Raw genomic sequence first — 67,166 nt, 5'->3', positions numbered from 1 at the left:
CAGGCCAGTTAGCAAAAAATCAGCTAGTTGAATGTCAATTTGTCAATTAATTATTTGAAAATTTACTAAATTTAGAGATTGTAATGTTGTCTAACAATACTTAGCAGCCTTACCAAGAATAATTGAGCAGTATTGACAAAAATAGCTAAGAAATGTGTAAAGTGTATATTTTGACATCAATAACCAATATAAAATTCCATGTGGAAATTTTTATATGTAATTGTTTGGCTAATTTTAATTCCTTTCTGATGCTTTCAAATTAAAGTTAGATTAACTCAATCTAAATTAAATTTTGGATTTCACTAAAAAGTAATTTAAATGCAATACAATTCAAAATTCTGATTTTCTCAGATTCTTTTGAATTTATAAACTAAAATGGAATATAATAGGCTACATGATACTAAAAAGAACATTTAAAATACTTTAGTATAAAAAAGTAGAAAATGTCATTCAAAAGTATTATGAAAGAAATCAGAAGTAGATGAAAAATCCAATCCTGTCAAAGCTTCCAAATATTTGTTACACTACAGTCATTTAATTTGGCAAATTGCTCATTTATCAAATTGATCATTTGGTTAATTATCTTCAGGAAAGTTGGTATTTCAGCAAAGTAGCCTAAATTTCATATAAAGCCAAGAACTATAATTTGCATATATAGATTTTCACTCAACTCTTGAGGAATGAATGAGCATCTCTCTCTAAATAGTGCTTATTTATACAATATATCAATCTCCTGGAAGAGATCACACCAGTGAGATTTTTAATCTTGAGTTATTAACAGAAGTGTATGGGACACTATGCAAATTAACAATTATAACTCAATGGAAATTTACATAACCAAAAGGTCAGCTTGGAACCAGAAAAAGTGGCTATGTAGTTTACGTAACTAATGATTTAAATTGTACTGACCCTTAGAATCGTGAAGCCTTTAAAATTCAGACTCATCATGGAACATGGACATGGGGAAACGTGAAGGGAGAATCACTAAACCCCGTGTTTCTTTTGTAAGTTTTTTAAAAAACCTAGCTCTCACAAAAACTTAGCTGTAGGGCCAATAGCTTCTGGGGCATGTGACCCAGGCAGTCCCCCAGGACCCTGTGCTTGTTTTACTGGGCTGCTGTCACCGTCTTGAAATTCTTAATGCTTTTTGAATGAGGGAATCCCCAATTTCATCTTGCTTGGGATCTCACAATCCAGTAGCTGGTCCTACCTGCTTTTATGGTGAAAAAAGAGACAGATTTTGAACTCATCAACCCCTCAATTTAACAGCAGGAAGAAAGCGATAAGGAATCAGGAACGCCTGCAGAACTAGAAGGAATAAGGAATTCGCTTAACTTAGAAAATGAGCTGTGTGCTGGAGCCTGGTTTTGAATCTAGGCCTACTTGCAAGAGAGATGGTAAACAAATGAAGTGTCCACAAGACAATAGTTTGCCTTCTACAAATATTCGGTACCCTAGGCATTAAGAATATGACAGCGATTTAAAAAAAAAACGAATCCCTGTTCTCATGGAACTTATATTCTTAGTGGAGACAGACAATAAACAAGACAAAGAATAAAATATATAGTATGTCAGAAAGTAAAAAGAAATAATAATAAACATAAGGCCTTATCAGCTGAAGAGGGTGGCTGCCCCAAGATAAAAACAGGACAATGAAATCAGACCTTGGATTGGAACCCTGGTCCCCAGTCACACAATCCTTTCCCATGTTACTGCTGAAGTAAGAAAAGAATGGCCATATATAGATAATCACAGATATAGACTGACCTGATAAGAATATGCCAGAAAAAGAAAGCCATACGTGTTAGAAAGAAAAATAATAATAAAGCAGAGAAGACTATAACGCACGCGTGTGTGTGTGTGTGTGGAGTGTGATGAAGTTTTAGATAGGATGACCAGGAAGTTGTCGTGGAGATGAATTATGAGTAAAGATCTGAAGGTCTAAAATGAGTTTTTAGCCATGCATACATCTGGGAGAAGTGCATTCTCGCATCTGGAAAAACAAATGCCAATGCCGGGAGGAGGAAGTGTGCCTGGTGGGTAAGGAGCAGGGGAGCCAGAGTGGCCACAGTGACGACAACAAGCAGGGTGATGGAAGATATGAGGACAGAGAGGTAATGGGAGACGGGGCAGAGGGAGATGAGAATCTACTGCACACACAATACTGAGCTGAAATGTGCTGGTCCAACTTAATGTTTTCAGAGAGACCCCCAGCTGCTGTTTTGTTGCACTGAATATGTGACTGAACCCAGTGAAGGACTCTCTAGAAATTTTTAAGATTCTGGCAGGTAGGTATGGAAATCTGCTCGCCTTGCAGTCACCCAAGACAGGCCTCCTCTGGTAAATTTCCTTGCTCATTAAACCTGCCACCTACCCATCAATCTGGAGTGTATGGGGGGCCAGTTTCAGATTTCACCGGGGAAACTCCCAAGGTTGTGACCCAACAGAAATTTGTGGAGGTTTTCATGTCACATGTTCTGATATATCATGGAAGTATCAAAATATCTTAACATTTTGAAACAAGCAATGGAGAAATTGACAGCCTCACCATTCCCCTTGAGTATGTGCCTGGAAGAATTCCTAGTATGTGAGCCTCTTTTGGAAACTACCAAGGTTGTTGACATATTGGATATGGTAAAAAGTTGTTCTTTGGCTCTGTTTTTTTAAAAAAAATTATTTTCCCAAAAGCATTGTACTCCTTACAAAACCAGTCCCAGCAGTACTTGGTAACAGATCCAGTATTACTACCTTAACGGAAAAGGAAGCACCTCATGATGTCGCTTTTTGTTGTTTTGCTTTTTACACAGACATGCACTGGGAATTACGACTGTTTTTACAATCCCGGGAGAAAGCTTTGCCAACAGCCATAAAGGTCATTGCCGTTATCCTCTGATAAATCCTCTGGATCACTGCATTTAAACAGTTGTCCAGAAAGAGGGCACAAATATGAAGTACATCTGTAGCAAATGGTTTCCTGGCTTTTCCAGAGAACAAGACTTAAGTGCTTGTTGAATTAAAGCAGTTGCTTTAATTTTTCCAAAAGAAAAGAAATTCCAAGTTTGAGACACCTTGAATAAAAATGATTTATCCATTTTTATATATCATAACTAATCAAGATTTCAGTACTTATAACCATCAAAATAAAAATCTGAAATTCATGGAATTTCCAACATATCGTGTATATGACATATGTTGTCCTGTTGAACAAACACCACTCTACAATTTAATGTTCTTATGCAAGTTTAGAAATAACTTGAATAAGCCTTTACACTGATATTTTAAAATAAGATATGATTTGAAGCTTACCTATATTTGAGATGCACTGCTTTATTTTTGTGTTAATAAAGATATTATGCACTTATTTTGAAATATTTTTATAATTATATTTTAATATAGTTTCCTGTGTAATTCTAAGAACTTCATTCTGTGCATTTAAATATGTCATTCTGAGAAGGAATTCATAGGCTTCTCTTGATTGCCAGAGTAACACAAAAACTTGAGAGCCTCTGGATTAGATAGAGAAGAAACTAGGTCCTGTGATTAGGATTTGAGGAACCCAGCAGGTAGAGGTACAGCAGAAGAGAAGCCAGCCAAGAGGCCTGAGAGACAGCACCCATGAGTTAGGGGGCTGTAGGGCAGCTTCGTAGCATGCAAATCCAGAGAAGACCATGTCTGAGGAAGGAAGGTGGCCAGTTGTCACCAACGCTGCCATTAAGTTAAGGTGGTAACTCCTCTTGACCTTGATGTGAATAGCTTCAGTGGAGTGTAATTTCCATAAGCGCAACAAGAGTGAGTGAGCGGGAGGTGGAGAAGTGGAGACAGTGCCTACGGACAGCTCGACTAAGCAGCCTTCCAGGCTCTGACTGGGACAGAGAAATGGGGCTGTTCCTCAAGGGAGATCTGCAATCAAGGCATGGTTTTTACAACCAGGAAAAGGCACTGTGTTGCTAGGGCTGAGGCACCAGAGGGGGAACCTTCTGATGGAAGAGTAAGAGGCACAACCGCAGGAGGGGAATCACTGAGGAAGAGAGAGGCACTGGGATCCAGAGCACAAGTGGAGGAAGGACTTGAAGTCTGGATCCAGGTTCAGGAAGGCTCTCGGGCTTGGTGATGGGTCGATGCTGGGATCCTGTCTGATCCTGCTGCTCCTTGATAAAGCATGAAGAGGGGTTAGTGTGGGAAGGGAGGGTGAAGCAGGCATTTGGGGAGGGAGAAAGTGTGTACACTCGGAAAGTGTAGGAGAGTTCCTAGACCATGAAAAGTGTTCACTTGAGACCTGCGACCATTACTTTTTTTTAAAAAAAAAAATTTTTTTAATCCTCACCTGTGGATATGTTTTTATTGATTTTAGAGAGAGAGGAAGGGAGAGAGAAACATCAATGTGAGAGAGAACTTACATGCACATATGCATGACCCATGGACACAGACAATAGTGAAGGCCTGGGGAGGGGGCTGGAGCAGGCTGGAGGGGCCCAGTGGGGGGAAAAAAAGGGGACATCTGTAATACTTTCAACAATAAGGATAAATAAATAAATAAACCATAAAAAATAATGTTCTTAATAGTTGTTTTATTTATTAAGAATGGCACATCGTTTTAAAACTAATGTCTCTTTATTCTTTTTTAATCCAGACAGTTCTCAGCCAAACCCTTTTTTCTTTTCTTTTTGTTTTTAGTCTTTCATGACTTAAACATTTTTGGTAAATTTATGCCAATTGTTTTTCAGAATGTCGTAGTTGTTATTTTATTTTGTTTTATTTAAAAAAAATTTTTTTTTTTACTTTAGCCAGATTGAAGTCTCCTCAAATAACACAATATACAGTTCTGCCTAAACACCTGCATATCAGATGGGCTGGGGGTGGTTTCAGGGACACCTCTATTTCAATTACTCTTCTTCGTGCCTATTACCCTGTCGAACCTGATGTAAGTAGCTGTCTAGGAAGGATACATTCTCAAAGGTGTGCCCTCAACAAATAATGTAGGAATGAGCACGTATACAGTAACTGAAAGCCACTTATCTTTCCTTCATTCTGGTGATCCCAGGCACAAAGCCAAAGCAGTTATGGGTGTGGTAGGTACTGGCACCAGCCTTAGTACTCAAGACTATTTCATGAGCAACATTAGACCATGAGTAGAGATTCTGTCTACTTTCATTTATTGCTTGTCTTCACCATTGTCATCATAAGCCAACATTCACTGAATGTCCACACGGTTTGAGCACTGTGTAATTCTGTATACTTTTTAAAAAAACTAAGTGACATAGTATGTATGAAAAAGGAAAAATATGAGTATTATTCCTTTAAGAGTGCCTTCTATGAAAGAGGAGCATAATTACAGGGAAATGGGCACTAGAAATTATTTTCTTTCACTTTTCATTAAGAATTTACTCTGCTTAGAAAGACAAACATCACATGATCTCACATATAAAGAACTTAATAAACTGATCGACAGGAATGATTTGATGACCTGGAAGCATGCATCATACTGACGAATCTCAGAGGGATGGAGGGGGCAGATGGGTGGAGGGGGAGAGATTAACCAAAGAATTTATATGCATACATGCATAACCCAAGGACACAGACAATGGTGTGGTGAGGGACTGGGGAGGGGGGTGGGGTGGGGTGGGGTGGAAGGGGTCAATGGGGAGAAAAAGGGACATCTGTAATATTTTGAAAAAAAATTAAAAAGAATTTACTCTGTTTCTCTTTTCGATAAAGTAACCGAAACAGAAATATTTCAGTCATGGTGTTCGCTATTTAAATCAACGTACTTCCTGCATTAGTGAGTTGGCTTCGGAAAATGATCCCAATAAAACATCATCTGCATCTCACTGTAACTTCATCTTAATTTATAAGAGCAGCACGTTCTGAGGTCCTCACAATTAAGTTTTAATTCAATAACACTTTCATCTTGAATATGCTGCCTGGCCTGAGCAGGAACTGGTCCTGAGATGACACATTTCATTAACTGAGAGCCCAGGGAGGATCGGAAATATAGGCTTCAAGTGCCCCCTGGCGGCTGACAAGCAGGATAACCAAGCATGTATAATTTGAAGTCTGGAATAGACAGACACAGGCTAAATTTCTTGCCCTGGTTTCATTCATTCATTCATTCATTCATTCATTCATTCATTCATTCATTCATTTAAAAGAATTAATCAAGAATGAACTGTTATGCACTTAGGATCAAAGACAAATGTATCACAAAGATAAATAGGATCGAAAGATAAACTCCTCTGACATGGACTGTTTATAGCAGAATGTGAGTGAAAATGACTAATTTCAATTCTCCCTGCTAAGTGCTATTCTAGCGGTATTTATTCTGTTCCAATCAAGTAATGTTGGTCATCTTTATTTTTTGTAGTAATTCTCATGGTAACTAATATTATCTACAAATTCCTGAAAAATAAAAGTATTTTCCACATATATGTAATTTATACATCTACATAAATCTAGAAAACACATAGTAAATATGTATTTTTAGAGTTCTTCCTAGGAGTAAAATGAATCTATATTGCTTTTTATGAATATCAGTATTACATTTATGATTATCCTATAAATAGCGTTTATAGTTTTTATTTTAATTCTTACCAGGTCAGCATTAGCAGATCTATAATGTAGATGTGGAAAGTGAAGCAGAAGCAGCAGTCTTACCTGGTAATTCAATGTCATAGGTGAGACTAGAACTCAAATTGTTTGATTGCGCCTGTTAGTCTTCTTGGTGGAATCATCCAATGACTTTGTGTGGTTTCCAATGGTAAATATGTGGGGTTTTATGAAGTCACTGAGTAACATGAGATAGCAATTTACAAGAAGGGTTAAAACACAAACACACACATTGGATCACTTCCAACATCAGCTACTGAACAGCTGTCACAATTCTCTTGAGTTGGATGGAGACTTTTATCAAGTTATGAAAAGTCCCATATCCAATTACCAGTCCCCAGCATCGCCCAGGCCCTAGCTTGGCACTGCTCAACCAAATGATACACATGTAATGCCAAAGCAAAGTGATTACCTAAATAATTTAGTTGGGTCTTCTTTAATCCTATATAAAAGCAGCTTATAGTAACCCGTTAGTATTTTACTCACCCAACATTACTGTTACTGTCATGTAACAGTAATCTCCTACTGAATTTCCAACACTGAGAATGAAAGCGCAAGTTTTAAAGAATATATTCCTGGTTAACATGAATCAATGATGTGAGTCAAGATGTTCACAAAGTTGGTTTATTTGAAAGTTACCAATGGTTCTAGATGCAAACTACAAGGCATTTCGAAGATGTTAAGAAAATCTAGAGATGGTGGGGGAGTTCTCTGCACTATCATTTTAAAGCTATGTGCTTTAGTGTTTTCAATGGCTATATTTTAAATTCAATTATTTTTTGTTCCATCTCAAAATACTTTCATTTCCTTTTCTGTTTTGTTTCAAACTATTAAAATAGTATCTCTATGAGCAATTTTTGGTTTGCTTTTATATACAATACTATGAAATAAGTACCCATTGTTTTTAACATTTCCTCTGTACCATTTCCTTTTTTATAATGGGTAGCAGAATGATGAATATAACTATCATTTAACTTTAGATCATTGTTTTGTAAGAGATGAAATGAAACAAAAAAACTCTGGGGTAGGTTTTGTGATTGTGCATGCACGTGTCCTAGGTTCAACATTTTACATAATTAAGCCCAGTAGGTTCCAAGACTACACTTAAAATATAAATTCATCAGAAAGTAAAATTGAATCTCTGGAATGTGAACCAAAAATTACTGTAAAGCCTTTCCTCAAACACATCCAACTGTATTTTCATATTTTCACCTCGTTTTGTGCTTCTATGATCATTCACTGGTTCATTCATTTATTCTGTCCACTCATTCACAAATAAGTATCATACAGAGGGGAAAAAAAAAGTTCCCTCCCCTACGGGGGATGCATGCAAAAGTTCTAGAATTATTGTGTTGAGAAATTATGCACAGGTACTTCTGATACAAAAATAGTAGGGGAAAATCTAAATCAAACAGAAATGCCGGAATGCTTTAACAGCTCAGGCAGAATTTTGAAGGCCAAGACATAAGTAAAAGTATCTAGCATGATGACTTTCAGATATTCAGGGATAAACAATTAGATACTTTTGGGAACTCTAACTAGAGAAATATCAGATCAAGGCGTAGGTGCTATGGCTGAGTGTGAATTTTACCCTGCAAACCAGGAAGAGCCACTGAGAAGTTTCAAAAAGGGAAATATCTGACCAAGCTTGAATCTTAGTAAGGTCACTTAGGCAAGTGTATGGAAGAGATACTGGAGGATGCATGAAGCAATGAGAACGTAGGGGCCTACTGCACTAATCTGGGCCTGAACTAAGGCAGTTAAAGGGCAAGGAGTAGACAACTGAGAACCTTGCCAGACTCAGTGGTCCTCGATCAGCAGCATAAGCATTGACTGGGTTTGTCAGCAGCCGTAAGCATGGACTTGTGCAACAACTCTTACCTTCTGAATCAGTATTTCAACAGGTTCCTCAGGTAATATGTATGTCTGGGAGGTACTACTCACGTTGATAAGGAATACAGTAGGGGTAGTTACTAGAGGGGGAAAAAGTCACTATCTTAGGTGTGGTCAGTTTGAGGTGTTCATGGAACATCCAAGGAAGCTGATCCATAGCAGATGGATATACGGGTATGGAGGCTGGGTTGAAGTCTGGTTTGGTGATGCAATTTACCATTTATTAACCTGTTAGTATTTGAAGTCATGGTCCAACACGTTTCCTGGGCTTTTCCCAGGAAAAGCATATCATTCGTCAGGCAGAGGGCCCAGGAGCAAGCCCTAAGAAACACCATTGTTTCAAGTCCCATACAGCAAAAGGTACTCCACGAGAAACAGAAGGAACTTCCAGTGGTAGGAATAAACAGTGTGAGGAGTGGGAGGAGAGTTCCAGTGGCAGGACGCTCAACATTCTCAGTTTCCAGCAGAGGTCATGTAAGGACAGACAACAGTCCATTGGATTTGGCAATCTTGATGTCAGAGTAAAGCTATGGGTGGATTATTTCCCATTAAGTTCTTTCTTGACCTTACATGAGGGGATGTAATCTAGTGTTTCTGCTTTCAGAGTTCAGATGAGCAGATATGTGAGAGGAGCTTGGTATGGAGCCAGCTTGCAAACGTTCTCTCTTCCAAAAGGATGGTAAATTCTTTGAGGAATGAGGCAGGCACATCAAGATGCGTAGGACCCAGTCCTAACTCTGAGTTTGTGACAAATAAGACAACTGTAGTACAAGATGGGCCATGTATTACAAAATACTATAGGGATTCAAAAGAGAAATACACCAAATTGAGACAATCAGAAGAGGCTGCTTACTTCTCCTCAGCTGTTAGCATAGAAATATGCACATACTTTATATTACTTGCTGACTTTTTCTCTCAACAATCTGTTGGATTGTTGAAAAGTCCCATTTACTCCAAGATCCAAGGAAACTTCAAACTCATTCATGAGATATTTATTAAAATAACACATTTAGGGAAAAAAATCAATACAATGTATACATCATTACCGAAAACTGTATACCATCATACAAAAAAGGATTTTATTTTGGGAAAGCGATTCCTAATTTATGGCAAGTTTTACTTTCAGAAATAAGACCACAAAACAACACAATCTAATTCAATCTTAAAGGCTGGCATGCTGAGCAAGGAATGTTCTTATTCTTTGTAGAAGCTCCTTCTTTACACTGTCAGGTACCAGGGCTGAAATGTAAAAATAAAAACGTAAGAGTAAGAAGATTCCAATTAATATGTCAACTTGATATCTGATGTTTTATTCAGGATGACCGACCCATACATTTATTTATAATTTATTTATAAATAACCCTCATGAGCTTTAATTAAAAAAAGGTAAACATCTGAAAAATCACTGTAAACAAAGGCAAAAGACAAAAACTGGGAAAGCGCTTTGGCAGAAATGGGCTGATCTCTACAATTTCTTCCGTTTGATAGGAAAAGATGAGCAAGCGAACAGGAAATGCGCACAGGAGATGGAGAACAGGACACACGCAGCTCTTGAACACAAGAGGGGATAAGCCTTACAAGAGGAATGAAAATTAAACCACATTCAGATAACATGTTTTACCAATCAGATTGGCTAAAACCAAAGGTCAGTAATATACTGTGTTGGCAAGACTGAGGGAAAAACTAGCACTCTCCTATTAGCTGGTGGGAGTATAAATCGGCACAACATTTTTGGGAAGGTAATTTGGCAATACTTTATAGAAATAAATGCACATACTCTGACTCAGCAAAGATGCAAAAATCACAACAGTGGTTATATTTCCTGCATTTTCAACTTTTTGAATTTGAACCATGTGACTGTATTATCTGTTTGGAGTATTAAACTGAAAATGAAAAAAAACAAAACCCTGCTCTTTGAAATTTTAATATTAAATGTCAATAAACAAACCTACATTATTGTTGTTCCTTTTCTGGCTACTAGTAAATAAGGGCAATAGAGAATTAACTAATACTTCTAATGTTACTTGCTTGTATCCAGAGAAAATGGAAGGCTTCAGACATAGTTCAATAATTCCATAAAGAATTCTAGAAATAAGTACACAAATCAAATAAGACAGATACTCCTCTCTATAAATTGTCTTGTCTTATCCTGCCTAGAAATAAAGACTACATAATTAATTCAAGTCCACTGGAAATGTGATCAATATGTATATTAAACATACTTTTAGTCAAAATTATGGTGATGGAGAATAGATCAGTTGCCTTGGGGTCAGGGACAGGGTGTGAATGTGAATACAGAGGGATAGCTTGAAGGAGTTTTATGGGAGCGGGGGTTATATGAAATCACACGTGTATAAAATTCACAGAACTGCACAGTAAAAAATGTCAATTTTACTGTATATTTTTAAAAATAAAATGCTTCTACTCCTAACAATAAAGAAGACGAAGAGCATGAAAGAACAGATTTATTTTCACTTCCCTTTTCTTTGTTTACTGCTTCTCTGGCAGGGGAGTTACAAGGAACTGATATGTCCAAGATAACCAGTGTTGAAGGAGGAGCAAAGGATAATTTCTACCCTGTATAACCAGTTCCTAAACAATGTTAATAGATTAAGCATAAATTACTGAAGGAAAATCTAAAACAAAATTAGGGAAAATTACTTTAAAATATAAATTCATGGGGGGAACAATAAATACTATTGGTTTTATTTTTCTTTCCCTGAGATATGTGTAAAGAAAAGGTCAGGTTTTTGTAGCTGTAAATAGGTCAAAAGATATAGTGGAAAGGATCATGGGATTCCCTAGCTCCTTCCCAGCAGGTAGGCAGTTCAGGGAACTAATAGTCTCCAATAATAATTTTCAATCCTATTTTACTTTTTACACTTAAGTTGTTTTTACTATTTTTGTGTGAGAAAACAATAGGTCATCTAATTTACCTAGATCCACTTAAACAAACTTTCTCAAAATAAATGAAAAAAAAAAAAGATAGTTCCACCTAAGATAAAATACAGTGTAGTTTCTGACAATATTACATAGCATTGATGTTAATATATTTTCTTTCTTTGCCGTCTTAAAACAAGAATTAAAGGGAGAAATGAAGGTAGCTGTAGTGTCAATCTTAAATATGAATTACCCTGAACCTGAAGTAGTGGCGCTACCAAATTCTTAATTAGACATTCAAGAAGACAGAGCTTTGTTTATTTTTAATAAGCAAAGAGAGAGCAGAGGAATGACTCAGGGACAGGAGTAAAACTGAATTATTAAAATATTTAAGTCAAGTCAGACCATATCTAATAAAGTTTATAAATCTTAGCTTCACGTAACATTTGCCTCTACAAGATCCCATATTTAAAAAGTATCTCTCTTAACGATCCCATGAACCTATCTGCACCCTGTTTCAGGGCGCAGAAGCACTTTACATCCCTCGTCTCGTCTGTTACTCAAAGCCCAGCTCAGGAGGCAGGTCGGGAACTGTAACTGTTCCCAATAGAAGCACCAAATACCCAAATAATTCTGGAGGGCTGCTTCTCCTTGTAGAAAGAAGAGCTCCGCCAGCATGAGACGCGCCTCCCCTTACCTCTGCCTTTGGGTGTGATTTCAGCCACCAAGTCATCAACGGTGACGTGCTCTAGTCCTTTTTCTTTAATTACCTCTTATGCAAAAGCAAAAAACAAATCATATCATTTAAAATCATTATCTGTAAGAAAGATTTTCATAGAGGAAGGGTTAAGATCATGTTTTTAGAGTGCAGATTGGTCTTTAATAAAAAAAAAGAGGACACTTCTTTAATGAATATCTAATTAACTTTCAAACACATTAAGTATTCACCAGGTAAAATCGTAAAAGCCTGTTCATCGCTCAGCTAAAGAACCTGTAACTTAACAATTATAACACAGAATGAATCTGAACTGTAGGTCAAAGTGAACATTTGTAAAAAGCTAGGAACTTATAAATGCACAGATCTTATTTCAGTGTAATCATACTAGCTCTTAAATGTGTAGAGGGGAAAAGGCTATTAATTACGCCCAACTTAAAATTTCAAAGCCCAAAATGAAAATATCGAACTCCTTTGCTCCTTTCTCTTCTCTAGATTGGGCCAAAAAAAAAAACCAAGGGGGAAAGTAGTTAATGTTTACTGAACTCCTATTATGTGCTGGATGCTTTACATCATTTAATACTGACAATAATGTAACAGGCTGGGCATTCTTCCCACTTCACAGGTGAGGCAACTGAGGCGTAAAGATTAAATAACTCGTCCAAACATGAGTTGAAATACAGCTCCAGTCTTTTGCCAGTGAAGATCTATATGATCTCCAAGTCTATGCTTTTACTAATTTTCTACACTGCCTTCTCAGGGTTAATGTTATACACAGTAGCCATTATCATTACTACTGGTAGAAACCACTATAATAGAATGGAAAATCATTAAAAATAACCAAAATGCTATTATACTAAAAGCTGAGCCAGAAAGGAGTCTCGTCTTAGTGACATGTGTAATCTTATGGTATCATCATCAATATTAAGCAATTTAACAAGCTCCTATTTTACATTTAAAAAAATAAGTATAATTCTCTAAGAGCTTTTAAAATGAATTTTTCAAAATAACATTATTAAAGACAAGAGATACATTTCCTATATGTCCAACAACCATAAAGTGCTCAATTTGTTAAATTAAAACCTATTAGGAATAAGTAATGCTTCACTTTGAAAAGGCACACTGAAAAAGGTGAGATTCCACATTTTGAAGCCAGAGAAAATCTTGCCTCACTTGTTTTAAGAGAAATACAAAAAAATTTCTAAAAATTTAGGAATTAGGCCTAAATAGTATCACAGAGAGGAGGAAATCATTACTATAAGAGTCAATTTTCCATTTGTTTAAAAGTATGTCTGAGCACTTAATATACCTTTAAAATACTAATTTTTCTAGCGAACCCCAAACCAACACAGTTGAGAGCAACAGAAGATAAGCACAGTTTAGCTATCTTCTAAATGAAGCTGATTACCTTTACAGTGTGCCTTCAATTGATCCTTCCAGCCACATTCAATTAATTTAGCTCTCAGCAATTCTTTGAGGCTGTAAAAAAAAAAGTGTTTTCAAATTAAACTACAACAGTTTACAGTGTCTTAGATAGGAATGTTTGAACCAAAGGTTCAATTCTTCAATTAAAAATTCCCTGCCTTCCAGTCACAAAGCTTTAACCATGCCCTAATCCTGGTTCTACCAAGAAATAGTTTAGTTCTTTGATCTTATGCAAGTCATGGCCTCGTTTTCATTATCAGTAAAATAAAATGGAGGGGATGGGGCACAATACATCTCAAGAAATTCTACTCCGGCCTTCTTACATCCTGTCTACTTCCCTCCACCAACAGTAATATTGTGGGGCTGTACAACTTCTGGTGGGTATTAGTTGAGCTTGGGGCAGCTGCATCCCTAAAATCTTCAAACTCCAAAATCCCTTTTTTGACTACAAATTCTTACTCTTCAACTCCCTTAGTTTCCCATTATTTCTCTCTCTAACCTCAAAGACTTCTCCCTACCCTTTTCCATTAACCTTCTAAATTATACATCAACTATGTATTTTATGAATCTAACACTTTCCCCCCCAGATTTTGACAATTCAGTAATTGGCATGCCTATCATAATTTTTAACATTTTTTACTCATTGATTTTGAGAGACAGAGAGAACGATTTGTTGTTCCACTGATTCTATGCATTCATTGGTTGACTCTTGTATGTTCTCAGACCTGGGATCAAACCCACAATCTTGGCTTATTGGATGATGCTCCAACCAACAGAGCTACCTGGCGAGGGCCCTATCATAATTTTGTTGGCAGGTTTTCTTGTTTTTTACTGGTTTAAAAAAAGGTGTATATTGTAACTAACTGCACTATGGATGTAATAAAATATTTTATCAGTACTTTCTGACCCTTCTCCATACCCACTGTAAAAAATCCTCAGTCTCCAACCTAAATCATCTACTTTCTCAGCTTAAACACGTGACATCCCAAACCAAACCGCTTCTCTTTCAATATTCCTATACCTCTACCATGTGACATTTCCATCTCAATATTTAATCAGGTCTTTCAATCTTAATAGGGCCCAAAACCAACTCATGCCCCTCTCCACCTCAACCTGTTCTCCTTGTCACAACGGCAGCTCTATTCTTCCAGTTCCTCAGGCTAGAAACCTTGGCAGAGTCCTTCACTGCAAGTTTGTTAACATGACACATCCAGCCCATGAGCAAACCCCACTGGTTTCAGTTTTAAAATATGTACCTGTAACCCAGATGTATTCCATCCTCTCTGCCATTACACCCTTCTGCAAGCTACCACCTTGTCTTGACTGGATTGTTACCAAAGCCTTTAACTTATTCCCCTGCTTTCCCCCCTCGTACACTTCTATTCTCCTCCCACTGCTCAGAACTCTCCAGTGGCTTCCGAATTTACTTAGAATAAACTTCAAGTCTTACTACGGCCTAAATGACCCACCGTGATCTGCCCCCTCCCCAGCTATGCCCTTTCTCTCTTCTTTCCCTCTCCCAATTTATTCAGTCTCATTAGCTTCCATGTGCTCCTCAAAATGCCAAAAAGCTCCTATCTCGGGACCTTGGCTCTCAGAGTCTCATCTCCCTCACATCGCTCTGATCTCATCAGTGAAGCCTTGTTTTTTTTCTATCCAAAATAACATACTCATTATTCTCTGCTCCGTTTTTCCTCTAGAACTCATCATTACCTGACACATTAGACATTTCTTGTCTGTTTTCTCCCATTAGAATGTAAGCTCCATGAAAGGACAGACTTAATTTAACTAAACTGCATGAATTAAAACAAATAAAAAAGAACAACATAATCCGCTATACTCATTACCGCAATACTATCCTCTCAGTTTCCCAAGGCACCTTTCTAGTTTCCACCTGCTTCCTCGTTTCTGATTTTACTTAAAAAAACAAACAAAAAACCCCCCACAAAAACCTACGTTCTCCTTTCCATTTTACTGCTTTTCATTTTTAACCCAATATAACCTTCTAAACACATTCTTCTGCACTCTATTTCTAACACTTCCAGTCTAACCGCCACACTGCCAGAATAACATTCCTAAAGTGCAAATGTGATCTAGTCATCCACTTAAAAAAAATCTTTTAACGACTCCCACCATCCAAGGATAAAATCAAGCCCAACACCCATTTTCTTGCCCTTTTTTTTTTAACAGGAGGAGGAAAAAAAATAAACCTCTACCATTTCAGTGTAGGAAATCTGGGTAGGGTTCTAGTGATGTGACCTAGGTGAAGGTGATCATAACTGGCCTAATTACCTAAGCAAGTTATGAGGCAATCAAGCTAGGAGGAACTACCAGGAGGAAGGTGGTCTGAGTCAGAGGGATACACATTTCGAATGACTAGTCTCTATGGGTAGAGCCTATCTGAGAAAAAGCCAACAAAGAGGAAAGCAGAGCTGAGAGAGGAAAAGAAAGATATACTGTTGACAATAACTTTTGAGTGCCTGGGCCCAGTGGTGCCTGAAGCAATTTCAAGCCCTAGATTTTTTAGTTAGAAGAGCTTATATATTTCCAATGGTTAAGCCAGTTTCTGAGTTGTTTCTATCATTTTCAACTAAAAAAATTCTGACTTATACAAAATCTACTCCTCCTGTCCACTGTTCTAACCACACAGCTTTTACCCTTTACCCCCTCCTAGCTTTAATTCTACACTTCCCCAGAACATCACCATGTTGCGACAAAGCTCTGTGATTTTGCACACTGTTCCATCTGCCTAAATTGTCTTCTCTACTTTATTGGCTTGGAGAACTGCTAACCCTTCTCCCCCAGCTGAAGTACCTCTTTTGCTATTCTATGAGACCTTAACTGATCACCTTAACCCAAGGGTGGAGTTGAAAGATCCCTCCTGTTCCCTATATATGTTTTTCTCACAATTTATCACCCTGCTTCTGGAAGCCTTTCTTGATTCCTCAGCCTCTCCTTTGTACTTTCAAACTCTTTCTGTTCATTTTTCAAATAATTACTTGGCCAATTAAGAGCTAGGCATGATACTGGGTATAAAATGGTATTTCTGCTGTCAAGTAAATTAGATTATATTGAAGGATACAAACTAGCAAAGTAGGTGGCCACAATACAAGGTTAAATGCTCTTACAGACAAGGTATTTGGGGAGTTAACATACTCAGAAGAGATATTTAAATTAAGACTTGAAAGATGAGCTAGAAGTAAAGATTAGGAGAAAAAAGAGGAATGTTTCAAAAAGTAGGAATAGTATATGCTACTCTGAGGTTAAAGAGCTTGACACTGCCCTGGCTATTGGGGCTGTTGGTTTGAGCATTGTCCCACCCACCCAAAGGGCTCCGGTTCAATCCCGTACGGGTGGGCGGGTGTGGGAGGGGACTGATCCACGTTTCTCCCTCTCCCTCCTCTCTCTCAAATCAATAAAAACATATCCTCAGGTGAGGATCGAAAAAAAAGAGAGAGAAAGCGTGGTAACAACAACTGGTTCTATTACGCTATCTCCCTGTTAAAAACTAGGTAACTTTATATCTCCAATTGTAGTTATTTGGGAATTTTTTTCGCTATTATACCACCTCTGAGAGCCATTTCTTCTTCATCTTCCTACTACAGCCATGTCCCTCTAAGTCTTGAAATACTGAACAAACCTATTTTTTATAGATGTTAGGAACTGAAGCTTTTGACAATCTTTACTTTTCTGTAATTCTTTCCACTGACATCAGTTTTGTTCCTTCATATTTAGATTCTTATATATAATGTAACTATAATTTAAAGGTGTTAAATGTAATTTATTAACACAGTCTATTACTTACCGTTCTCTTTCTCCAGTTTCTATCAACTTTTGGTTAATCGCTGCTCTCATCTGCGCATCTTTGTTCATCTTGCTAACCTGAACATCAACACGTATTTTCAGATAGAGACACTTAAAAAAAGCATTTTCTCCTAAATCCTCCAGGCAAGCATCTCAACACCTTTAACACCCTATCAACTGAAGGGGTGATAAATGTCAACAATGTGTTAACAATGTCATTACTCTTAATATTTACTGCATCCCAAGAAGTCATACTGATAAACTCACTTAACAGTCTCCTTCCCCCATATACCCTTTATTAACATGAGACTTTAAATGGTAATTACTGTAACCCTTACTAAACACTTATGTGCCCCGTCCGGGGCTAACACATTGGTTTTCTCAATCTCATTCAACTCCCAGAACTTATTCTTTTATGTAAGTATCATTAATGTCATTTGTATTTTACAGATGAGGAAACTGAGGCACTGAGAAAGTGGCGAAAGCAGGTTTTGAACTCAGGTGCTTTGACCCCAGAACCCTCCTCGCCAAACACTCTGGGCAGCTCATCGTCACTGACTGCTGATCTTTCCTGCGCCTTAACCGCGGTCAAAATTTTGGGGAAGTCATAATGTAGGCTTAAGTGTCAGTAAATGAGTAAGCACTGTGGGTGAAAATGAAATCTCCAAGACAGGGTTTTAAGTGCTTCACTTTTCACTAGGATTCACCCAGAATCACGACTCGGAAGCCAGCTGAAAGCACATCCGTGTCTGCTCTTCAGGGGAGCTTGCTGGTGAGAGGAGGGGAAAAGGAATCCCCAACTAATCCCTAACTTGGGGAGCTCTCAACTTTCAGTAAAGACAGACAACCGCAACCAAAATGGTGCAGAAAGCAGAGGGCGGTGAGGCTGTAAACCTGCGGGCGAGCTACCCTTATTACTGTCCCTAACTTCGGGCTACTTGCGTCGCCTGCCGTCTGGCCTGTGGGAAAACTCAGGCTGGCAGGGAGCCTTCAGAGCTGAAATTTCTTTTTTTTTTTCCCCACCAGTGCAACAGGGAAAAGGAGGGGGTTGAGAAGGGGCTGGGAAATGTTTGCTTTTGCAGTTGGAGGCTAACATTTTCAAACCAATTCGAAGGTCTAGGCAGGACCGTCCCCAGAATATCGAACTTAATCGCGCCCTGGCCCCCAGAAGACGGGGAGTGTGACCTTGGACAAGTCAATTCTTAAAGACCTCAGTTTTCTCACTGGTAAAACAAGGGCGCTAGGGGATCCCTCCCGGTTCAGTCATTCTTGGGGAAAACAGAACAGGGCGGAGACAGCAGGAGAGGCGGGAGGGGAGGAGCCAGAAAACAAAGCGAGGACTGGCTCCAGGCCAACTCCGGTAGCACGCCCTGTCGGAGAGCCCTACAGGCCCGCGAGCGCGGGTCGGGGAAGCGAACGAAAGACAGCACATCGAAAGGAGCCTGGGCTGGGCCCGGGTCCCGGCCCGGAGGACCACGGGCATAGCTCACCACCATCACCGCGGGCGAGGGCCGTCCCTTCCCAGCGACGAAATGACCCTTGCGCTGACGACCGTTACCTACCACACTCTTCGGCTGCCCGGACTTAGACCCTCAGTAGCTCGGGCGCCTAAGCACACAGAAAGCTAGAACACGCATTTCCGGGGCGGGGCCTCGCCAGCCTGCCTATAATGTGAGAATTTAACCAGCGCGGGCCGCCTCCCGGTCGCTCAGCCTTCTGGGTAAGAGAGTCCACTCTCTTACGGCCGTGCCGGAGGTGCGTCCGCTGTAAACTACATAGCCCAGAATGCAACAGTCAACTTTCTCACGGGCACTACGCTTCCCAGAAGGCATGCCGCCCCGCAGTGTTTTCTGGGATGGGACCCACGCAGCTTTCCAGCCTCCGCGCTACGAGTGAAGCGCGGACCTTTCAACAAGAGCTTTATTAATTCTCACGCTAGGATCCCGGGAGGCGATGGAGGTGGCCGCTAATTGCTCCCTGCGGGTGAAGAGACCGCTGTTGGATCCCCGGTTCGAGGGTTACAAACTCTCGCTCGAGCCGCTGCCCTGTTACCAGCTGGAGCTTGACGCAGGTGGGAAGCGGCGGCGGCCCCTCGCATTCTTTGCCTGGTCCCCTTCGGATGCCGAGGGCCAGACCCTTCCCGCATCTTCTTCCTCTCCGCCTCGGGCAGGCGGGGCGATCGGGGCCTGCCTCACGGCCCGTCCGGCTGGGGTGGACGCGGGGTGGCGGATTCTGGAGAAGGACGCCCGCCCCGGAACCCCGCGGAGCCACCTTCCCGCGGCTCTTCCGTAGCGGGACGCCCGGCCCTGCCCCGGGGCCCCGAGGTGCAGCCCGCGGGCGCCGCGTGGGCTCAGGCCGCCCGCGTCCCGGCTCGGTCCCCGCCGCGGAGGGAGCTCAGAACTTGCTTTTCCCCGGAGCATCCTCCGTGAGCGTGTGTGCGGAGAAGCCACACCTCCCCGGAGGACCCCAGCTCCTGTGTCCTCTGGCTGAGGCCCACCCGCTTCTTAAAAAAGAGAAACTCAGTTTGTGGTTCAGAGCGATGATACCACACTAAGGACTGTGTTGTAGAGAACATCTCTAGAGGCTTTTGAGGAAAAGTTGATTTTCGTACCTATACTTCTCACTACTTGTTTTGTTTATCTGTAGCTGGCCAGATATTCATCCTTTTTAAAACAAACAAAAACAACAAAAAACAAGGTCACGAATGGCATTTTAAGTAATAAGTGTTTAACTTGTAAAAATCAGAAACATCTTTTGGGACCCTGTTTTATGGTACATGCTAATATCAAGATGAGTATGACTTCTGTAACGTAAAGGTGCAATTATCTAGTGAAGAAAAGTAAGCGGACAGTCCTAAAGCAGCGTGGTGAGGCGGTGATTGGGATTTGCACAAAACATAATGGTAGTACTTCAGTATCTTTCCAAACCAGCCTGGGGGACCTGGGAAAGCTTCCTGGAGGAATCAATATCTAAGTTGAGCTTTGGAGGGTAGTTAAGAGTTGACCAGGGTACAATAAAGTGAGCTTGGTTTTTTTCTTTCCCATTCCTTTCCATCCCCTGTCCCACTACATATCAGTAATGGTACCACCATGTTTAGTTAGTTCAGGCATTAAAAAAAACAACCCAATCTCTTTCAACAATAAAGGTAAATACAAAATAAAATTTAAAAATCACCCCAAAACTTAGCTCAAATCAGTAATCTGATATTGTTGCTCACAAGTCTATGGTTCAGGTAGGTGGTTCTAGGCTGGCTTGGGCTCATTTGTGCATTTTTGTTTAGTTATGGATCTGCTAGGTGTCTGCTCATCTTGGCTGGACTTCCTCATATGTTTAGGGGTCCTCTGGCTATATACTGGCTATAAGATTATTTCAGATGGTCCCCACTAGCTCTACACGTGGTCTCTCATTCTTTAGCTGGGTTGTCCAGGCTTATTCCAAGACACAAGTAGCAGTACACAAACACTTTTTCAAGCTACTGCTTGGAATAAGTTTGCTGTTATCCCATTGGCCTAAGCAAATCATATAATCACACCTAGAGTAATTATAGCAACCTCATACCAAATGGCATAGGTCCAGGGAGGCATAAAAAATTGGGACTGCCCGGCTGGGTGTGGCTCAGTGGTTGAGCATTGACCTAAGATCCAGGAGACCGTAGTTCCATTCCTGGTCAGGGCACATGCCCGGGGTTGCGGGCTCGATCCCCAGTCAGGGGTGTGCTGGAGGCAGCCGATCAATGACTCTCATCATTGATGTTTCAACTCTCTCCCTCTCCCTTCCTCTCTCTGAAATCAATAAAGATATATTTTTAAAAAATGAAATAAAAATAAAAAATGTGGTTATCTCAGGTCAATTAAAAAAAAATTGGGACTAATAGTCTTAGTGCAGGTCTATATAGCTGCTTATGCTGAAGTCCTGGAGTTATTTCTTCTTTAAACCCCTCTATTCAGTCTGTCAACAAATCCAGTCGACTCAAGATTTTGGCTTCTTCATGCCTCTACCCTTGTCCAAATCACAGTTATCTCTTACCTGAACGATAGTAGTGTCCTGATTACCCTTCCTGTCTTCACTTTGGGGCTGCTTCATTCCATTCTCTGTAAAGCAGTACAATTATAGTTTTTAATTCTGTATTTATTTGATATATTTCTGCAACTAGACTGTGAGCTCTGTGAAGACACTGATGTGTTTCTCCTTTACTCACTACTCTGTCGTTGCTCTGAGCATAGTAGGTGCTCCATAAATTGACTGAATGAAGGAGAGGAGGAAAAACTCTCCTGGGAAAGTGAGACCAGGACTTAGAAAGATAGCTGAGGGCATTGTTTGTCTTTTGGACTTCATCTGGTCTAGTTTCATGCCTTTAATTTCACTAATTTTTTTTTTTTTAGTGTCTAATCTGTCATTAATGCCACCCAGTGTATTTTCATCTTAGGCATTGTAGTTTTCATCTCTAGAAGTTTGATTTAAATAACTTATGTATCTTTCATGTAAAAATGTCTGTGTCATTTTGATCATATGGAACTGGCTTTAATAATTTTTAATGTTCTCTTCTAATTATAACTTCTGTGTCAGTTATGTCATGAACTTCTGTCGATTGTTTATTCTTTTTATTATGAGTTGTTTCCTTTCCTCTTTGCATGCCTGGTAATACTTGACCGGGTGCCAGAAATTGTGAATTTTAACTTGTTGGCTGCAGAATATATTTATATTTGTGTAAAGCTACTTGAACTTTGTTCTGGGATACAGTTGAGTTACTTGGAAACAGATTAATTGGGTGTTGCTTTTATGATTCATTAGACTGGTTTGGAGCAGTGCTCAGTCTTGGGCTAATTATGTGAGAGAAGACTTTTCTGTGTACTCCATCCATTGTGCCATGAATTCTGAGTTTTCTCCATTCCACCTGGTGGGAACAGTCACAGCTCACAGCCTTGTGTTGAGTGCCGAAAATCAGTCTCTAATCCTTTCAGATGGTTCTTCCCTGGCCTGGGGTAGTTTCCTCAGACATGTGCCATTATTTGAGAGAGACTCTCTGGATATTTCTCTCTCTGTTTGGCTCTTTTCTCTGGTACTTTGTCCAATGAATTATATAGCTACCTTGGTCATCTCCCCAGACTTTCACTCAGTTTCCACAACAAGAGGGGGTCTCTCAGGTGCTACCTTACTTTTCCCTCTTCGTGCCATGGTCTGGAAACTGATTCAAGGCAGTAGTAAGCTGGGACAGTTGGTAGGGCGCACCTCCTTTGTTTTTGATTTCTTAGGGATAACTATCCTTTGTTGCCTGATGTCTAGTGTCTTGAAAACTATTTCATGTAATTTTGTCTGGTTGATTTAATTTTATCTTATTGGCTCTTTCTGATGGAAAGATAGATTTGGTCACTTATTACTTCATCTTGGCTACAAGAAAAAATTGTTCGATATTTACCTTTAAGTGAAAAAATGGTTTCTGTAGAATAGAGTACAAACAAAATTGAAATGGATTAATAAGGATAATGAAAAATGGGAGTGCAGGCTCTTTTTAGAGAAGTTTGAGTACAGATCGGAAAGAGCTCTCCTTTGAGTGCAGGACAGAGAGGAGGAAAACTTTTTCATTTGTTTGAGGGAAGTTTTCAACATATTTAAGTGGAGGAGAAGGGACTGAGAGAGGAGATAACTGCCAGCTGAAGGGCCTAAAACAGGGAGGAGAGAATGAAACTGCAAGCCACTTTGTGAGAATTTATCTTGGAAGGGAGAAGAGAAACAGGGAAATCATCACTTCTTATGTGCCAGGTAGCAAACACTTTGTATGTGTTTTAAGGTTAAGTTTGTCAAGAATATTATAGGACAAATACTACTAACCTTTATTACAGGTGAGACAGGGTAGAAAGGTTAGATAACTTCACCGGGTTGCTTGTCAGTGGGAAAGCTATACCCAGAGCTCACGCTGTTTTGATTGATTGATTGATTCCCGTATGTGCCCTGACCGGGGATCCAACCCGAAACCCTGGCTCATTGGGATGCTGCTCCAGCCAGCTGAGTTCCCCTGCCAGGGCTGTGTCTAATGTTTTTTGTGGTCTCTCTTGGCTGTATCTTTGGGCAGGGACAATAAATGGTGGCGAAGATTATGTCTGTAGTTGGAGTAAAGGAAGAGAAGAGCCATGTGCCCATTGTATTTATGTTCTCTTTACTGTAAAGTTCGTATCTGCTTTCCTGGAGGGACATATGAGGAAGGCAGGCAGGCGAACATGTTAATGTGCAGAAGCGCTGTATAACATAGTTCAGCGAGAGCAACGCTCCTATTGCTAGCCCCACCTTATTCCATAAATCTTGCCTCAGAACTTGTAATACAGACGCGCTCTACTTTTTCCATCTTTATATACAAATAAATTCAGTAACTAGGCAAAAAGAAGACTCATTGGGTACGATTAGAAGATAAATGGTCTAAGAAGTGACCTTTGTTAGTGTTTTAATATTCTTTGCCTCTGCCCTCCATTAAAAAAAAAAATACTGTGCTTATATAAGTATCAGATGGAATCATATTTAGCTGGTGTCAGAGTTGAATATTGGCAGTTTCATGTGGCTTAACATAATGGTATATTACAGACAAGAAGCAGTAATTGGACCCATTGTTAGCACCATTAACAGGGCTCATGTCTGTTTTATTACCAGTGTCTGCCCAATGCACAGTATCTGGCACATAGTAGTCATTCAATAAATGATTTGTGAGTGAAAAACTAGGTTTTTGAGGTTACATGTATGTTTTGTAAGGAACTTCGGTAAAGATTAGGGAAGATTACCTTTGTGTTAGGCCCAAAGTTCTTTTTAAAAGACTGGGAGGATTTTCCCCCAAAGCTCTTTTATTCCCTATGCAAGATAACGTTAAATAATAAGATATTCACTCTGCTGGCCTCTGAGCCCCCTGTCAAACAAAGATCTTCCTCTTCCTCAACCATTTCAGAGATCCCAACAGCCACCTGAGACTCCCTCCCTCTGCTCCTTCTCTTAGGAGGCTCTAAAATTGCTCTGCCGGCCTCATGTTCTCATGCTTTTCTCCTTTCAGCTGCTCTGCCTCCCCTGTATGCTCAGCATGATTAACATGGTATTTTTCTTTCCCATGTGGGGCCAGAGGCAGCCTTTTTCTCTGCATTAACAGGATAGTTCTGAAGAAAATGTTTTTGTCATCACATTGTCTAATATTACTGTTTGGGCCATTGTGGTACCATGCACATTTCCTGCAGTATCGAGTTTCATCCACACAGTGGTGCTGGAAAACCAAGAATTGATATTTGTTCCCCTCCTAATCAGTGGAATATTTATTTCTAACTGTTCCTTATAAAGGAAACACTTCCTTGAGTAACAGTTTTCTCAGCCTCTGTCAAATCTATCATAAAGTTACAGTGATGTAATGAGGTAATAAAAACACTCTATTTCTTAATGTGTGGTAAAAATCATTGAGATATAATAGAGGTAAAAGCATTTTAAAAAGTATAAAAACACTTTATGAACTGGATTTAATATTTGCCCAGGAGATAGGAAATCCTTCAGTTTTAGAATTTCTCTGTTCTTATTCATAATTACCAGGAAGAGGTGCATAAAAGAAAGGGATATGGCATGAGAAACCCTATCTCCTGCCTTTGGCCACCATATTCTAAGTTCTGTAAGGGCAGGACCATTTCAGTTCTACTCACGGTTGGTCCTCTGCACACAGTTTCTAGTAGGTGCCCAGAAATTGTTTTTGAGTGAATAGCACCAAGAGTTGCCCTGACAGCCTCTGTGATTAGCCTTCAGTGATTTCTTTGCCACGTAGGCATTGTGGAGAAAGGAACAATCTGAGGCAAAACTTTTGATGTCTATGTTTATTTTTTTTTATATTTCAGCTGTGGCAGAAGTAAAACTTCGAGATGATCAATACACACTGGAACACATGCATGCTTTTGGAATGTATAATTACCTACACTGTGACTCATGGTATCAAGATAGTGTCTACTACATTGATAACCTTGGAAGAATTATGAATTTAACAGTGGTGTTGGTAAGGAAAAAATACATAATTAGGATTTTCTAATAAACGTGATCCTTAATTTTCACTTTGAATCCTATATCCAGGGAATTGATGTACAATATCTTTAATATAAGGAATCTTGTCATCTATAAGGCTCCATTTCTGTTTAATTCAATTTTAATTTTTCCTTTGTTCTATTCCTCCTACACATGTTCATTCCCCTCCACTCCTACCAATGGCAGCTACTCTAATGAGTTTATCAATGTTGATGTAACTGTTCATTTCTCCTTTTATGTGAGGTGTGTTATCCCCAACTATGGTAGGGGATCTATTTTTTCTTTTAGCTAATTTTTGCTTTATGTTTTTTAACAATGTTAATTGGCTGCAAACATTTAGGATTGTTTTGCCTGCCTGCTATGGATTGGTCTTTCTAGGATTATGAAATGTCCTTTATTTCTAGGCTCTGGGAATAATTTTGTCTCAAAGTCTTCTTATATTAATATAGTCATGCTGGCTTTTTTAATAAGTATTTATCTTTTTTATCCTTTTAACTTCAGCTTATCATTGTTCTTATTTTTAAAGTGTATCTCTTGTGAAGAACATTTAGTAGGGTCTTGTTTTTTATCCAATATGAGAATCTCTGTCTTTTAATTGGAGGGCTTAGTACTGCATTTATAATTAATGTAATTACTGATACAGTTGGGTTTATATTACCATCTTTTCAGTTTGTTTCATCTGTTCTTTGTTCCTTTGTGTCTCTCTTTCCACCTTTGAGCTATTTTTGTCATGTATTTTGTTTTGTTATAAATTGATAACATGTAGCAGTGGAAGTAGGGATAAGATGCAGAAGTAGTGTGGAGAAGGAAACAGTTTAGTAGTATGCTTGGCTGGAAGAGGGGTGGGAGTAGGGTCATAGTTCAGGGCCAAAAGCTTTGTTTTATCAGTTCACCCATTAATAATCACAATTGGGGATGCTAGTTCCAACTTAAATCACAAGATTTAAGACTAGAAATCTGGAATGAAAGTCTAATGATTGCATTTGAAATATTATCGATAAGCAGTGTGGACTGGTTAGTATATTTTTCCTTTTCTATTGGAAAGTTTCCACAGTAAATCAAATACAGCTGACAACCTCGAGACTACTGAATAATAATGGGGATTGCAAGTATTCCTGCTTAGCTCTTGCTTTTAATTGTAGTGGATTTCAAATTTACTTTGGAAAATACTTTCTGTTGGTTTTGTAAAAAGCGTTTGTTGTTTTAAGGTTGTTTTCTTCATTTTCTGTTTCTATTTAATATTTTTTTATTAAGAATAGCTGCTGAATTTTATTTTTATTTATTTATGTTTAAGATATGTTTTGATTTTTAGACAGAGAGGAAATGGAGAGGGGTAGAGAGCTAGAAGCACAGACGAGAGAAACATCGATAGGCTGCCTCCTGCACGCCCCCTACTGGGGATTGCTCCTGCAACCAACCCGGGCATGTGCCCTGACTGGGAATTGAACGGCGACCTCTTGGTTCATGGGTGGACGCTCAACCACTGAGCCACACCGGCCAGGCCACATTGGCTTTTTTTATAGCAGAAAACAGTTCTAGTACTCATTTTGTGGGGTTTTTTTTGTTGTTAAAGTCACACATGCTCAAATCCCAGAGAGGCTCTTTTCCTGTAGCTGGTGTACAAAGGACCACCCTTGTTAAGTCTAGGGCCTAGGCAAAACATCATTGTGGTCAAAGTGAAGGCTGTTGGACCCCAGAAAGTAAATTCACACATTGTTTGGACTTTAGAGTTTGTCAGGAGCCAGCAGGTGGCGGTAGTTCAACACATGGATTTATGGAGGCATTATACTTTTAAGTCAGTTTAATTTGTGGGTTTACAATTTTAGAGAAATGTCAATTGGGAGGAAGTATGCTTAGAAAGTAGAAGATGCCTTAGGAAAGCAAAAGAAGTGTGTTTAAAATTTAGTTATTTCATTTTATTATGGTATTATGGCTTATTTTAAAGTATTGTATTAATTTTCTTAATATTTAGGAAATTATTTCTGTCATAATTTTGTTTTCCATTTACCTGAAAAACTAGTTTCTGCTACTAAGAAGAGCATCATCTTGTGGTGCATCTTTAAATTGCACTTAAATATTCAGGGAGAGGTACTAGATTCCATTTGTAAGCATGCATTTGTGAGGCTGCGCCAGGTGACAGGTTGCAACTACATGTCAAATGTGTACCAGTATGTTCCTCTCTAGACCTGAATCTCAGCTTATTTTCTGTGCCCGAGTTTATTAATATGGAGCCATTCATTTTCCTAGTTAAAAAAATAAAAGGAGGAGTAAGTTCTTGGAACTGTCTGCTTATATTATGTAGAGACATCACTCTGCCGAACAGCAATTAATTAAAAATATCTTTTCATAAAGCTTTAGCAAAAAAAATAAAAATAAGATTTTTTTCAAATAAAGTTAAAAATTATTAGTGATAAAAGCCTTTCTCCAGAAAAAGATCACTTCCTTTTAAAAGGGCAGAATTTTAAATGTCAGTGTCTAATAATACTAGTAAATGGTATTCTTATTTAATTTTGCTTGACCATTTTTTTTTAAACTTGAGTAACCCTTTCTATAAATGTTAGAAAAATGTTCTGTTCAAAGCTTTTCTCCTTGTAGATGAAATTAAGAGTCCCCTAAACTCCTATTTAGAGATTTTTTTAAATAAACATATAGGGTTTATACAGCATTAATATTTATTTACTATTTATTTATAGGGTCATTTATATACAATGTGTTGACCTTGTAATTTTTATTATGATTTATTGACTCAAATCTAATAAAAATACTGTATAAAATATTAGCGTGAAGAAAAACTGAATATAGTAGTTGTATTCATAGTGGGGTTTTTTGGAAGGGGAGTATTCTAGAAATTGCAGTGAGCTCTGAGGCATCATTTGTTAAGAAGAACTTGGGAAGTAGTTTATTTTAAGAAAATGGAACGCAGGAAAGACCATCAGCCTTTGGAGTGGAGTGGATCAGGATTTGAATCTTGGCCCTGCCATTTTCTAGGAGTGGAGACCAAGGCATATTATTTAATCTTTTGAAAAAGAGCTCCTTATCTTTTTATAATGGGGGTAATAATTTCAGCTTCATCAGGTTGGCTAACAAATAAGATGGTAAAAAGTCAAAGCACTTATTTAATACAATGCTTTTACATTATAGTCATTCTATGTTTTATTTGTCAATGACATTTTAATTCTTTTGCAATTCAGCTGTGAAATGTTTTCTCAGAATGATTTTCAGCAGCCTTGAACATATAGTACATTAACATTTTTTTTGTCTAGAGGAAGAAAATGATGAGGTGGGACCAGGACATTATAAATGACAATTACAAAAGGTGTTATTATGAGAACACTTTTTAAAACTGTCAATGGAGGTTATTAAAAAATAATTTAATGCTGTAATTTAAGATTTACAGAAGGAAATATTTTATTTCATACAGTCCATTTTAAAAATCAAAATGTACCCTTTGAGAAATAGGTTTCAAAAATGAGGAATATTCAGATTGCTTTCACTTAAACTATCATTTAAATAAGAGAGATGCTGTGTTTTCTCTTGTATTTTAATGTAATTTGGCTTCATGTTTACACCCTTGACTCTCTTTTTGTTGTTGTTGTTAATCCTCACTCGAGGATATTTTTTTCATTCATTTTTTAGAGAGTGAAAGAGAGGGGGAGAGACAGAGAGAGAGAAACGTTTATGTGAGAAACACACATGGCTTGGTTGCCTCCTGCACTCGGGGCCGAGATGGAGCCTGCAACCAAGGTATGTGCACTTGACAGGGAATCGAACCTGAGACCCTTCACTCTGCAGGCCGACGCTCTAACCACTGAGCGAAACCAGCGAGGGCCATTCTTGACTCTCTTAAATCTTTCTGTTGAATATTGCACTAATTTATCTGTTAGACTTCTAGCAACCTCATTCATGTGTGACCTTGTATTTAAAATAAAATGGTTTAAAATCTTAAGTAATTAAGTATGAAATGAAGACTAGTGAGCTAATGAGTTTAGCCCTCCTTCTTCCTAGAAAGGGCTCACTCGGTTGGATGCATGAAAGGCGTGTGTGGAGATGACTAGAAAGCTTAACTTTGAAACAGCTGTTTCAAAGAAGTCCCATTTTATTTTATTAATATCTTTAAATTATGTATATAACACTTAAATTGCTCCATGGAAATAAATAGTAAAGCAGTTATTTGAAACAAAAAAGGAAACTTTCCCCTTACCCCCATTTTCCCGTACCACCAGTCTCAATCCAACCTTATTTTTCTTTCTAATGGTAAACACTATTAAGAGACTGGCACATGTCTATATCTTACTCAGTGCTGTCAATCGAAACATTTGTTTATTTCAGCATATTTGCATTTGTACTGCACATATTCTTCATCTCTTTTTTTCAGTTATTGTCTTGCAGATCTTTTTATGTCAGTATATAAATCCACTTTGGTATACTTAACACTTACTTGGATTTATTACTTTTTGCCTCAGAGGAGACTGCACACCCAGGGGAACCACAGTCTGAGTTAGACAATGTTAGAAAGGGCTTATTAAAAGATTGGGCTTGTCATAGGTGACTTGAGGGGAAGATTTGGTTGTTCTAAACACTGTATGCTGGCTGTCTTTGTTACTGAGTTACTTAATTCAGTGGTATGTAAATCACTAAAATACGAGTACGAAAAGAAGGAAAGGTGCTGTTTAAACAAAAACTAAATTGTATGCTTTAGAAACAATGGGTAACTAAAAACCTTGAGCTAATAAGGATATTGAATATAGTTTACTTAAATCTTATGTACTCCCATCTAAACAGTTCTAGGAGCCAGGGAATGAACTGTATGAATCAAGGATTATTTTTGTCTATAGAAAAATTGTTCACTGTAAAATAAAACAACAAAAAATTAATTGAGTACAGTGTATGAGAGGAAGTTTATTTTCTGAATTGTAGGCCCTTTTATATTTTTTTCTTGTAAAACATTTTAATGATGTAATCCATCTTACAGCTTTAAATGATGAGGACATGACACAAAAAAATGTGTTAACAAAAGCCTAATAGTCTAAACGTGGTGTTTTCATAGGCACTTATAGCATGATATGGTATTTCTAATTAGTTAAAAATGCTGATCATTAACTCTAAATTTAACACTAAAGACTAGATTACTGCCTGGCCGGGTGTGGCTCAACGGTTGAGCGTCGACCTGGGATCCAGGCGATCAGGGTTCGATTCCCGGTCAGGGCACATGCCCGGGAATTGTGGGCTCTATCAATGACTCTCTCATCATTGATGTTTCTATCTCTCTCTCTCCCTCTGCTTTCCTCTCTCTGAAAACAATAAAGATTTTTTTTTTTTTTTTAAAAAAGACTAGATTACTGCATTGTGTTAGTTATTTATGTATTTCTATGAAACAACTTTCTTTGGTGACTTATCACGATCATGTCATTAGGTATATATAAATGTTGAAGAACTATGCTGTACATCTGTAATTAATATATGTTAACTATATTTTAATAAAAACATTAGTGATTTGAGACAATAAACATTTATCATCTCACAGTTTCTCTGGGTCAGGAATTAGAGAGTGGCTTAGCTTGTTTCATCTCAAGGTTTTTCATGGAATTGTAGTCACGAAAGATGTCAGCCTAGACTGAGTGATCCAAAGGCTTGACTAGGGCCAGTGGATGCACTCCTAAGATGATTCACTCACAGAGCCCTCAATTCTTCCCTGTGTGGGTCTACCATGTGCTGTCCAAGAGAGAAAGCAAGGTAGATGTAAAGTTTTCTATGACCTAATCTGAGAAGTCACATAACCATCACTTCTGCCATATTTTATTAGAAGTGTGTTGGTAGTGCAACTCATACTCTAAGGGAGGACAATTAAATTCCTTCTCTTGAGGAGGAGAGTAACTACTACACTGCAGATATTTATTCTCTGTGTGTGTAGACCAAGGAGAGGGAGGGATTCATTTATAATATTTGGCTTCTTTTTAGGACACTGCCTTAGGAAAACCACGAGAGGTATTTCGACTCCCTGCAGATTTGGCAGCATACGACAATCGCCTTTGTGCATCTATCCATTTCACATCTTCTACCTGGGTTACCCTGTCAGATGGAACTGGAAGATTATATCTCATTGGAACAGGTGAACGTGGAAATAGTGCTTCTGAAAAATGGGAGGTGAGGGTTTTTGTTTTTTAATGCAAAGCCTGGAGTATATATATAAAGGACCTTAATGACTTTGAAATAATACTTTTTAGGGATAGTTTATGTGTGACTTCTTGGTTTTTATTATATATAATGTTTTGAATATCTCTTTAATTAAATGATAAAGTGTATGTCTTATTACAAAACTGATATGTTAACCATTCCTATTTTGATCTGGGGTCAATACAATTGTCAAGAACTGCATTCACTTTTTCAGCAAATACTGAGTATTTTATATATGTAAAACAGTACACTAAACATTGACATTGCCTTCTTGAAGAAGAGTTGGCCAGAAAATTACATTAGCCTGTCGTTTCTCCTCCACTCCTGTTAATCTGCTGGTACGTGCTAGCACGCGTCCGTCGCACCACTCCGCTAGCTGTGTGGTATGTTTACCAGAGTGTCCCCTACTTAGAAAAACACACTACAACATAAACACAGTAATGGGCCAATCGCTAAGATGCCATTTTTACTTCAGTTTTCTTCACACAATGTAACAGATTCAAATTTGAGGAGCACATTAGTATTTTAATAGAAATAAATAAGGAGCTAATTTCTTTAGAGCCTCAGTTTTTAAAAGAGGAAAGATGGACACTGCGTTATACTAAAAAGAGTATTGCGGCTGTCTGAATTTCGGCAGGTGGTCTTTAGTTCTGGGGAGATAAAGAGATACGTACTTAAAATATTTATATCTTACAAAATTTTATTATCAGACCAACAGATACTTATCAAGGCTTTAATTATTTGAGAAAAATAAAGAAGGCTTTAGAACAAAATGGCTCACTTTTCTTACTAGGTTATACTAAATGATATAATACCAAGTTGTATTATGTTCAAAAACCTAAACAAAACACACAATACATGACCAGAACAATAATATCCTGTTAGCGAGGGGCCTTTGCAGGCCTTTGTGGTCAGCTTCAAATATTCATTGGACATCGTGACATTTTCTGCTCTGGCCTCCAGTAATAATGGTGGGTTTTCCCCTTTTTCTTACTAAGGTGATGTATATAACACAACTGCCTGACACAGTTGGAAGGCATTTGGAGAATGATGGGCAGGAAATATATGAATGAGAATTCATCTGCTATAAAGCTGTATTGATTCTGTTGGTCTTGAGCAGGAAGAGAAACACCTTCCAATTAAAGTAACACTGCATATTTAGCTAGAAAGGGAATTCATATGGGTTTATAATTCATTTGGTTTCTGCTGTGTATATCCCCTTGGCACATATTAGGCCTTCAATAATGTTTTAAAAATCAATTAAAAACTTGAACGGAGTTTGTCTTCAGTGTACATTGCTGTAATGAAACGAGGACTCTCTGAGATGTTTCAGTTATTAGTTTTAACTGGGGGTTGAGGGTAGGTGGGAAGAGATGGGACTTGGGCATTACTGAGTGGGAAGAATACTATGGAATACAGGTCAGTTTAAGAAACAGTTTAGGAGAGGTTTAGGACTTTGGGGGATTTGGTGTAACAGAGAGGAAGCTTAAGGTAGGAGTGGTTGGGGGTGTCGTAAGGCTTAAGGGGCCAAGCAAGACTGATGGTGATGACTGAGGTGTAGATAGAAATCGGGCAGGAATGCTGCCTGCTTTCCAGGTGTGTGGACTCTAATATGATGGGTGCATATCAACAATATCACAGTTGAGTTGCTGAGCTTGTTCAGAATGGAAACTTGAACCTGACAATTTATAGCCCAGACATCTACCCATCTGGTCTCATTCCAATACCTTTCCTGCACATGAGAGAGAAACAGGAGCAAACTATAAACTAGCTCTCCTTGTACCTGGCAAAACTTACTATTTTTCCTTCTTCCCTTTTGTCTCCCCTAGTCCCTCAAATAAAAGCAAAACCCCGGCAACCAACTAAAAACCTGTCTTTATTCTGTTTTGAGTATTTGAGTTTTTGTTGTTATTTTTCTGCTTATGGAAGACTTTAGAATGGATTCCAAAGGTCTCCTATTTGAATAATTTGGACAGAGTGGCTCACACACATAGGGAAATTGATAACATTAAAGCACACTTTTCTTTATAAGGCTTTCAAGTAGGAGCAGACACGAGGGGATTCCAGACATAGGCTTAAAAAAAATAAAAGGAGCTAATTTGCATTTTTTAGTTAGGTGTTTTTTTCAACTATTTATTTTTTCATTTGAAAATGTTTTAGAAATCAGTCTTTAAAAACTTCTATTTAGTATTTAATAAAAATGTAAGTCTTTTAGATTATGTGTAAGATTAATTGTTGTGTTGTCAGGATTCTATGTATTCCCTCTGCTAGCTGCATTAATGTAATATATACATTTTGTGTGTGTCATCTTTTTTTTCTTTTCTAGATTATGTTTAATGAAGAGCTAGGGAATCCTTTTATCATAATTCACAGTATCTCATTGCTGAAAGCTGAAGAACATTCAGTAGCTACCCTACTTCTTCGAATAGAGAAAGAAGAATTGGACATGAAAGGAAGTGGCTTCTTTGTTTCCTTGGAGTGGGTCACTATCAGTAAGAAAAATAAAGGTAAAACCTAACATATCCTGAATCTCTCCATAGTGTGCAAAGCTGTGACTGTAAACGCTGTTTGCTTTTTCTTGGGTATTGGGTTATGATTCTAGGACCTGCCATCCAGTGGAATGGAATATCGGTAGATAGTTATAAAAATAATAATGTGCTTCCCCAGTCAATTATGACTTTTTGTATAAAAGGAGAGATTATTTCATAATTTTTGAAGAATTCAAAGTGTATATTTTTAATATATACAAGAATATATCTATCTGTATACGTACACATACACATATTTGCAAAAGAATTTACATATACAGGGTGGGGACAAAAGTAGGTTTACAGTTATTCATATGGAAAATAATACAGTAGTTAAAAAGTAATAATACAAGAATAAACTGTTTCACATACAACTGGAAACCTACTTCTGCCTTACCCTGAATATAAAACTTAACTGTAAATTAATTATAAATCACAGTGTAATTGAAATATAAATTAAATATAACTGCTTAGATGGAAATGAATACCTTTAGTTATTAGATCAAAATTGTGCTTTCTATCTAGTCTAATTGAACTTTGCCATCTGTTTCCATCCTCAGGAAAACTCTTAAGTTTTTGTTGCCCAGAGTGCTTCCATGTGTAGGAAAGTCCTAACTTTTCGCCTGTTTGGAACTGTCAGACTTCTAACTGGGACATTAAAAATGACTTTTTCATTTATTAATTAGAATTCCTTTAATGGCGTGGCCTTGCCCTTTGCCAGTGCTTAGCTCTTACTGACTCATCATGTGGTTTTTCCTGTAGTTGAGCACTAAGGAGCTTGTTTCTGTGACTGTTATTTTTCTTAGTGTGATAGTGGCTACCCTGTGTGGCTGTTGAGCACTTGAAATGTGGCTAGTGTGATTAAGGAAATGAATTTCCAATGTCACTTAATTTTAATTAAATAGCCACTTGTGACCAGTGGCTACCACATTGGATAGCACAATCTAGAACAATTTTTAACAAACCTAGTATTTTAAAATAGGGATCTATTTACAGAATGTTAGGTGGTCAATTTTTTAATTCCTTTTTATCTATAAAGACAACCAGTAGTATGCCTTTTAATAGTACATTTAAAATATTTAATTTGAATGCAAGTAACGTACAGATATTTTCAGAATATTTTTATAATACAGCTTTTTATTATTTTTGTTCAAAAATACTTGATCTTCTTTCAGATAATAAAAAATATGAAATTATTAAGCGTGATATTCTCCGTGGGAAGTCAGTGCCCCATTATGCTGCTATCGAACCCGATGGGAATGGCCTAATGATCGTCTCCTACAAGTCCTTCACGTTTGTTCCCGTTGGTCAAGATATTGAAGAAAGTAAAGATGAAGACATGTCCGATAAAGTCAAAGGTAATTTTATTTTTCATCTTCATCGAGTTCACGTGTATTTTTATGTGTATGAATTTGTCTGGTTTCTCTGCCCAGTTATGTTTTACCAGGTCAAGATAGGTGCCTAATTATTTTTTAATATTTTTCTATATTTTTCAGAATAATCTTTGTAAAATATACCACCTAAATAATGGAAACTAGTTCAATTTAATAATTTCATAATTACCAAAAATGTTTAAAATATATATATTAGCTTATCTGATTAGATGTTTAATCAATACTTGGCGAGAGAATAAATAAATAATGCCTATTTGTTGTTGGCAAAAGAGCTGTCATATTAGTATTAAGGATATTAATCTTTTAAAATAAGCTTAACTCTTGTTCATTTTAAGTGTATACTAATGTACATATTTTTACCTTTTCTACTAAACTGAAAGGAAGTTCCTTGAGGGCATAATCACTGACTGTTTTCTGTGGAGACTGAGTGAAGGTTTGTAATGTTTTTAGAATGAAAAGAGGAACGAAGTCTTTCAGAAGTTGTTTACATTTGTATGCAAAGAATATATATTCTTTTAAAATATTCACGAGATATTTAAATATATATATCAATATAAAAATACCCTTTCTGTCATCATCACTGTTCATATTTCTGATGTTTATAGCCAGAGAATAGCATATTTTTAACAGATTTTCACAGTATTCAACCAATACATGTATTACTCTTTGACTCTACCTTTTTTGTTACTTATTTAAATAAAAATTAGTTTTTCTATTTTTTAAATATTTATAGCTTTCTAAAAATGAATTTTTGGAAAAGTATTTGAAAATAGTAAATCAATAATATTTGAAAATTGTTTTCCTCAGGCTTATAAATATCACTTCTGAATACAACAGCTGTGCTTGGTCCCTTTTAGTTAGCATCTTAACAACTTGGATTCCTCATATGTGATATGTTTTTGTTAGATTACTTCTAAGATCCCTTTCGGAGTAAATTCTACAGTTCTGTCTTAATTCTAATGTTAAACTCTCTTAGAACTTAGCCAGAACAGTCTTTTATATTTCTAGACCACATGGCCTTTAGAACTTAACTCCTTAGGTGAGCAATTGTGAAGAAAGGCAAGAATGCCTTAATCCTGGGAACCATTTTGCCTAGAAGCTAGGACCCTGTGAGAAGATCACTAGGAAATATGCTCAGTTTCTTTTAGATAGGTATTCTTTCGTGTCTTCTAGTCTCTAATTTTATATAAGTCTTTAGAACTGGCGAAAAAAATGCTTACTTTTTATTACGTAATGCATTTTTGTTTTTCCAATAGAGCCTCTGTATTACTGGCAGCAGACTGAAGATGATTTGACAGTCATGATGCGGCTTCCAGAAGACACTACCAAGGCGGACATTCAAGTACAGTTTTTGCCTGATTGTGTTAGCATTGTGCTGAAGGGTCAGAGGTTTTGGGAAGGAAACCTCTATTCATCTGTTGATCATGAAAGCAGTACATGGATAATTAAAGAGAATAATAGGTATTTTTTACAGTTTTATTTATATTTAAAATTTTATTTTTTATTATCTTTATATTTCCACAGTAGTTAGCTCAGAGGTGAATACTATAATTGGTCTGTCTCTACTGCTGATTATTTTTCAGGTAGATTAAAATTGGAATTACCATGTCAAAGAACATAGTTGTAGTTAAGATTAAAGATACTAGTTATAGTTACTGCTTACATTACATTTATGTGAATTATAGTTATTGCTTACATTTATGTAAATAACTAGTTATAGTTATTGGTTACTTTACACGGTAATGCTTTTCATTACCAGCTTCGGATATAATAATAGTAACAACAAGAATAATAGGTGAAAATGGTTATTTTAATTTGTACTTTTTAAACTTTTTAATGGAAATAATTTTTTCTTCAACCTTTAATTTGTTGACTACATAATACATTCCCATTCTTTAAAATTTAAGGTCTGTAAAAGGGTATGCGGGGTTAAGTCTCCCTCCAACCCAGGCTCTCAGTCACCCATCCCTAATTCCCCACAACACTATTATTATACATATTCAATTAGCATATATATTATTTTCTTTTTTAACAAAAAGGTTTTCAACACATACAACACACAGTTATGCAGCTTACTTTTGTTGACATAATCTTGGAGAGCTTTTTATAAAGAATTCATAATTACTTTTTACTCTATTTTATGGCTTCATAGAATTCTACTCTGTCAACTGCATAATCATTTTTAAAAATTTGTCCTCTGATGTTGGACTTTTACATTGATTCCAGTCTTCTTCTGTGGTGATAACTGTATATACAGAGTGTCCCCAAAAATGTATACACACTTTGAATAATTATTAATTCCAATGTTTCTTTTCAGATTTAACCCATTGGAATTAATAATTATTCAAAGAATATACATTTTTGGGGACACCCGGTATAAGATTTCATGTGTGGGAATATACATAGAGAATAAATACCTACAAGTGGAATGGTTCATATTTCTTTGGAAATTGTGGATAATAAATATTTTTTTAATGTAAATTAGCCATTTATATTTCTTTTGTGAATTGTGTGTTCAGGACTTATACACAAAAAAATAAATGATAAATTCATCTTCATCCAAATAAAACTTTCCTGTACATCAAAACTGAGAATTTCTTCTCTTGTAAAGACACCATTAAGAGAACAAAGACACAAACCATAGACTGGGAAATGGTATTCCCAGTACTCATATCAAACATAGGACTTATGTTCTTAATATATAAAGAAAACCTTACCACAAATGCATAATAAAAGACAACCCAATTTTTTAAATGGTCAAATGAATTAAAGAGACATGTCACAGTAGAAGATACATGAATGCCTAGTTAGCACATGGAAAAATTATTATTAGTCAGGGGAATACAAATCAGAGCCAGATGGGACACCATCACATGGCTAAAACTAAAGAGACCGACAGTATCAGATGTTCGGAGCACCAGCAACTTGCACATTGCTGGTGGGAGTGGAAATGATACAATGATTTTGACAAAATGTTTAGCAGTTTCTTATCACGTTAAATATATAGTTTGTAACCCAGAAAATCTACTACTAGATATTTACTCAAGAGAAATTAAATGCATGTTAAAAAGTAAAACAACCCCTCCTTAAATTTGTAAAATTTATATTCATAAAAGCCAAAACTATATTCATAAAAGCCAAAAATTGAAAACAGCTCAATGTTCATGAAAAGGTGAATAAATAAGTGGTATATTCATACAATTGAATGCTACTATGCAATTAAAAAAGAATGAACTACTGATAAACACAAGAATATGAATGAATCTCAGAAAGGTGGAGTGAAAGAAGCCAGAGACAAAAGAGTACATACTGTTTGATTCCACATATATTGTGTTCTAGAACTGGCAAAACTAATCTGTGGTGATTCAGATCAGAACAGTGGTTACCTCTGAGGTGTCAGAGGATTGACTGGAAAGGGAACACAAGGGAACTTTCTGAATGGTTTAGTATCTTCCTTGTGTTATAAAGTTGTATGCATTTGTCAAACTCAATGAATTTTACTCTTAAAACCTATGAATTTTGTCTATAAATTATACCTCCATAAAAGGAGTATTAAAAAAGGGTAAACAAACATTAAGGGTTTTATAAAACTAATCATCTAACCCCACTACTATGCCTGTTTGCAAATATATTGCCCCAGGTACTTCTGCCCCAATCATTTGGATTAATAAAATTATTCTCTTTCATTATATATCAAGTCCTAGTAATTATTGAATTCAGTGGTGGATTAATAAGCAGTATTAGGAGCTTAATTTTTTAAATGGTCACATTTGTTCAGAAGTGGGTGTAAGTTAGATATTTTTACCATAATATATAATTCTTGATTAGTAATATATGACCTATGTGAGCCTTTGATATGAGTCTAAATCCTGGGAGTATAAGAAATATATATTTAGATTAAAAATTTTTTAAGCTTTAAAAGCAGATATCCTGAATTCATTTTATTAATGGGGAAATTTGATGACTTGGTTACACTTTTTAATATATTATTTCAAAAACTCTGTTATTTGCCTGGCCAGGTGTGGCTCAGCCGTTGAGCGTTGACCTAGGATCCAGGTGATCAAGGTTCGATTCGTGGTTCAGGGCACATGCCCGGGTTGTGGGCTCGATCAATGACTCTCTCATCATTGATGTTTCTATCTCTCTCTCTCCTTCTCCTGTCCTCTCTCTGAAATCAATAAAGATATATTTAAAAAAAATAAAACTCTGTTATCTGAACAATTCTTTAAAAAATATTTTATACTTCCACATGTTATATTTAAACATATTTTGTGTGTGAGAGAGATATTTGAGGGTAGCATTATAACATGGCAAACCAGATAGAATATATTCTTAAATATAAGTCACTAAGCGGTAACCCACCAAAGGTCTACGAGAATAGCTGTACCTCATGCAGATGGTTTCAACATACATGAACATAGACCAGTATTGTTTTTCCATTAAATTTGATGTGCTTGATTACTACTTTATTTTATAAAAGGTAATTAACAATGATGTGTAGGTGGGATCATTGGTTTACAAACATGATTTTATGTACTTGATTAAATTATTCATATCTCATTTTCAAATAATGTTCCTTCTTACTATGTATGGGGTTTTATGTTCCTTTGGGCTTGTTTGGCAGGATTTGATACTAGTATTAAAATATCGAAATGCAGTTGTGCAAATTTAATGATAGATCATAATTTTTTTACAACTGAGATTGTATGAACTCTTTCTAACCTCTTTAGGTAGCAACTAAGAACAGTATTTATACATTCTGGTCACTGGATAAAGTTCTTTAGTAGTTATTTACATATATTTTTGCAAAGAGGCAGAATAGTGCAGTAGAGAAGAAGTTGGACTTGGAGCCAGACTGCTTACTAACTTGTGACCATGGCAATTTCTTAACCTCTCAGTGCTTTTTCTTCTTACTTGTATAATGGAGATGTTAACAGTCCTTATTTTATTTGGTTGTGGTGAGCAGTAAATGAGTTAAAACATGTAAAGTGCTCAAGACGGCACCTGGAATATGGTAAACACCTGGTCAGTATAAGCTGCTGTCATTATTTTTATTATTATCATTACCTTCATCATCAACATCATTATCAAGATTAGCTTTCTCTTTAGAAAATATAACTAAACTTGGTCATTATTGTTTGTGGTGATAATTTTAATGCTAATGATAGGAACTCATGTTACATAAGATATTTTGTATAGTCTCTTAAAAATAACTAATTTCAGAACATTCTAAAGTGTTGTAATTCATGAGGTGGTGATAATAACAGCCTTGAAAAAGAATAGTTGATAAGTTTGCATGTCCTATTTGATAATTACGATAATAGTTATTATTGTGTTCTTGCGATTGTTTGCTTGCACTTGTGTTCCAGGGCATGGGTTAGTATGGCGCATGGAAAAGGTCGCTTTGCTCTGGAACAGCTACTACCCTCCCACTCCCCCACTTTTCTCTGTATTACAGCTACGGCTGCTCCCAAAGCATCTTACTTAGATTTCCTTTCCTACTCAGGAGGCACATAGGCAACTCCCTATCCTCCTATGTCCACTGTTTGCCCTGACTCAGTGCTCTCTCCCTTTACTGCTGCAAAAGACCTCCATCTCAGGATTCCTTGATAGGCCCTTTTTATTGCATTTGGAATTTGTATATAATGGCTTAAATGTACAGAATTAGATTTTAAATTGATAGAAATCATATTAACTCTTTTTCCTGTTTTACCAGTTATTACTTTTCTAATTCCTACATTTCTTTTCAATTCTTTAAAATCTGTATTTTAAAAATTAACATTTGTATTGATTTAACCTGCCTGATCTTTAGATTAATAATCATATATTATGGCTACTAGTTTGTGAAAATAAAGTTAATCGGGTCCCCACACACAGAGTTGCCTTTAGTTATAGGATTTTTCTAATTAACTTTATGTACCCACCCCACCATTCCCCAGTGAAATATCTCATATGTGTTACTTGCATTTCTGTTATTTAAGTTTGGTAACGCTGCACAGCTGGACTACAACAGTACTTTCTGGATTGTTTTACTCTTTCCAATTACTGCTCTCATCAAGCCATTTGACGTACTATTTCCAATGGTACTTTCTTGTTTTTTAAATCTAAATTACCCTTGGATTATAGATTTATTTTTTATCATATGCAAAACTAAAATGAACACAAAATTTGATAAAACATCTTCTGGACACCAGAGGGGTAATTTCTATGGGAGATTCTTCCATTTGGTATTGGTCATATTTTTGCACAGTTGCTTAATATAACATTACTTTTCTCATTTAAACTTCTAGCTTGGAGATTTCCTTGATTAAGAAGAATGAAGGACTGACTTGGCCAGAGCTCGTAGTTGGTGATAAACAAGGGGAGTTTATAAGAGACTCAGCCCAGTGTGCTGCAATAGCTGAACGTTTGATGCATTTGACCTCTGAAGAACTGGTGAGCAATTGCAAGAATAGTTTGACTTTGTAAGGATCGGAAATGTGAGGATTATGTCATGTTTTCAAACATTGCTTTGCTCTTCTAGGGTAAAAGACAGACATTAAGCATTGCTGCCTGATGTTGGAATATGGCTTAAAATTCCAGTACCCATTCTGTACACTGTTTGAATACATATATGTGGGGGGCATGTTTGTAGGATGGATATGCATGTATGTCTGCATCTCTTTACCTACACACGCATGCTTAACGACTGATATGTTCTGAGAAATGCCACGTTAGGTGATTGTGTCATTGTGCAAACATCACAGCGTGCACTTACACAAGCCTAGATGGGACAGCCTACTGCACACCAAGGCTAGATAGTATAGCCTACTGCTCCTAGGCTGCACGTCTGTACAGCATATCACTATACACGTCAACACAAGATTAAATCAAGCACAAGAGATACTGATGCAATCAAGAGATGCAGTAAGCATGAGATGTGTGAGGCAGCTGCTGGCGTAGCATGGCATACTGTTTTATAGCAACCTTTTAGTAAGTAGAAAGATTACAGTCTAAAGTAATTAAAAGTATAGTATAGTAAACTCAAAAACCAGAAACATAGTCATTTATTATTATTATTAAGTATTAAGTTCTGTACTTAATTGTATGTGCTATACTTTTATACGTCCGGCAGTGCAGTAGGTTTGTTTACCCCAGTATCACCACACACACATGAGGAATGCATTCCATTGCAACCTTACGATGGCTATGACATCACTATGCAATAGGAATTTTTCAGCTCCATTATAATTTAATGGGACCACCATTGTATATGCAGTCCGTTATTGACTGAAACGTCATATGCAACACACGACTGTTTATAGACAGTCTCCTTTAGAAGAATAGACTGACCAGTGCTGACAGGAACAAAAATCATGATTTCATTGTCTACCTTGCTAATAACCTACTTATCATCATTGAAATTTTCTAGGTGATCTTAGAATATCACAAGGGGTATATATATATATCACATACAGTACAGTTGGTTTTGATTGACGAAGTAATTCACTGTAATGATGACAATACACTACTTATTCATCTGTGGGATTTTGGTGACTATATTTCCATTCTGATAACTTTTTAAGATAATGTTGAGAACTTGAACAAATATTGTATAGCAGCAATACACCAGAATTTCAGTTATATATGTTCATTCACTGAAAATTATATCAGCATACGTAAACTGACATATTACCATCTGAAATTGTAGTGGTGAAGAAAACTGTATGAAGTATTTATACTAGATGGTTAGTTACATCCTAAGGTAAAAAGGAAAAATTAATTAGAACATTTGAAGTAAATGTCTCTGTCAAAAGAAAACATAGCCAAAATGGAGAAACTAAGTTTCATGTTTGCTAGCAGTAATTAAAAATTTCTGAAATCACTAGAATTCATAAATAAGACTATAAAACTTTGATTTCATAGACCTGTTACAATAAAGAAGCCATGCAGACTGATTGCCCTCGTTCATTCATTCAGCAAGTATTTTTTGTGATAGGGCTCTGAGGACACAATAGTGATTCTAGTGAAGGCTTGTTTTGAGGTTGTAGATAATTGTTGCTGCCTCTTCACACTTGATGCTTTCAAATGAATATTGTTACATATGAGGAAGGTTATTTATGCCTGAATCCCAGTGTGTTTTTTACATTTTGAAAAAAAATAAAGAACATAGAATCTTGTCATCTGCAACTGAAGTCAGTTTTGTATTTTTCAGATCTTTATACTTTTTCTTGCCTAACTGCATTGGTTAGAACCGCTAATCCACTGTGAAATAGAAATGGTAAATAATGAAAGTAGGCATTCATGCCTTATTCGTGATCTTGGGGGGAAAGAATTGAATATTTCACCATTAAGTATGATGATTATTTTCATCAGATTGAGTAAATTTTCTCATTTCCTAGTATATTGAGAATTTTTGTCATGAAAAGCTGTAGAATGTTATCAAATGCATTCTCTTTATTTGTGGGATAAACCCCACTTGGTTATGACATTATCCTTTTTACATTATTGAAGGGTTTTGCATCTGTATTTTGAGGAAAGTTGTCTGTAGTTTGTTTTTACCTTTTTACTGTGTTTTTTTCCTTTCTCTTTTTTTAAAAAAAAATCCAGCTTTGGTATCTGGGTAATGCTGACTTCATAAAATGAGTAACAATATGTTTCCCTCGTGTCCTATTTCTGGAAGAAATTGTGTAGAATTGGTATAATTTCCCTTTAAATGTTTGATAGAATTTCCAGTGAAACTGTCTGGACTAGAGTTTTCTTTTTTGGAAGGTTTTTAAAAAGCCATGAATTTAATTTCTTTAATAGATACAGGATTATTTTGGGCATCTATTTCCACTGATTTTTTTTCTCAGTTTCCAATATTATTCATTTTTATTATTACATGTATCTTTTTCTCCCTTTTGCTTACTTTGGATCTATTTTGCTCCTTTTGTTGTTTGTTTGAAGTAAAAGCTTGGGTGATTGGCTTTTGACCTTTCTTTTCTGGCCTGAAGGATTGAATGCTGTACCCATCCTTGTAAACACTACTTGAGCTGTGTCCCCCAAACTCTCAGCGGTCTTCTTAATCCCGTTAGGGACTGATCTGACTTGAGGCTGGATTTCAGTTTTCTACATGGTTGATATTTATTCCTTGTTGATTCTTACTCGTCGGGCGGCAAAAACTTTCATGAATCTCAACTGAAAGTCTGGGTTGTTTAGTAGCGCTTCTCTGTGGGCCATAATCTCTCATTTTTCTCTCCCAAGCACTTTGATGATATCAAAACTCAGCTCTTTAGTCCCTTATCTGCTGCTTCCACCTGTGTTTTTCAGTTCAGTTTGGAAATCAGTAAATGGCTCCAGGAAAGCAGCAAAGAGTATTGGCTTCTCTTTTCTGATATTCCCTTTTCTCTGTAATCTTGTCCTGTTAACTGGCTGCCTGGATAGTCCTGAAGTTTTCATTTTTGCCTTCCTATCGCTAACATATGGGTAATTGAAAGGGGAAGGGAGGAAGGAGTCTGGCAGGTTCTTTCTTTATTCCACTGGACATACGTATCTTCTTGAGTCACTGTTAATAAAGGCCCCAGCAAATTGCCTTCTCAGTGAGCCACAACCACCAGAATTGTTTCCATTGACATCTAGGCTGGAGCACACAACTGTAACTAGGTACTCCACATCCCAGCTTTGACCTCCAAGTTTTCATCAAATTAAAAAATTGGGGGCCATTATTGCTTTAACATTTTTTCCATTATTCCTGACCCCTTCCAATTACTCATATATGAATTAGACCATTTGATATTGTTCCACAGGTCACCAGGGTTCTGTGTTTTTATCTTTTTGTCTTCTCTGTGTTTCAGTTTAGATAAGACTATTATTATGTTTCAAGCTCACTGTTCTTTTCTTCTGCAATACTTTATCAGCTGTCAATTCTATTTTGTTTTCCATTTTAGATATTATATTTTCATATCTAGAAGGTAAATTTAGTTCCATTTTATATCTTATATATCTCAACATGTTTATTTTACATCTTCGAATATATAGAACCTGTTTATAATAGCTGTTTCAATATACCTTTTGCTGATTCCATCATTTCTGTCTGTTGATTAAATTTTTACTGCTCATGCATCTGAAATTTAGTTTTTAATTTTGAGCGTAATGTTAACATTTTAAAGTGTGAAGAAATCCATTCTCTTATTGTTTGTTTCAATACTTATTTTATTTTCTGGTCTTAAGAATCCAAATCCAGATAAAGAAAAACCTCCTTGTAATGCTCAAGAGTTAGAAGAATGTGATATTTTCTTTGAAGAGAGTTCCAGTTTATGCAGATTTGATGGTAATACATTAAAAACTACTCATGTGGTAAGTTCTTGATAATGATTTTTCTAAAAATTTGTGAAGAGATAGAAGTTACTCAGATGAATGATAATTGACTGAACAAGTATATATGTATATATATTTTGCAAAGATGACTTGATTAGCAATTACTGGCTGTGTTATAAATATCATCACTCCATAAAGTGACAGCTTTTCATCACACACCCCCAATTAAAAAATGTATTGCTTTGGTACTATTGTATATTTGATATTTTTCAATTGGCTTTTTTAAAAAATATGTTTTTATTGATTTCAGAGAGAGGAAGGGAGAGGGAGAGAGAGATAGGAACATCAGTGATGAGAGGGAGTCAATTGGCTGCCTCCTGCATACCCCCTACTGGGGATTGAGCCCACAACCTGGGCAGGTGCCCTGACCAGGAATTGAACTGGCAACCCCTCCGTGCAAGGAACGACACCCATCCAGCTGAGCCACACTGGTCAGGGCGTTGCTATATTTTTAAATCCTCTTTTTGCATGAAACATTTTCTGTATTTAGGGGTATTCATCTAATAAAGAATTACAGAAATCAAATTAATAAGTCACAGACTAAGTCTTGATAAACTGATTTCCACTTCATAGTCTCATTAGCAGTGTTTGTAGTTATTGCCTGTTTTGCTGCATTTTTACCTTCCTCTTCAATTTTTTTGTTGGATTTTACTAATTGGTGTACAAGATATAGAATCTTGTTTTAGTCTTTTTTTTTTTTACTGTTGACTTTTTCGTATATTACTTTTGACTATTTTTTTGTGAAGAATTTTATTTTTTTGTTCTAGTATTTCTTACTGCTTTGACTGTTATAAATGTAGGAAACCCTTCTATATCAAGTGATTTAACTTTTTCCTGTTTTGTTTTGTTTTGTTTTTCCCTCTGTTTTGGAATTTTTATTTGACTCCTTAATTCACTTGGGATTTTTAAACCTCTCTTTCTGGTATGTTATAAATATATAAATTGGTTAATTTTTCTCCCCCTAAAATTTGCGTTCTGTTCAAAAGCTTTGAGAGGTGTGCCTCAAGGTACTGAAGAATGCTGCCTGGACTGGCTTGTGGTAATTCCTGTGTTCCGGGGTGTGTTCCTCACCTTTGCAGATGTAGATTTTTTTTTTTAATTTAGAACTTTATTAGATATATTTGCTTAGAGGAGTCACTAACCATTACATAATACTACATAATCAAGGGCATGTTTCATAGAGTTATTGATGTGAGAAGTGTCTTCATAGTAAATCAGTGGCTAATTTAGAGTTTTGCATGTAGAAATTAATTTAGTCTTATTACTAAAACCATAAGTGTTGGGCATTGGGAGTCTCAGGCCAAGCAAAAGCAATAGAAAAGAGAGAACAATTTGTTCTTTGGTTATTTTGTTTTTAGACCTCTCAGTCTTTGATATAGGCCAAGAAAATTCTTGAAAATTTCTGCCAAGTTTGGCCTAGTGTGTTTCTTTGTCTTGTAGAAGTTGAGGGGAAAGTATATTCTAGCAAAAATTTAGGGAACCAGTCATAAGTGTCATGGGGATTTGATTCACTAACCTTTCCTCATCTTTTTTGGATACTTAACTTTCTTTACCTAATCGCTAGTTATTACAGTACTCAAAGGATGTATAAAAATGAGCACTTTCAGATTATATACCTATATAGACAAATGAGGTAGAACAGCAGACCAGTGGCGAGGCAGACGTGCCACTAAAGCAGTACCAAAATTAAATACTCACTCTTACAACTTCTACATCTGCCCTTCTCTCTTTCCCACCACTTTTGTTTTGATATCACAATTTACATCTTTTTATCTTGTGTATCCTTTAACACATTATTGTAGTTATAGTTATTTTTACTGCTTTTTAAAGAATTTTTATACTAGCTTTATAAGTGATTAACCCACCACCTTTACAATGTTGGATGATTCTGAAAGTTACTACATATTTATCTTTATTAGTGAGATTTATACTTGGTGCTCTTTCATTTCAACTTGAAGGAATTTGTGTACATTTCTTGTAAGCTGGTCTGGTGGTGATGAACTCCTTCAGCTTTTGCTTGTCTGGAAAGTGTTTCCTTAGGCCCCTAGATGTGTAGTAAATTAGATGCTTGCATCCCATGCCAATGCTTTAAGGTAAGCACGTAAGCCTTTCACAGAAAAGTCTGAGCAGTTTTCAGTCTGCACGGGGCTTTTAAGAACCGTTTCTCAGTTCATTATAACCTTGGAGGTCTCATGGATACAAGCCCATTGGCTTTTAAAGCTAGGTGTTTTAGAGCCTCGTCTCTCAGATGTAGGTATTAAAAGTTATAGTACCTGATGTGTTGGGTTCAAATTCGCTGCTCTTCAGGGTGAATGAAGCTCGGGGTTTCGAGTTCCTTTCTGATTATGGGTCACCACGCCAGGAGTGGGTGGGATTTTGTAGTTTGCTTGATATGTAGGAGTTGCTCAGCTAGTTTTGGATTTTTTGTTGTTATTGTTTTCCCAGAGGAAATGGATCCATATATAGCTGTAGATTTGGTGTGTTCACATGAGGTGGTGAGTTCAGGATCTTCTTCTTCTCCATTTGGAACTGGAACCTTCTAAAGAGTCTTATTTTTGGTTCAGTTGGATTATATTTGAGACCAGAGTTGGTTTTTTACAACAAAAAAACCTCATTTTTCTATTATTTGTCATTTTTTTATAAATATAGGCAAAGATTCAGTGAAGTAAAATTACATAACTATTGCTATTTGGGTATAAGTGGAATAGCTATCTCTAAATTGAACAGCTCCAATAATAAGTACTAAGTCCATCTTCTTTCTAAAGGCAGATAAGTGTATTGTATGAAAGCAAAGATCTACCTGGTCAAATGTAGTTTCTTGGTGTACTCAAGAGGGTGTGTCAACTGTAATTTAAAATAAAAAAATGATAAAAAAGAAAAAGAGGATATGAGTTGGCTTGTCACTGAAGGAGACTGCAATATTTTGGAATGTCAGTGGCACATCCACTTTAGGAATCCTGTAGTACTTTATCGACAGTTTGTACTTCTTTCTGCAATGTTTGTTGCAAGTTCTCTTTCCTTGATTTCACTTGTCATGACTTTAGATAATTTAAAATTACCTGTATGTGGAAAAGTCAGTATATGTTCTTATAGTTTTAGGAAAAAATACTGTAACAAATGGTCAGAACTCTATATTGTAAATGACAGATTTCTCAAAATATAAAATTTCCTGAAAGAAGTGTATTTTGGTTAGAATTTGGCATTTGGGAAGTAAAATGTTAAATAAATATATGCAGCAGCACACTAAAATAGAAATATTAAGTATCGGAACTGAAGAAGGAAAGTAGTAAGATGTGGTTACTGGGGTGTGAATGGGTGTTCAAAGTTGCAACTCAGGATTTGATAAGACTTCTGTGCCATTGTTTATAAACACCAACTTTAAACATGCCACACATGCACAACTTCACAACTGACTTTAACTGACCAAGCAGAATATACACATATTTTATAGTATGTGGATTACCATATCTGAAATAGTGCCTAGCCAGGGAAATACTCTGGTGGTTATTTGGTAACTACTGTAAAATGGGCTTTGGAAGAGCATGCAGTGATAGTGATTAAGAACATGGGTTTGGAACTACATTGAACTTAAATCCTAACTACCACTCATTAGCATCTTAACTTAAATCTTTTAACCTCTTGAGGTTTAGTCTCCTCTTCTATAAATCAGGATTATATTCCTTATTCTCAGGAAGTGAAGATTAAATAAAGTAGTTGTGAAATATGTATATATAGAAAATATGTGTATATTGGTCTCTTTCCCCAGTTCCTGGCACTGTGCTCCTAAAACCCTTGTAATTTCCTGAGAAGAGCACTAGGAGCATCTTTTGTTCTAATATTTGGTCTTTGATCTGGCTCCTGACACAGAACCCCTAAGTCCCCTAGAATTCAATCCTAGATGAAAGGAGTGTCTTTTGTTCTGATGGAGCAACTCATGGTGGGCTCCTAGATCACTTCAAGATTGGGTCTGGTCACTCGAAGAACCAGGCCGTGATTAGTAGCTTGGAACTTTCAGCTCCACCTCTCATCCTCCAGGAAGGGGAGAGGGCCTGACTGAATTAATGATTGATCATTCCTATGTGGTTAAACCTCCATAAAAATCCTCCAAGTACGGGGTTCATAAAGCTTCTGTGTTGCTGAACACATAGAGGTACTGGGAGGGTGGTGAGCTTGGTGAGGGAATGGAAGCTTGGTGTGCATCCTCTATAGCTCTCACTATGCATCTCTTCCACTTGGGTGTTCATCTTTATCATATCCTTTTGTAATAAACTGGTAAACATAAGTGAAGTGTTTCCCTGAGTTCTGTGAGGCATTTTAGCAAATTATCAAACCCAAGGAGGGAGTCATTGGAACCCTGATTCATAACCAATCAGTCAGTAGTACAGGTGACAGCCTGGGACATGCCATTGGCATCTGAAGTGGGATGGAGCAGGGAGTTTTGTGGGACCGATCCCTTAACATGTGGAATCTGATGCTATCTCCAAGTAGACTCTTTCAGAACTGAATTGAACTGTAGGACATCCAGCTGGTGTTGAAGAATAGTTTGATATGTGGAAAACCCACACATCTGGTTTCAGAAGTGTTTTGAGTGGTGGTAGTGAAAGTAACTGCAGGGAGTGTTTTTACTTACAAAGTAGTAAGATACAGATCAACTCAGTATTTCATGCACAGTAAGAATAGAGTAAAACTTAGCAATTTATTGACATAAAGAATATGAATTTTGTATTAAAGTGTCATGTCATTAATTTTTCAATCTGGTCTCCTAACAAATACTTTGTTTCTGAATAGATAAAACCTTTCTCTTAATACTACTTTTTAATTTAATTTGGTAATAGCAGTGATTAAGGGTTGTTTAAATGTCTTCACTTTGACATTTAATCTTCAGAAGTCTTTAATTGCTAAATGTTCTACGAAGAAAAGAAAAAGACAATTTACTACTTGAAATTCATGTTTCAAATTTTTCTCTGAGAATATTTTATTCAATTGTAGTCTTCACTGGTACTTCAAAAGTAAATATAACCTTTTCTACCATAAACATGAGAATAGAAGAAATACGGAGTTATGTTTTATTGGCTAATGGGTTTATAGATTGAAGCAGTTTTTCCTAAGGCAATAAGACATTTATTTGGCATTAACAAAGAATGAGTTTTCCAACTAAGTAAATTGTCTAATGTAAATTAATTCTTTTAATTGTGAAAACTATATTTAAAGTCTTTTTCATGGCATCTTACTAAAACTTATTATTTGCCCAAAATCTTACGTAGAGCGTTATGAAGAGAAAGTACTTTTTTTTTTTGATGTTAAATGGCATCAGTGTGACATTCTATCTAGGAGGTAGAACGCTGTGTCAAAGGTATGGCAGAAGTAAATCACGTGATGTGAGATTGCTGTTTTTGTAATTAATAGTACTTTGACTCTACTCTGTTGGAGGTATATATAAGGTATGTATGTGGGAGTGGGAGATAATATCTAAGTCTGAGTGAGGGGTCCATCACAAGAGACCAGCACCGCCATCCTCTTATTTTCAGTAGTGAGCTCTCAGTGGTTCTCCTTTAACTTGGTGGTTCAGGGCCCTCTGTTCTGTCGTGCATTCAGGCATGAGAGGATTAGACAACAGCCCTTTTCATTGTTAGTGCTCAGCACATCCTTAAGGCACTTGGCTTATGAAAGTAAATGCATTTTTATGAAAATATTATTTCAACCCATATTTGTATTTCAGTTATTCTTCTGTGAAAGCCATTGGTAAACAAGTGAGAATAGCTAGCGGGGTGAGGGGGGGCCGTTGTTGCAGGGAAGGGGGCTGTAGCAGTATCAGGTCCATCAAGCTTACTATAAAAGAAGGCCAGTTAGTTGGTGATTTTGAAAATAAAGCTGACTCAGCCAGTACTGTGTGCTGACACAGCTGTACCAGGAAATCCTCTTGCTGGAGAGCCCCCAACCCCACCAACGCTTCCCCTAGTGAATACTGGTCAGGGCTCTGTGGCTAATGTTAACCATTTACTCTCCTTTCTGCTCTAAAACTGGTGGAAGCAATTCAGTATTTATCAGGTACTATGCATATTTCATGTTTTCTGCATTGGACGTGATTTTGTTGGCCTTTAGACATTTTAAACTGATAACATTTCTAATAAAGACTATCAGTGCAAACTGTTTCCTTTAATAGAAGTATTCCTGTAGATGGAATCCGGTTGAGTCTCAACTTGATTATTTTGTATTAAAATGAATTTCTTTAGGCCTCAATATTGCAATAAAGCTTATTAACATAGTAAACATTCTTGACATTGATACTGTAATTAAACATTATACCAAAGTAAGTAATTTGTAAACAGACAGACCTGAGTTTGAATGTCAGCATTAGGATTTTTCTGTGTAGCCTAGAACAAGTTACTAAAGCTATCCACATATGTCCTTTCATCTATTAAATGAAGATAATAACCTTGTGGGTTGTTGAAATTATAATATATCTGACATATAGAATGTGCTCGTGAATCCTAGTAGCTATCATTATTCTTGGTAATTATTATTACAAGCTAGCATTTGTAAACTTTGTATTCGTATACTGTGGTTCAAAAAGTATTCTGTTTATAAATTGGTGTTTTATATCACGTTTTAAACTAGTAATTCACAGTTAAGAGGTAGTTTATCATAGTGGTTAAGACCATAAACTCTGGGTTCAAATCTCAGCTTCACGGCTTATTACCAGGCTATTCTTGGGAAGTTACCTGAGTGCCCCAGGCATCACTTTTCTCAGCTTGAAAATGTAGGAAGCAATACCACATTTCTCCCAGGGCATTATGAAGAGTTAATCAATTAAGTATATAAAAAGTCTAGAATAGATGCTGACATAAAGTATTTTTGCCATCATCATTTTAAATAATTTGTTGAGTAAGATATCATTTTTGTTACTTTTTATTTTAGGTGAATCTTGGAAGCAACCAGTACCTCTTCTCTGTCATAGTGGATCCTAAAGAAATGCCCTGCTTCTGTTTGCGCCATGATGTGGATGCCTTACTCTGGCAACCACACTCCAGCAAACAAGACGAAATGTGGGAGCACATCGCCACTTTCAATGCTTTAGGTATACAGTAAGCTCTTTTCCCCTTTAAAAAATTTGAGCTGTCCTAATTACATTGGGATTGATTTCTGCTATAATGCGGTGCTTGACTATAGTTGATGAATGTCAGTACTTTTGGAACAGTAGGACTCATCTGTCTTCATGCTTGTACAGAAAATCAATGCAGAATAGAAATCAAAGTGGTTATCCAAACAATTGAAATGTGGTAATCAGTCATCTGTTTATTCCAATTAAGCTATACGTATTAGAATCTGAACCAGGAATTTGACTGTACCCTCCATGGAACTTGTATTCACGGTCTTCAGAGTAATCTTCAAAACTACACAATTGCTCTAAGGTAACGCACGTCAGGAGGCATCTTTCCTGGGATGTACGTGTGCAGAGAGCAATTCTAAATGAGGACACTTAGGGAAAATGAGGATAAGCAGAAATAAAATTTATTCCACTAAAAGGGAAAATGCCAGTCTTAAAACTAGAGCTGGGAAAATTTTAAACTACATAATTGTAGACTTACGCAATAATTGATTTTATATCAAAATACATTAGTATTGTGTGGGAGAAATTTTTCACGTGTACTAGCCACAGTTACTGCTTTACTGAAAGGTAAGTAAAATCGCACATTTTGATTGCTGTGTGTGCACAACCCAAACTAGAGTAGATTTGTCACGGTCCCTTAGAGTTAATAATATAGCTGCTAAACTGGTTAACTGAGACTCCAAATGGATTTTTATGACCTGAAATAAAGTTTGATTAAATAATTTAACTGCGTATTTCTAGCCTTTCCACTATAATTCCTATTTTTTTATTCTCTATCCCCTTTTTTAGTAAGAGGAAACTCTTATCATAATTTTTACATGCTCAGATCCTCCATTTGTATCCCCAGATCCCCTAGTACAGAATTGTGTTGTGCTTGAGTTTAAGTTAAATCAACTTTATAGTAGATATGTAGTCTGAAGATATTATATACAGTATTAATCTTGTCAGGGTTACCCAGAGAACTAATTCTAAGCCACTCAAATAGGAATCTACATCCCATTTTTCCTTCTCAAACTCTGCTTAATATTAAAACACCAGTATTTTATCTGCCTGCGCTCAGAGCTTCCTTTGCTCATTCATTGTTTGGTGAACTTAATTTACATTAGTGTTACAGTCTTTATTACATGTTATAGCTGAAAATCCTAATTTATATTTCAGCTTTTTTAATTTGTAAAGATAATTGTTAAAAAGATTAATACTGTTTTTTTCAAAGTTTAAGTAGTTTTCAAGGGATTTCCTAATGAAGTCTTTAAAATTAGATATGTGAATTTTATTTCAAGCTTGATGTAGCCTCAAGGCTCTACTTCCGGGAGCTGAAATACAACAAAATTCTGTTACAGTGTTGGCACTGGTAGGTAAAAGCACTAGCATAGAAATAATGAAAACATATTGTGCAATTGGTACCTTCAGGAATGGGGCCTGTATTATGAACACACTCCTGATGTAACTTACAATGGTGTCCTCTAAACATTTCATATTTGTTCAGAAAAAAGAAAAAAGGTGGTATAATGACTCATCTGTGATTGATGAACCTAATTATTAAGTTGGCATTTAAAGATATTTTGGCATGTTTTCAGCATTTAAATGTTTAGATGTTAGTGTTTTAACTATTCATGGACATTACATGGTGCTATGTAGTTCCTTTCTTGAAGAGATGAAGCCATGTCTGTTTTGTTCTTTAGGTATCAAAACTGTATTTTTGTACCAATTGGGAGAGGTTGGTTGTTGCTAATCATTAGTGGTTCACTGTTGAGTATTTATGGTATAGCTTTAATTTAGGCATTTTAATTAGTAATGAATCACAACTTTTCTCCTTCTGTTTAACTTACAGTTTTTCTTTTGTTTGTCTTATTTCTTGGCAGGCTACGTCCAAGCATCAAAGAGAGACAAAAAATTTTTTGCCTGTGCTCCAAATTACTCGTATGCAGCCCTTTGTGAGTGCCTTCGTCGGGTATTTATCTATCGCCAGCCCACTCCCATGTCCACTGTACTTTACAACAGAAAGGAAGGCCGGCAAGTAGGGCAGGTTGCTAAGCAGCAAGTAGCAAGCCTAGAAACCAGTGATCCTATTTTAGGCTTTCAAGCAACAAATGAGAGATTATTTGTTCTGACTACCAGAAACCTCTTTTTAATAAAGGTAAAAACAGAGAATTAGTTACTCCAACATGTTGGCTTCTCTCTGCTGGGGAAAGTGCCAGTGGTAGCTGGAAGGCTGGGCAGTTATACTGTAACCTGTTAAGTTTTAATGTGTTAAATAAAATTATCTTGTATGAATTTTTATTTTTTAAAGGACATTGGAAATATAGTCAAGAGATTATGATTCTATAAAAGCTATGGAGTGAAGCTGAAAATTTAGAGAAAATTGGCTTCTGTAAAAAACATAAAGATACTATTAGCAGTGTAATTATTTTTTAAAAACAGGCTAGAATCTTTTATATGAAAAAAATGTACAATTCAGTGTTTAAAAATAAAAATATTTATCGTGTACTCTTTGTTCATTGATATAGATCTACATTCTGTACCTATAGAATGTATAGCATAATAGTTAAAATGGTGATTCTTGTAAATAATTAAATTTTAACTAAATAGCTGAGCTAGAGGGGAAAAGGGGAAAATACAACAGGACTACAGCAGGTCTCATATTATTAAAGTTTGCTGAGAGACCTTAAGTGTGTTTTCAAATTAAATATTGTTTATTTAATTTTTATCCATTTGCTCTTTCATAGACACAGACAGAGAGATGATAAGGTTCTACAGAAAGTAGCCCTTATCCATTACTGCGTAAAAACCACCCCAAAACTCTGTGGTTTACAACAAGAAAGTTTTACGATTTCTCAGGATTCAGTGACTTGACTGTTCTGTTCTACATGGCCTCTCATCCTCAGTAGGCTACACTGTGCTTCTTCCTGTGAGAGAGAAAACATTCCAAGAGGGCAAGCCCTGACGTACAGGCCTTACCAAGCCTAAACTTCCATCATATTCGGTCATCTTCCAGTGGACAAAGCAAGTGACAGGGCCAAGTCTAGAGTCAGTGTGAAAGGGAATGCATAGGATGCAGGTAGCAGGAGGTATGATTCATTGGGGGCCATTAATAGAACAGTCTGCCACACAAATTGTAATTTGTCCTTATAGTTCTTATATTTCTACAGTTATGAAAAAAAGAATTTTGTTTATACATTAAATTTTTTTTGCCATGAATTTTAGCTGCTTACATTATTTCTTTGGATTTCTTTTGATGTGATTTCCCAAAAAATTGCATACTTTTTATACCATTTTTAGATCTGCTTAAGTAAACCTAAAGTTTAATTTTATATTTCTTTAGGGGAGTTGAGACCTCAATATAAGAGGCAGAAAATGAAGAAAAGAGATGTAAGGTAGAAAATACTTGTTCCTAGTGTATCTCTTGCCTATCTGCGAGCGCTTGGCTGACCAGCGTTTTACTGAAAGGAGGAGAAATACGTTGGAGAGAGAGGAAAGGAGGGAACGGGATGACATGCATGTTCTAAACACTGTCAGACTTTAATTTCCTAGAGAGATGTATTGGGATGCTAGAGAAAAATTTGGCGTTCCTCAAAACATAAGAAATAGAGCTACTATAGGGTCGAGCAACTGGACCCCTGGGTATTTATCTTGAAGAAAATAAAACCACTAACTCAGATATCTGCTCCCTCATATTTATTGCAACATTATTTACATAGCCAGGGTATGGAACCAACCTAAGTGTTCATCAGTGGATGAATGGATAAAGAAATTATATATATAAAATGGATTATCAGCCATAAAAAGGAGGAGATTGTGCCATTTGCAACAAAATGGATGGACCTTGAGGGCATTAGGCTAAGTGAAGTTCGACAAAGAAACCAGTCTTGATTTTGCTTATGTGTGGAATCTAAAAACAGAAACGGAGCTAATCCATAACCCAGCGGTGGTTGCCAGCAGCAGAGGATGAGGGAGGGGGGTCAACAGGTACAACCTTCCAGTTATAAAATAAGTCCTGGGGAATGTAATGAACGGCATGGTGTCTGTAGTACTGTATTGCATACTTGAAAGTATTTGAAAGAGATCCAAAAAGTTCTCATCACAAGAAAAAAAAAATTTAACTATGTATGGTGACGGATGTTAACTAGACTTACTATGGCAGTCATTTTGCAGTACATACTAATACTGAATTATGATGTACACCTGAAACTAGTATCATGCATATATCAATTATAAAAAGAAAGGAGGGTGGAATATAAAGTTGAGGCCAGATTGGTAAATCCTTAAATGTCAGATTAAAGATCTTGGGGTTTATTTTGAAAACAACAGGGAACTATAAGAGGTTTTGCGCTGGGGAGTAGTAAGATTAAAGCAGTGCTTAAAAGGGTTCATCTGTAAAAGTATGTAGACAATGGAAAAATCGGAGACATGAGACCAGCAAGAGGACCGTTATAATAGTCCTTGCAAAAGCTCTTGAGACACTGAGCTGGAGTAATGACAGTGGCAGTCAAGGAGGGGGACAGATAGACAGTGTTAGAGGAACAAGGACAAGGGCAGAAGAAATAGTACACATCTTTCTTTTATCGCACAGTCAGGACTAGGAGCAAGTCGTAGAAGAAATATACTGTCTTTAGTTCGGGACACCCTGTGCTGAAAGGTTGTCTCTTAAATTTCTTTGAAAATTTTCTACAAGTTGACAGAGAGAATTCTACTTTCCAAAACAAAAAACAACACCTCTTGGGAATCTTGGAATAGAAGATAGTGTAAATTTGAGATAATACTGGTTAGTCTATCTTAAATTTACCTACTTATCTAAATGAGAGGTTGAAATCTTCACCTTAAAGATTTCACAGGAGCAGAGGAGCCACAGGTATTTAAAAATTCTATTTCTTGAAGGCACTAACAATTAAAACTAATAATATATAGGCCCTACTACATACCAGCCACTCTACATAACTTTCCTTCTAACAACGCCGTTACTGTTTTACGGAAGAGAAAACTGGGACACAGAGAGGGGAAGTAACCTGCCTGAGTGATGCATTAGTTAAAGAGCCAGGAAGTGGCAGAGCCTAAATCACATCCGTCCCAGGTCTAGGATTTTACGCAGATGGACTCTGGGGCACAATTGTGTTTCTCAATCATTGCTTTTCTTTTGCTGCTTAGTTAACTTTTCTTGAAGTTGTCAGTGTTCCGTATCTTCAGAGACAGAGGCTTTGGGAAAGTGAATGGTTAAAAATATTCAAATCCATGGGAAAGCTTGATTTATGAATTTAGAAACTCATGATTTTACCCCGTGCTTGGTGAGGTGGGTCTAGAAAATTCCACTGTGATTTCCATTGCACTGATTTTGAATTCCTTCCAAATGTACACTTTATGAATAATGGTTTCCCCAGTGATCTGATGGGGGACCAGCCCCAGCTATATGATAATTCCTAATTACGTCTAAGGGGTTATATAGGTTGGTACAGTGAGAAGAAACTGCTATCCAGCTGTTTCTGAACAACCCGCCATCTCACAGTGCTTTCTTGATAGCTTTGGGACTCCCTTTTCCGCCAGTTTTGCCCCAGCCCCCTTTTTGAACTTCCCTTTGATGTGTTTGAGTTCTCAAGGTATCATTTCAACCTGTGTTGAGTCCTGTGTTTACTTACCCAAAGACCTTGTTTTACAAAGATAGCAGCCGGCTAATCTCCCTGATCTACCCAGTGTCCATGAGTCATTAAAGCAGGAAAGACTGTTGACCTATTTGCCAAGTCTGCCCACTGTGGGCCAGTTGTAGTGACAGATTTTTGAGATGAGCGAACTTCTCTGGTAGGGATATAGCTAGTGGTTTCCACACATTCCTGGTAGGGCTCTAGAATGATGATTCATAGAACTGGTTCACTGTAGAGGGTTAAAGAAAATTGTGGCGCAAGCCATCTGTCCCTTAGCAAGTGTTCTCACTTTGGTGATAACAAATACTGATCCTAAGTCTGACAGAAGTCTGACTGCCAGAATGGCAACTTTTTAAACTGATGTGAAATTAGAAACTACAGTCTGTCTGTGGTCATCAAGCACCAGATACGGTGGATTGGGTCAGAGATGTTGCTTTTTAATAAATAAGAGAATAAATAGGCAAAGAGAGAGGAAGAGGTAGGAGATAGGAGAGAACTAGGAGCTGTTGAGAGGCCTTGAGGTGTGTGACGTGCCTGTGCCTCAGAGCAGCCTCCCCAAACCTTCAGTACAGCCTCCTAAACTCACCTGTGTGATGTTGGTGTTCACAGAAGAGGCTGTTGTGTTGTTGCTTTGTTCGTGGTGTTTACCTTTGCCAGGTAATATGCGAGGATGCTGGGTCCCCACCCCTGGAGTGGCAGGGTGGCGTGCAGCTTTGATTTCCAGGTGATGGGTTCTCAAGGGGGGTTTAGGACATTTCACTCATGTGAACCACCAGCATTATTACTGTTTACAACTTAAACATCACAAACTATACTGAGCAAGGACTTTGGCTGCAAGCGACAGGACTTGTTGGAAGGGCCCGAGCTGCATGAACCAGCGGCTGCCTGGGACCTGAGCCTTTAAACACCATTGACACACAGGCCCTCTGGTCCTCTCCTGAGCTGCATTCTCTCCTGCTGCTCCTTGGATCTCTCCGTCTGCTGTACTGTGACTGGCAGCGTTACCCACCTTATAAACCCATACGAGGCAGCTTTCTAATATAGACTGACAGCCACGGGGTCCCACAACACACGTGTAACAAGTGCACAGGAGATTTTCTAAACAAACGAAGAAATATGACAGACTCAGTCAACTTTCCTAGCAATTCATTGTTCTTGAGGTTGCCTTCATCTCTCTACAAGACCGCTCATCTTCCCCCCCCCCCCACGCCTGTCACCCTCCACACAAACCACTTCTCCGGTGCCTTTCTGCTTGTCTTCGGGTTCTGCTCTTTGCTGGCAGCAGCTTATCACATAGACTCATCTGTGCTAATGTGTTACATCGCCCAGGTAACCAAGCTTATTGACTGCCAGAATAAATCTCCCTGTATCCAAACTGCATCCCCCTGGGCCCAGTTACTTTCCTCTAAAATGCCAGTGTACTTTTCATTAAAATGCTTGCAAATCCTTCAGGTTATTAGGTTTATGGCAGCCCCATTAAGCGGAACAATAATGATTTATGTAGAAAGTTAGGCGAGGATCTTTGTTTTGTTCAATACAAAAGCTCAGGTCTGCAGCTAGGTTCTGAGGTCTATAGTCTTGTATTAGAAGCGTGTCTCTCTGTGACTTAGACAACCTCCGGAGTTCTTTTCCCAGGAGGATATCAGTCCTCCATGAAACTGTTCTCTAGCATTTACAGCCTGGAAAGCCCAGCTGTGATGCTCGAGCCTCTGCTGAGAAAACAGCAGGGATTTGGGGTCAGGACAGACCTCCGTAAAACTGCCAGATCTGCTCGTTATGGGCCTCGTGACTTTGGACAAGTCACTTAATGAGCTTACGTTTCTTAAGCTGTAAAAGTAAGTAATAATACCTTACTGAGCATTGCACAAATTAAATACTGAAAGAACCACTCTGCCAGGCTGTCTCCGGCCTCTGATCCACTTCTGGCCTATAAAAAGTTGACATAAGTGCAGCCATTTTAAAATAGAGCTAGGACAGCCATTCCAGAGGGACTGCTTTGCACGCCTTTCTCCTCAAACCGCTGGAATGTTTCAACCAGGCAAAATAACTCTGGGCTGGGCCAAACGAACATTGTATTTCAAACAACTGTTCTTAAGGCTAACAAGAAAGCAGACATCCTCACTACAGGACTAAAAATTAAAGACATTCTTTAGAATTGGCACCGCCATATATATAGCTAAAGAATAACTTGGCTTATTTACACCTATAGAAATTCCTTCCTTAGCTTATTAGCACCAATAAAAAATCCTTCTATTTATGTAATCACTTTCCTTCTCTTTTCATAAAGACCCCTTGCTGTCATCCCCTAATCGGGTCACTATTTGGGTTCCTGCCTGAGTCAGTGCTCCCGAATAGCTATTCCTTTGGATGTCATATAAACACTTGTTGCTGCTCACTTTGGCCGTTTAATTTGAGTTTAACAGCCCTTTCCCCTGCTCTGTGTCACAAATGGGTGGAGCCTTGCAGACTGCATTCCCCAGGTTCCCAGCTTCTACCTGGACTCAACCAAATGAGTTATTCTGTTTGGGATTAGAGTGGGAGGGGGAGAAGCCAATGTATTTCCCCCTCTGTCATCTCTGTCTTGGGTGATGTATCTGGCTCCAGTTTGTTTCCTTTGTGGCCCCAGTTCCTGCTGGTCAGGTGCTCCATGGTGTCAGCTTCTGCCCTGTGATCCTGGCCTCTGGGATTTTGAAATGAAGTTCCTGCTGTACCAACCTCTGCCTTGCCTACGTGTACCCTGTTTGGCTTCTCAGCTCTTCTATCACCAATGTAACCAGTTCCCTGCATTGAATTAAGTCTGTTTTAAATGTTCAAGGGGCTCTGTTTTCTGGTTAGTCCCTAAGGCTCTAACCACTTAGCATAGTAATGGTGCCTGGGAGGTACTTGTTTGGATTTTCAGAGATTACTAAAATCCATACTCGACAATATTGTTAAAGAAAACCAGCGATGGACAGGTCGTATTCAGGAACTATTGCAGGAGGCAGAAAGAGACCTCAGTATAGAACTGGGCTCAGTTCCAAATATACCCTGCACAAGCAGGGATTTATCGCCAAGGAGTGGAGCGAGGGTCAGAGGACGGAAAATTATTACAAGGAAACATCAGGGGTAAAGGGGATTCTGATTAAACTGAATTAACAGAATTCTTGCTGAAGGCAGGCTGGGATGATCCGATATCAAGGGTGGGAGATGAATCTAATCAGATACCGAAGGTGACCAGAGTTGGAGAATGGGGTGGGAAGGGTGTTCTCTCCAAACTGACGTAGCAAGATTCCAGGTATAACTGGGTGATGCAGGTCTGACAAAGATGCCAAGGGCAAAGCCTAGAGGGCTCAGAGGAGCCTAAGGTTTAGCCAAGGGGAGTCTCTGTCAATATCTAAACGTATTTCATTAGTCAATTAATATGCATGAATATTATAAAGGCTGTGGTAGCATGTTAATGAAATGTTGATTCCTGCTTGGTATACCTTTAAAGTGTCTTGGAACCCAGGAATAATAACCAGATGAGTAGAAACAACATAACACTATTAATTTTAATATATCTTAGTGGCATTAAATATCACCTTCCTGGATGGAACATTTAAGAGTATTTCATTTGGCCTAGTAATGACCAATAGTCTGTGGGCTTCATTCCTTACGAGGAACATGAGGTAGAAGGTAAAGAACGAACAGTTTCTGTCTTCTTATATCACTGGAGCAAGAGATGATACACTATAATCACATTGCACCCACCCTCCCCGTTGTCTATTTGCCTTTACTTTGCTGGCAGGAACATCACAGCAGTGGGCTGGGAACTTATCAAAATGCTTCCTGATCATCCCCCCGAACCCAGTTTCTCTTATCAGTTGACAGCATCGTTGACCACCAACCTCCTGAGACACCTACCTCGGCCACTGTGGACACTTCTCAGCCTCTTATTCCCACACCTAATGCACTTTCAGAGCATCTCTACAAAAGCTTCTCAGTCCCCACCGTCATGATCTCAGACCAGTGTTTCTCAGCCTCAGCACTACGAACATCCTAACCTGGATAATTCTTTGTTGGGGTGGGGGGCGGGGGAGGTTGTCCTGTGCATTGTAGGATGTTTAGCAGCAGCCCTGACCTCTACCCACTGGATGCCAGTAGCACTCCCCAAGCATGCTAATCAAAAATGTCCCCAGATATTGCTCAATGTCCTCTTGGGGGACAGAATTGCCCCCAGTTAAGAATCACTGTCTTAGACTAGAATCTGGAGACTACTACAATAGCCCTTTAATCACTGTCTCAGGCTAGAATCTGGAGACTACTCCAATAGCATTTTATTATGCCCTAGGCATAATTGCTGTCTCTATTAATCGAGCTCTGTAATTATTCTTAAATGACAATCTCCATTTGGGTCACAAGTTGGGTTAAAAGTTGAGATTCATCCCTCATAGTTTTGGACTTGGGAGCAGAACGCATCAGTTTCTGGTGGCTAAGGCTGGACCCTATAAAACTTGGAAGTTTTCTTAGCTGACCTATAAGGAGAGAAAAATGACAGATGTGCAGGAAGGAGAGAAAATATTGGGTCCTAATGAAACTCAAGACCCTGGTTCCAATATTCCTGAAACCCAACATGTTGGTGAGACGCCCAACATCCTCATAATGCATTCTGCTGTTTGCTTTTGCCAGCTTGAGTTCAGCTGCTGGCACCTGCTAGTATGTGCTCTACCTAAGGCACTGGCACGGCCACCCCATCCGAGAAGAAGAAAAAAGAGGCCATCTGGTCCTTAAAACACACAAGACCAGAATTTAAGACAGTGAAAAAAGAAGGTCCTTTCTTGCCCCACCAGGCATATTCAGGCAGAGGAGAAAATTTGGAATTTTACTTCAAATGCTCATTTTTATAAAACCAAGAGACTTAAAAATGTTTTTCAAATTCTCCACAACTCAACATATGAAGTCCCAGATCAACCTTGGAAGGATTTTGTGAAATTGTAAACAGTTTCCACGACTGGTACCTAGCTTCTGTTTTTCCCTCACTCTCCATCCATTTCTCTAAATAAACCTGGCCTGTTTCCCAAAGTTGTAACTAAGATGTTTGGACAGAGGACACAAATTTTTCTAACCTCTTTTCACTTTTGCATGGTCTGGCAACTGTACAATATTTTAATCACTTGCACTTTGGGGACGGATAAAAGTGTGTCAGGATGAGTATTATTTTCCGTTTCAAAGCCAAACTAAAGAAACAGGACATGTGCCCCAAACAATTAAACCAGCAAAGACAAAGATAATACAACACACCTCTTGACACAGATCTGTGGGTTGCCAAATTAGGGCGGCACTGGATTAAAGAACAATTTTGCAGCTACTTAATCCATCTGCAGTTGGCTCTTGACAGACCTTTTCTTTACTGCCCAGATAGGACTGCACATTGCTCACCTTTTATTCTCAAAGCCCAGCACAGCGCCTGTCTACTCATAGGTGTTCAATAAATGTACGTTGAATGAAGACAAGTATCCTAGGCTCCTGCCAGTTCTGCTGCTTGGCCTATGTCAAAGTTATAGTCATTGTGATTTTATTAGTCAAAGGCCATTTCAGAAAACAGAACCCGTATCAGGTATTTCAGATACAGGGGATTTGATACAGGGAAATAGACACCTACGTCATTACAGGAGTGACGGCAGGTGAAAGCACAGCAAGTGGGTTCCCAGGCGAGCCACAGGTAATGTCTCCAGGAAGAAACCACACCACCATTGCTCCCTAGACCTGGGGGACATTGGGTAGAGTTGGGGTCACCTTCCAGCTCAGAGCAGAAGCCATGAGAAGCTGATGATCAGAACTCTGAAGAGGGACACCACCCAGTGTGACAGCTGTTAGTGTCTCAGAGGGACCAGGAGGAGGTTGATTCTGGTAGTGCCCTAAGGAGCTGGAAACAAGAATAACTGCTCCCATTGAGGCAACGCTGACAGGAAAGGGAACAAAATGCAGATGTCCTCCATTTGTCCCTTTTTCCAGTCTCCCTGTAGCACAATGTTTCCCAATGGGGTGGTTTTGCTCCTCAAGAGACAGTGGCAAAGTCTGGAGACATTTTTGGTTGTGGCACTGGGGTGGAGAATGTTATTGGCCTCTAGTGGTACGGACCAGGGATCCTGCTAAACCTTCTCTAACGTGGGGTTCTCCTGCTCTTCCCAGCATTGGGAGCCCCCACAGCAAAGAATTTTCTAGCCCAGGAGGGTGATGTCACCAGAATGGTGACATAGGGTGTCCCTGACTTTGTTCCCCCTCACAAGAAAAGCAATTATTCATAAATAACACACCACTGAGAAAATCCTAGAACGCAGGGTGAGGCTGAAGTCCCTGCGCTCGGAGACCAAGACAGACTGACCGCATCAGAAGGATGAGAGGAGCGCCATCCACGCACTGACCACATGGCCGCTCCCCCAGGCCCACGCAGCACCACACAGGAAGCCTCCCTGAGCCTGTGTTTCCTCCAGTGACAAAAGACAGTCCAGGGTGGACATCCGGCTCCCCAAGCATTGCTGGTCACTTCTTGGGAACCCCCACTCTGGGGGCTTGTGGGGGAATCGGTGGCACTTGACCACTGGGAATCTAATTGTGACCAGAAGGGGGAAGGCGTTTGCAACAACCAGCAGTGGGATATTGGTAGATTGAGCTCCTACCTGCAGTGTCCAAGCAGGAGTCCCAAACAGCAGTTTTATCTACAGAGCCAAGACGGTGGTGCAGGGAACTTGGAGGGTGCCAGTCTGCCGGATTTGGGTCCTCAGGCCAAGAGCCTTGATGAGCCTGGAGCCTGGTACGCTCCCGCCTGGGCAGGGAGCAGAGTCCTAGACCTGGTCCCACTGCTGAATGTAGCTGCACGGCCAGAGCTGGCCCATTGCCGAGGGCAGCGCTCAGCCTGCCTGGCCAGAAAGCCTGGTAGGAACTTCTGGAAGCTTGCAAGGCTCAAGTAGAGAGTTCAGGAGGCAGAGCTGGTTGTCCCCAGAGCAAAGCCAGTGGCACCTTTCAGCCAGGGGACTTAAGGAACAGGTCAGCGTGAGTCAAGACCACAAAGAGCCTTTCCCAGCTTGGAATCAATTTCTAGCACTCAGCCAGAGCTGGGGAGCTAATTTATAGCTAATTTATAGCACCACCCACTTCTGACTAGAGGTCTTGCCCCACCTGACCAGAAAGCCTGATTGGAAACATCGGTCAGGATGCTTGGAGCGGACCCTCACCTTCCACACGGGCAGGGAGCTAATTAACAGCCCCACCTTCAAGTGAGTACAGCTCCAGCCCCTCCCAACAAGAAAGGCCAATGGGAATCCCTGGGAGGCTGCTGGGGGCTGCGCCCCAGCTCTACCCCCGCTGGGGAGCTAATTCATAGCCACTCCCCTCCTGCCTGACCAGAAAGCTGGGAGCGGAAATAGAAAAGTATCTTGGGACAAACAAAAATGGAAATACAGCATACCGAAACTTACCGGGTGCAGCGAAAGCAGTTCTAAAAGGCAAGGTCATAGTGACAGATGCCTATATTAAGAAGCAAGAAAGGTCAAATAATCTAACTCTATGCCTCAAGGAAAAATAACAAATTGAGCCCAAAGTTAGCATAAAGAAGGAAATAATAGACACTCGAGCAGGAATAAAATAAAGAACAGAAAAACAATAGAAAAGATTAACAAAACTAAGAGTTGATTCTTTGAAAAGATAAAAAAATGGACAGACCTTTAGCTAGACTACTCGAGGAAAAGAAAGGACCCAAATCAACAAAATTATACATGAAAAAGGAGACATTACAACTGATACCACAGAAGTGAAAGGAACCATAAGAGGCTACTACGAACAACTACATGGGATCAAACTGGACAACCTAGAAGACATGGAAAAGTTCATAAAAACATGCAGCCTACCAAGACTGAATCAGGAAGACAGAAAATCTGAACAGACCAATTACTACTAAGGAAATTGAATCAGTAATTTAAAATCTCCCAAAGAAGAAAAGCCCAGGGCCAGGTGACTTCATGGTAAATACTACCAGACATTTAAAGAAGAATTAATTCTTCTCAAGCTCTTCCAAAAAAATCAAAGAGGAGGGAGCTCTTCCAAACTCATTTTGCAAGGCTAGCATTACCCTGATATGGAAGCCAGAAAAGGCCAATACAAGAAAAGAAAATTACAGACCAATATCCCTGATGAATATAGGTGCAAAATTCTCAATAAAATACTGCAAATCAAATTCAGCAGCAAATTAAAAGGATCATTCACCATGATCAAGTGGGACTTATCCTTGGGATGCAAGGATGGTTCAGCATATGCAAATTTATAAATGTGCTACATCACATGAATAGAATAGAAGAAATTATGTGATCAGCTCAATAGATACAGAAAAAGAATTTGAGAAATTCAACATCTGTTCTGCACAACAAAAGAAATAATCAACAGAATAAAATCACAACCTACAGAAAGGGAAAATGTCTAACCTCCCTTTTTGCCTTATCGCTTCTGCCCTTTCCTTATAGAATTTTATACTTTAAATAGGTACAGCTTATTTTTTATAAATTATACCTCAATAAAATTAATTTAAAACATATCCCAGTAAAGGCTTATAAAACTATAAGACCAAATATGATAGTTGAGGAACACAATATTAAGATGCAATAACCTAACAAAAAAATTCAGCAACTTGAA

The 67,166-nt window shown here is 37.9% G+C and overlaps 2 protein-coding genes across 5 annotated transcripts; one reads left to right on the top strand and one right to left on the bottom strand.

Annotated features, from left to right (window-relative positions):
• Positions 1-7,205: 7,205 nt before the first annotated feature.
• ENY2 (ENY2 transcription and export complex 2 subunit) lies at positions 7,206-18,931 on the bottom strand. 2 transcript variants are annotated; one of them, XM_016224288.2, is made up of 5 exons: positions 18,811-18,913; positions 17,322-17,398; positions 13,500-13,570; positions 12,074-12,148; positions 7,206-9,735 (listed from the first exon to the last, which is right to left on the bottom strand). In XM_016224288.2, exons 1-5 carry the CDS (start codon positions 18,814-18,816, stop codon positions 9,659-9,661), a joined length of 306 nt encoding a protein of 101 aa, XP_016079774.1. In that variant the 5' UTR covers positions 18,817-18,913; the 3' UTR covers positions 7,206-9,658. The 2 variants fall into 2 exon arrangements, with proteins under 2 accessions (XP_016079774.1, XP_016079773.1); XM_016224287.2 differs by lacking the exon at positions 7,206-9,735 and having other exon boundaries at positions 11,560-12,148; positions 18,811-18,931.
• A 257-nt stretch (positions 18,932-19,188) lies between these two features.
• NUDCD1 (NudC domain containing 1) lies at positions 19,189-56,079 on the top strand. 3 transcript variants are annotated; one of them, XM_016224282.2, is made up of 11 exons: positions 19,189-19,391; positions 25,168-25,322; positions 31,307-31,492; positions 33,849-34,029; positions 35,226-35,408; positions 36,701-36,905; positions 41,735-41,879; positions 45,636-45,761; positions 52,701-52,860; positions 54,756-54,827; positions 55,620-56,079. In XM_016224282.2, the coding sequence occupies exons 1-11, from the start codon at positions 19,274-19,276 to the stop codon at positions 55,655-55,657; spliced, it is 1,569 nt and encodes a 522-aa protein (XP_016079768.2). In that variant the 5' UTR covers positions 19,189-19,273; the 3' UTR covers positions 55,658-56,079. The 3 variants fall into 3 exon arrangements, with proteins under 3 accessions (XP_016079768.2, XP_016079769.2, XP_016079767.2); XM_016224283.2 differs by having other exon boundaries at positions 54,756-54,844; XM_016224281.2 differs by lacking the exon at positions 55,620-56,079 and having other exon boundaries at positions 54,756-55,385.
• The last annotated feature ends 11,087 nt before the right edge of the window (positions 56,080-67,166 follow it).

The sequence above is a fragment of the Miniopterus natalensis genome, chromosome 16, assembly GCF_054644295.1.
Source record: "Miniopterus natalensis isolate mMinNat1 chromosome 16, mMinNat1.hap1, whole genome shotgun sequence".
Classification (NCBI taxonomy): Eukaryota; Metazoa; Chordata; class Mammalia; order Chiroptera; family Miniopteridae; genus Miniopterus; species Miniopterus natalensis.
This window is presented reverse-complemented; position numbering and strand designations above follow the sequence as displayed.

Bases quoted from the DNA above. Each gene is read 5' to 3' on its own strand.
- ENY2 (XM_016224287.2), bottom strand. The intron at 13,571-17,321 runs GTAAGTAATAGA...TTTTTTTTACAG, and splicing joins GAAACTGGAGAAAGAGAACG to CCTCAAAGAATTGCTGAGAG. The intron at 12,149-13,499 runs GTAATCAGCTTC...CTTTTGCATAAG, and splicing joins ATTGAAGGCACACTGTAAAG to AGGTAATTAAAGAAAAAGGA.
- NUDCD1 (XM_016224281.2), top strand. From the start codon at position 19,274: ATGGAGGTGGCCGCTAATTGCTCCCTGCGGGTGAAGAGACCGCTGTTG. The intron at 31,493-33,848 runs GTGAGGGTTTTT...TTTCTTTTCTAG, and splicing joins GTGCTTCTGAAAAATGGGAG to ATTATGTTTAATGAAGAGCT. The intron at 41,880-45,635 runs GTGAGCAATTGC...TCTGGTCTTAAG, and splicing joins ATTTGACCTCTGAAGAACTG to AATCCAAATCCAGATAAAGA.